Source organism: Gymnoscopelus braueri (assembly GCF_963280865.1).
Source record: "Gymnoscopelus braueri genome assembly, chromosome: 9".
Taxonomy (NCBI): domain Eukaryota; kingdom Metazoa; phylum Chordata; class Actinopteri; order Myctophiformes; family Myctophidae; genus Gymnoscopelus; species Gymnoscopelus braueri.
Window position 1 is genome coordinate 32,550,272 of NC_137610.1, and position 72,089 is coordinate 32,622,360.

Consider the following 72,089-nt stretch of genomic DNA (forward strand, 5'->3'; position numbering starts at 1 on the left):
GAATAATTCACATTACTTTTCCTGAAACACCGCAGTGCATTCTCAACCAAAGAGTAGGCTACAGTGGTTTCATCATAACCCATGCAGACTGCCTGTCAACCCTCCCCCTTCCCTCGCACACCTGCTATAGTAATTAATGTAAACACAAAACCAGTTACACCGAAACCAGTAACCTATCGAATTCGGTGGCAAACGCGATATTGGTTCTTATTACGTTTGCCAACACGTTTCAGTTGTTAGAGGTGAGAATCAAAAGACTACAAATACTTTTGATTACCTTTTTAAAACACAATTTCTCAGCAATAATCTGATGCAACGACCTGAGTTTACAAGTTTATGGGCCGGGGGAATTTGCCGAAATTGCGAAACAGTGACCTCTTGAGTCACTGAATTGCATAGGATCCAACTTAACTGTACCAATTAAGTGTACCAATTTTCTAAAGGATTTCCACGATGAGCAGCAGACTTGATCATGCGTTCCCCGGCGGAGATGAGAGCGACTACAGTGACGAGGAGTGGGATATTACAGCGTCAAAGTCTAAAACTCGTGTAAATAATGTTTTCAATTATTATTATGTATTTGTCACCTCATGAAGATCGCGGCCCTGAACCCGAATTATTCTAGCAGTAGTTTAGCGTTATCTTAAGTGCAGCATAACTGAAGTTGGCTTTAGTAACTGATATTCAATGCAAAGTGCATTCTACTGAGCCTGTACAACAATATTAGGCTGCTTGACTCAATTAGTATTGGAGTTTGTGTAGGTTATGCTCCGTCGTACGCAGTGGTGTAATGTAACTAAGTACATTTACTCAAGTACTAGTCTGTACTTAAGTACAGTTTTGAGCATTTTTTAAAAACTTTACTGGAGTATTTCCAATGTTCAGTACTTTTACTTGTACTCCACTACATCTCAGAGGCAAATATTATACTTTTACTTCACTACAATTATTTGAAAACTTAAGTTACTAGTTACTCTGTACATTTTGATTATTATTACAAAACATACATTAACCACTTAAGCCCTATATACATTTAGGCCATTTGAAAATGGCAGATCTACAAGCTCACACCGTTGTGAGCTTGTATATCTGCTATTTTCAAAGGATTGTTATACATTTGGAAACATGTGAAATGGGATATCGTGCATAACGAGTACTTATACTTTTGGTAGTAGGCTATATTTTGATGCTTTGTACTTTTACTCAAGTACATCTGGACTATTACTTGTAACAGAGTATTTCTACATTGCAGTTCTATGTCTATATTGTTCACTCAATGTATCACTATGGGAGAGCACCTTCTGGCATTCTCACAGAAGCGTTACTTGATAAACTCCAGACAGTCCTATTGGCTGGACTCTAATCGCTCCCTGACAGGAGGTCCCACCCTCCTCAGTATATTAGTCAGAGGCGTATCCGTAACTCCAATTCGCTTTTTCGTCGCGTTCCACGTAGAAGCCAACCTCACCTCCCACCCACGCCCTAGTAAGCGCCCCAGAGGCCGAACTAAGGAGCATGGTGTCCGGGACCAGGTTTAGGACCCGATCCAATGGCGTCACCCCTCCACAGAAGCTCTGTGAAAGGTGCTATCGCCTGATGTCGGGGTTCGACAGGCACTCCCAGTGTGTCTGGGCCTCAAACACGCGCAGCGGGGGCTGCTCGAGGGGGCGGACTTCTATCCGGTCTGCGGAGACACGGACATGAGGTTCCTCCGCAAGCGACTGAAAAAATTCCCGCCGTGACCTCACCACTTCCAGACCCTTCAGAGGTCGATTCGGCGGGGCGGCGAGGCCGCTCCGTGTAGTGGGGTGGTCAGATGGAGACGGTGGACCCGCTGTTAGTTTCTTCCACGCATCTCAGCGGACCCTCGCCATGGACGGATTAAAGTGAAAATGGGCCTGTGCACAAAATCACCACGGGCCCCCGCAGCAGATTGTTTACAGTAGTTCTGAGCACAAGTCTAGGCTACTGTAAGTTAACCAGATGAGTTAATTAGACTAACTGCTGCCACGGAGCTGAGGTTGAAAGAGAGAACACACTTCCAAAGTGTCTACATTGTGTAAGTCACAAGCACATGGTTTTCTTATCGGTAATATCAAGTTTTGCCAAATGATTGTGTTTAATCCAGGTCCATTGTTTTGTTTGTCAAATGGCTATAATAGACATCTGATTTCCTCCTACAACTGGGAGGCTTTCAAAATAAGAGTATTTTATTTTACACATTTGGAACCTTGTAATGTCATTAGACAACACAGGTTTTATTTTGACATCTGCCTAGTGGAAGTAGATGAAATGGGCCGAGGGGTCTCCGACTGAGTGACTAATCAAAATGTTGATTTTCAGGTGGCAGTGCCAGGGCCCCCTTGGCTCGAGGGCCCCTGTGCACGTGCACAAGCCATAATCCGTCCCTGGCCCTGGCCATATACGAGCATGGCCCCTGCACCTTCAAGACACCGGGCCAGGACCAGGAAGGCCCCAGTCTCGCTGAAGGATTGTAAGATCTGTGGCAACAAAATGCCGGGGTATGACAGACACAGCCTCTGTTTCTTATGCCTGGGGAAGAGGCACGCGGTCCGCGGACTGGAAGAGGGGTCGGCATTCTGCTGGGCATGCGGAAAGACCACGCGCAGGTTCCTCAAGAAACGGGTGAGAAAGTTCGACAGAACACCCGCAGTCGCACCAAACCCGCCCGCGGAAGAGCCCATTGCGGTCGCTTCGGTGGAGGACGAGCCCGGAGATTTACAACCCTCCAGGCCCGAGGCTGACGTGGTAGAGGAAGACATCCTTCCCCCAACCTACGACACGGAACCACCAGCGGAGCAGCCTACAACACCAACCACAGCGCCCCCCACGCCTGGGGTGGAGACGGTCCGGGCACCAGACCCGGCCGAGCCACACACACCCACGGCAGACCCGTTCAATGACCCTAGCGGGGCCAGGCCCAAAAGGGTGGCGGAGCAGGCTATTCCCATGACGAGCGGCATGTCGGACCACACGCCCGGGGAAGGACCTCTCACCACCACCATTTCCTCACCAAAACACCTAGACGGCGACGGGATGATGGAGGCTGAGCTCGACACCCCCCCTTCGATGGAGAAAGGACTCGCAGCCATGACGGTGATGACACCCAGACGGGAGCCAAACAAGGAGGAGGACGGGACTAGGAAGGTATGGCTCCCAGTGGAGGCACCTCAAGCCCCGATACCTGCTCCTCGCCGCAAATCCGTCGTACGACGGCGTCGCTTGCCTAAAAATGTACTGGTAGGGGCACTGTGGCGCAGTCGGTAGCGCTGTCGCCTCACAGCTAGAAGGTCCTGGGTTAGATTCCCGCCGGGGACACTGTGGGCGCTGGGGGCGTGTCTTCTCCTCCGCATCATCAGCACCCATACCCTACGTGGGGTTGGCCTACTCTGTGTGGAGTTTGCATGTTCTCCCTGTGTCTCCTGGGGTAGTTGATACCCTCACAAAAACATGTAGTATTCCTGGTCGCTATACCGCCTCCCCCATGACAGCCGGGGAACTGGTTGGAATAACGTGTTCCTTCCACACGCTACGTCCTACCAGGGAAACTCCCCCCTGTCAGGTGACAAGAAGGTCAGTTGGCTCTCATACATTGAAGGGGAGGCATGAGCTTGGCTCTGGGCTCCCCAGGCTGGTGGGGGGAGTGCAGCGCCCAGGATAACTTAGAAAATTGGCACCGGGTGAAAAAAAAAAGGTTGCAAAATCGTGGGATAAAATTTAAGAGAAAGAAAAGAAAATGTACTAGTTATGGATGTATTACTGTTAACTTCTGTTTCTCTCCCCACAGGGAAAAGTCGTGCCGATTGCAGAAGACGACATTTCTAAATTGAAAAGAGCCATTACTGATGGAAATGTTCAAACTGTTGAAGAGCTGTTGGAAAATGGTAGGCTTATATCTTCTGTTGGAGTCATGGCACATTGGCTGGTATTAAAGAAGTTAATGGCATAGTACCTAATCTATGTCATAGTACCTAATCTATGTAGCCCCTTTCGGAACCCTGTATACCTTTTTTGTATTTGGGAATTACATAAAAAGCTATGCATGGTTCCGAAAGGGGCCAAGTACCTAAGTAACTTTGCCTTGTGTTTACATAACAAAACAATATATCATTTTTGTACCCAATCCACCCATATCATTTCCCTCTATTCACCTGTTTCCTAGGCTGTGTGTTTTCCACTTCCTGTCGATTTGATCCAATGAAATCCAATGAAACTGGTCAGATGACCAATGATATCCAATGAAATCGACAGGAAGTTGAAAACACAGCCTAGGAAACAGGTGAATAGGGAACAGGCATAGGGTGGAGACTAGCCCAGAATAACGTAGTTCCTGGTCGCCATATTGGAGTCTGACGACATTTATAAATAAGGAAGCATTGTGTCAATAATACGATATAGCACACCACCCTCGAGTGTAATATTGCGATTGCCGATTATACAACAGTTACCATCAAAATAAAACATGTCAAAATGTATTCATATTGCGGGACATTTCTCTCTCAAAATAACAACCTTTCTGCGAGTGTTATCTCTTGTTATCCTGGAAATACATGGGGTCCGTCTGACAGACAGACAAGAGTCTCTGTCATACTCAGCCACCGTGAGCCACCTTAAGACAACTTTTCTAAGACTGGACACATACTGTAGAAACAAAACTTAACTGTTATCTCAATCTCATTGTATTTAATTACGATATTCGATAGAAATTAACACAGTTTTAATGCCAGATACTTTAATACTTTTACTTCCACTCCACTACGTCTCAGAGGCAAATATTGTCCTTTTTACTCCACTACAATTATTTGAAAACTTTAGTTACTTTGTAGATTTTTATTATTATTACAAAACATACATTAACCACTTTATCCCTATATACTTCGGCTATTTGAAAATAGCAGATCTACAAGCTCACAGCGTTGTGAGCTTGTAGAATGTAGATAGTCTATTTTCAAAAGAATTTTATACATTTTGAAGACTTGTGAAACGGGACATTCTGCACAATGGGTACTTTTTACTTTTGGTACATTAAGTACATTTTGATGCCAATACTTTTGTACTTTTACTCAAGTACATTTTGAATACCGGACTTTTACTGGTAACGGAGTATTTCTGCGTTAAAAATGTTGTTTTGGCTTATCCCAAATGCAGTTGATAATACATTCTCAACCTTTTTTAATTTCAAGGTTGTTATAAGTATTAGGCCACAGAGCCCTATTTGATATGATTTTGATCTCTGCAATATACACTGTAACATGCTTAGTGTTAATTTAACCTCTAGTGTACAAATTGAGTTTCCAATTGGTTCCTTACTCTCGCTAATTTATCTGGGGACCCCCTGGAACCTCCTCAAGGACCCCTGGAGGTCCCCGGGCCCCACGTTGAGAACCACTGAATAAGTGCATAAAAAGTCATGAATAAGTCTTAACGCAATTACAAGTGATTTTACATGCCAAACACTCTCCCAAAAGATGCACCATACTGTCAGTGGTGGAAAAAGTACTCAAATTCTTTACTTAAGTAAAAGTATCAATACTGCAATATAGAAATACTCTGTTACAAGTAAAAGTCCAGAATTCTAAATTTACTTGAGTAAAAGTACAAAAGTATTGGTCATCAAAATAGCAGATCTACGATCTCTAAGTGAGCTTGTAGATCTGCTATTTTCAAATAGCCTATGTATGAAATAGGGCTAAAGTGGTTAATGTATGTTTCATAATATCATAATTTATATCTGAAAAGTAACTAGTAACTAAAGTTTTCAAGTAATTGTAATGGAGTAAAAGTACAATATTTGCCTCTGAGATGTAGTGGAGTAGAAGTAAAAGTATTGGAAATTGGAAATACTCAAGTAGAAATACCTCAAAATTGTACTCAAGTACAGTACTTAAGTAAATGTACTTAGTTACTTTCCACCACTGCATACTGTAGATGCATTGACCAACATTAACTGTTTTTGTTTTGTACAGGTATGGGCGTGGAGACCAAGGTTGGTTTAGAGTGGACTCCACTGATGTGTTCCCTCCATGTGGCTAATGTTGACATGGCCAAGCTGCTTTTGGACAGAGGAGCCAACTCTAACTTCAACAAAAGTAAGTTAAAAATGATCAAATCCCCCAAATGGAAAGTGTTGACACCCCCCCCACCCCCCTCCAAATGACTTTAAGCAACACCCAGAGTATGTCAGTATGTTATATTTGCACCATAATATAATTTCTGTACAACGTACGGAATAATATAATTTGGAATTCATTTTAAAGGACATAACCTAATGTCCTATTTAAATAATTAGAAATTAATACCGTCCTTAAAATATTGTTTTTCATGTCCACCCACCCAGCACCTCACTACACAGTAAAATCTGTATAATAATTTAACTCTGAGTGTGCAAATGCAACCATTTGGTTAAATTTGAATTTTACTGTGTACGTGAGTGAGGGATAGATGCAGTGACATGGGCACAGGACTTAATAGAATCTAGGACAGATTACGCAACAACCGCATCACGTTGGATCCTTCCAGGGTCTGATATCATATCAAACGGTCATATCTAATCCTCCACTGGTCCCCATTGCATTGTGGGTTTCACTCCACTCCCTCCTCTTAGTCGACACACCTTCTTTCAATTTCCTCACCTGGCGCGGCCAAAGTTCCGCGGACCAATCAGGTGTCACGACGCTACGCTTCATCTGCCATTACTTAATGTTGATGACGTCAAAGAGGAACTCTCTCAAAAGAATGCCGCTAATCCGCCGGTTTGTTTTCAGTTGACTCCCCCGCCCCCACCCAACACGACGTGCTGTCTCACAGCTGAGAAATTGAAGGCATCTGTTGGACCCAGTTAATGTAAGGAACATTAGCATGCAGAGGAGTTACGGCCTGTGTCTGTTCAGTACCACTTTATTATTACCCTGCCCGCATGCATGCGTGGCAGCGTATTGTAATCACTTCTGTGCGCACGCTTGTGTGTCTGTCTGTTTGAACAAAACTCCAGAACAGATGGGGAGAATTTTCATGAAAATGTGTGCGAATGATCAGTAGGCTGCCCCAAAGAGTTGATTACCTTCTTGGACTCAAAGGTCAAGATCGATGTCAAAACGACATAGTCGGCCACATCTCGGGAACAAACGTAGAGCAAGGTTTGCAGCCCCATGTGTTGTACTTCATCGTACGACGAATAGCTAAAATAGCCAATCTTCAAGCTCACAACGCATCACATCACGACGTGTTGTGAGCTGGTAGATCTGCTGTTTTTGAAAACTTTGACATTTTATGAAAACGTTTTACATTTTTGGAAGTCTTCCGAAAATATTAACCGATAATGACATGCCCAGAATAGGGACGCCTGGTTGAAAGTGGTTCATTGCTTGTACTCAGGGCAAGTAATTTGCTTTGGTTACTAAGTATTTCTCAACACATTATCTTGAACCAAAATATTCCCAAGCGACATTGCTGTACAGTTCGGCGATGAATTCCCAGACGAAATACTATTCTGGGTAAATTTTGCTGGACATTTTTGATTGCCATAGGCAATGTATTACAATTGGAGGGAATGTACTACAATTGCTTCACCTCCAGAGACTGTGTCCAACTCTTTCCCAAAACTTCCATCAAAGTGAAGACATTGTTGGCCCTAACTTCTACAAGGATCTGCTTTTAGTTTAGGGCTAAAATTGGTTAAAATTGGGGTTAGGGAATTAATGTGCTCAGAGGCCCCTTGTGAACAGAGCCAGACTGATGTGTCGGTCTTTGGCGACATGGGTATTGGCAATTATGCAATTATGCAGCCGATGTGTCCAGATTTTTTTACCACTTTTAACCATAGACTATTAAAAAATATAGACGAAGGGACTGTGACGTCACGTCACCCATTTGTTTCTAAAGACCCGTTTTAAAGCCTCTAGTTTATCGAAAAATGGCTGCGAGTGCAACCGGAAACGGATACTATTGGGTGGGAAGGGGAGCGAGGGTTTTTCACTCAGTAGAACCCCGGTATCCTTGTCTTGTAAATCACAATGTTGCCACGCCTCGAAAGCATAACTTTAAATTAATTGGACCATAATTTTCAAAATCGTGCCGTGAAAGAAGACTTGAAACAAGCATTTGAAATCATTGTCTTTATGAAGAGGTTTACTAAGGTAATAAAAAAAGCATATATGGAGATCCGGTTGTCCAGAGCCATAGACCAGACCGCTATGCCCATACGGAAATGTGCATATATTGGACCGACTGACTTCAAACTTGGCGCGCGCATCGGCAAGGACTTGAGGGAGTTCGGTGCCTGCCGTTGTTCTAGACAACCAACCGCATATGCGGTTGTGTAGAACTGCCGATCGGACCGATATGTCCATATCTGGGCATACGTATATCGATATCCAGTTGTCCAGAACCACGATCCAACCAATGTGCCCTATATATGGGCATGCCAATTTACAGGGTATGGGCATGTAATGACATCACAGATCTCCATAAGGGCATTAAAGGGACACAGGTAGACAGTAGACACTAGACAGACAGATACGGAGATCTCCATATATGGGCACAAAAGCGACACAGACAGACGTGTACAACGGGTACTCTGAAAATCGAGATCAGCATTGAACCCAAAAACGTGTGCGATCAGCATCAAACCCCAAAACGTGTGTGCGTGAGTGTGCATCTCTGGCTGACTGCATACACATGGTGTCCCCGTCTTCTGCTGGAGGCTGGCAAAGGAAACAATTAAACGGCAGAGCAGCATTCAGTCACTTCCTAATCGTGTTGTGCAGAGCCTGAGCTGGGGGCTGAGTGGAGGAATGCATGAGTGATTGATAAGATACACAGAACTCCAGACTGTCGTCATTCTTCTGCACCCACCGACGTGAGGGTGGCCATGTTTGTTTACCTCAGGCCACCACACACACACACACACACACACAGTGACACACACACACACGTATGCAAAAATCTTCAGATGTAGACACAGGAACATGTTAATGTAAGCCAACACATAGAGAAGTACTCACAAGACACAAGTTAGCCGTGGATGCGTGCGTACACACACGCACATGTGCGCGCACGCACGCACGCACTCACGCACACACTCATTACATGTACTACACACATGCACACGTTTGGGAATTTGGTCACTGCCGTAACGAAACTGCAATTAAGCGGTTAGACATCTCTCTTATCAGCTTCCAGATAAGAAGGGTACTTCTCTGAAGTCGGTCAGCTCCAAAAACTACCATAGTTCCTTCTTGTAGATAAACCTCCACCCAGCTCCATCAACAGGACCCTCATCCAGATTCCTTACTATTCTTGGTTTTAATGTGATGTCACACCCTGCTTTCTCATAACAAAAGCCAGGTATTTTCTATTCTGGGATAGCGTAGTGTTGAAGGCCACATGTACCTGGGGTCCAGTGCCATAAGGGGCCTCTCTCCTGTGCTTCCGCTGTGCAGTATCCATTGCTACTTTCCTAATGTAATGTTAGTGAGAAAAATGCATATGGTAATGTCAGAAGTGATGGCTTAACAGAGAGGGCATAAAGAATGAGAAATGAAGTAGTGGAAAAGTAGCTTCTGTTAATCGTTTTGATAGTAGGAATTCTAAAAAAGCCTCAGTCACTGTCCACTTGCTTGTATTTAGAGCATTTTAAAAGGAAAAGCAACTTAATGTTGTATTGTTTTGGTCTATTTTTATTTTATTATTTACCATTTAGGCCCTATTTATACTTTGTCAAATGACGATGTTGTGTGGCAAAATAAGCCAATCTACAAGTTTTATATTTATTTAATAACTACTTTTTGAAAATGTTAGAATGTTTTGAAAGTGGTTAATGATGGTGGTTCTATTGTCCATAGACGGGTACACGGTGCTAATGGCTGCCTGCACAGCATCAGCCAGTGAGGACAAAATCACCCAGTGTGTCGAGCTGCTGCTGTCCAGGAATGCAGATCCCAACTTACAGAACAGGTGAGCGCTGAAAGGAAAATTGGGTCAATTCAGCAGCAAGGAATAGCTATATATTAAAACTAGAAAAGTGGGTTCCTCTGAGTGCAGGTCTCTGCCAGGCCGGGTTGCCTAGCCAGGGCCCTCAAACTTTGGAAGGCAGTTGTAGCCAATTTGAATGGAATATGACAAATCTAAGTGATACATCTTGATCAATGACAATGACAATTCACTGTAGGGGGCCATCGTCAAATGTCTGCATCAAAACAACAGCTGGGAATTAAATGTGCTCTTGGTTTAAAAAATAAATAATCACACTTGTACATTCCATATTTCTTAATTATTACTTATTTACAACTCTTGTATCATTCAAGACGGCCCCTCCAAATGTCTCTGCTTGTCGGCAATGTCGCAGTTGGAACATCTTTACACTGGTGCAAATTCTTCCCAGAACACATTGAACTCCGGTAATAATGAGTTTTGCCATGAGGAACGCAGAGTGATCCACTTTTAACATGCTCGCATCAAATCAATGAATGTGCTGTATGTGGAGATAATGTGGAGCGCTTCCAGTTTCAAAACGCTTCCATGGTAATCAATGACTATGCACACTGCAGGCAGAGCTGCAGAGTATTATGTCTTCCATGACTTGCTCATGTTTTCCGCAGAACTGCACAGTCAAATTACACTGTGCTGTATTTGCTTATTTTTGCATCATAACGATCAAAACGGCTGCTCAACTTCCATAGCTATAAGCATATTATTTTTGGTTGATCACACATGGTGTTGCATACAGTGTTTACAGAATATCTTCTGAGCACAGGTCTTAGCCAGGCCGGGTTGCCTACCCAGGGCCTGCAATCTTTGGAAGGCAGTTATAGCCAATTGTAATGGAATCTTTCAAATCTGACTGATACATCTTAATCACATGACTCCAGAGATACTGTGCAACGATTTGTGTGAGTTTTGGACAGAGCAAGGAAAGATGATGATCAAATGCTGTATCATATTTCTCAAGATGGTTTCCGTTATGTTTGGGAGCCATGTGGTTGCATTGCTCACCACAGCGCTACATACGGTGTGTGTATATTTGGCCGTTTTGGTTGGAACGTCCTGTTATGGCATGTGCATGTACTGTACAGGCTGGTAACAGGCAGACAAATAAACACACTGGAGTTTACAGGGGGTGGGTGCACTCAAATATAGCAGGGCAGAAACACGGCAAGGTCTCTACTGTGGCTACACAACACATTTCTCCGAGTAAGATAATAAAGTTGTACATAGACCTTGGCGCCACTATTGTTAAGCCTGATTTACGATGCGTCTTTAAAAATATAAAGAGCATAATTTGTATTATATTTTTGCATAGAAAATGGTGCACAATGCATGTAATGTAAGAACTGGGTACCACAACAGTGAACCTGTCACAGATGGTCAAGAACAAGTTTAGGTAATATATATATATTTTTTGATTTTGGACAGATCGACTGTAGAGTAACCATTATTTTACCTGAGTTAAGGTCTTAACACACGGCAATCGGTTCACGCGGGCGGTACCGCTCGGATCAGCGGTGATCGCGCCGCGATCATTGTTGTTTTTTTCCTCCTGCGCGGTGCGGTGAAAAGAAAAGCTCATCATAATCCAGCTCTTGCCGCCCGCGCACGCGTGCACAAACGAGCACGCGCACGAGAATTTCACGGGGCCGCGCCCGCCTGCCTCACCGCCCCTCAACTTCTCCACGCGTCCCAATAATCGCCCGCCTCTCATTGAAAATAAATTACATAGGCGCGTTGGCCGCTTGCTGTGTGAAAGGACCTTTACACCTTCTGATAGTTCAACTTGAATGTTGTCATGAAATAATGACTCAAGCAGCCTACGGCATGCCAATATTTAATTCATGCATGTGTGACAGTTTCCGTGTCCAGTCCACTGAGGCATGTTTTTCCCAGCCGAAAACCCCAAGGCGCTCGCCTAAAAACACGTTTAAATGCCCGAGTTGAAAATATATTTCAGCTCTCAGCAAGCGAATAAAAACTGCACACGTGACGTGAACGGGCGAGCGCAAAATAAACGCTCGTCACGCTGCTGGAGTTTCCAAAAACCCGGCGCTCCTGTTGTAAACAATTCAAAACATACGCTTCGCTCAGGAAAAAACGTCTTGGTGGACACGGCCCCTTACTTAATTGTACAGTAGGATTTTGTGTTGCATCACATTGTGAGCTTGTAGATCGTCTACCTTTGCCGCATTACTGCTTACTTTACTTTACATTGACAATGACCCAGATAGCACAGAGCAACGAATAACTACTCAAAGAAGCAGGAACATTTATCTACCATTTAAAAATTCTATTTGTCATTGTCGGGGACATTTGTGTATTTGGTCAGTCAAATACAACTCTGCCGTGTCTATGATGGGGTTGAAAGGGAAGCGAATACAAAATGTGTGCACTGTAAAATACTGGATGTGTTAATTTAACTCCAAGTGTGTAAACAATGAACCCTTTAAGGGTAAATTGTTATGCTTCCTGAGCTAAATTAATGCTCAGGATTTAACAATGTAGAGGAAAATACATGGCATACAGATTAAGAGATTTTAATAGGTGTATTGGTCTCGCAAACCTCATTTTAGAATATATTTTAATTGCAAGTAAGTTGAATGGAGTTGGGCCCTCTATTGACGTCTGCGGATGTCTCCTCTGTCAGGCCAAGGAATGAGTACCCCCCCCCCCGGTTCTGTGTTTTAGTGTTTTAGCCCTCTCATACTCTCTTACTGCCTGACCACACACACACACACACTGTGTGGTGGTAGGAAATTGATTGTTTCCTCTCTAGACAAAATATTTGAAGAACAGTTAACGAGAGGCAGAGGTGGATAAGGGACGAGGTGTGTATATGTGTGTGGGTAGTGTGTGTGTGTGTGTGTGTGTGTGTGGGGGGGGGGGTGTACGTACGATCGTGGCTGTCAGATGAGAGCAAAGGAGGACAGGGGTGAATGTGGGCTCACAGAATAAACTCACTCCATGTCCGTTTTGCGTATGCGTATCAAACCAGCAATTAACACCAGCTGCGTGTCCCTCCAGCCCAGCATAAACGAGCGCTCCGTGTCATATCGCCATCCTGGGGAGGGAGGAGCAAGATGTGGGCTTTACCACTCATACGGTCTGTCTTTGTCCCCCTTTGGACTGTTTGTGCTGGTCCACTCTGGTCCAGTTGTCTTTCAGACTGATGTGTGTGTTGGATCATATCAAAAAGGCCCCCGTGATTGTTTCCTGCTCAATGTTACACCCTGCTATCATTTACTGCATTAACCTCTTTAGCCCCATTTAAAGAAATAGCATACAAACTCACAAATCATGATGTGACGCTTTGTGAGCTTGTAGTTGTGGCTATTCTTTTTTTTTAATTGGGCGCACCAGGTTGAAAGTGGTGAAACATAAGCTGATAAAGTTGTGCTGATACTGGTGTTGTTGCTTGTGCCAGAGACGGGTATGATAACCAGGAGCCAAAGGGCGCGTGTCAAAACCAAAGCAATTTCATTTTCTGTCTATCAAAGGATGAGAATTCTTTAAATATAATGGTCTGGTTTCAAAATGTTGGTCCAGGCTGTCCAATAAAGGTGAAAATACAGATTGGTACTTGTTATGGATTTAATATTTAAAAGTGCATGTTGAATGATCTTGGTGTCATTAAAACTCAAAATTGATCTGATCCAGGAAATGATAACATCTTGTCTGAATGAGTTGGCTCAAAGGAGGCTGGAATTAAATAAGACACCAAAGATTTTTGGCAACAGACTCGAGTCCGATGCCAAAAAACGTGGTGTCTTTTTTGATCCCAGCCTCCAACACTTATTTGATCCCAGCCTCCCACACTGTCCAGTGGGACTCACTGAGCTGGCCTTCCTCACCAGTTTGTTCAGCCTCTTTGCATCCTGGTCGTTGTTGCCCTAGCTCTTCTTCGCTGTGGTGTGCTGGGGGCACACCACAGCGAAGAAGAGCTACTGTACTACCAACCCAATCTCACACAACTTCGTATACATTGCACGGACTGTCATTCCGTGCATAGACACCTGGAAAACCTGAAAATCTGTGCATAGCTGACCCGCATCTCTCCATTGACTAAACCATTTCGGAGGCGTGCAGTCTCAAGCGAACTGGAGCCATGTGAGGGACCACCGAGTGAGCCAAAGCGAACGAGCCTACTCAGCGCTGTTTGAGTTATATAACGATAGGCACAGAATCGTAAATTTGGTAGTGGGGACTGCTCTGCTTCCGGGTTGCAACCGGTTACGCCCCCCCGTGGGACTCGCCGTACATATGCACGGATTTTCGGGTTTTCTAGGCGGCTATGCACGGAATGATGTGCACTGGGTCCGTGCAATGTATACAAATTGTGTGAGATCAGGCTGGTACTACTACAGACTGGTAGAAGATCTATAGCAGCCTGTTGCACACATTCAAGGACCTGAGAAGACTCAGAAAGAGCAGTTTGCTCTGTCCTTTCTTAAAGAGGGCATCAGTGTGTCTTGCCGGTGTTGCTCACCACCATCGTCTGTCAGGCTGCCCTGTGGCCTGATGTTTTGAGGCCTGCCGATATGTTAGTCTGTACTCCAGGCCATGAAGTTGCAGTCCACATGCTTGACTGACAGCTTTTCGGCCATCAGGAGAGGCTGTCTGGGGTTGAAGGCACTGGAGAAGTCAAAGAACATGACTCTGAGTGCTGCCCATGTCCTTCAGATGTGCATAGGCTCTGTGAAGCAGGTGGATGATTGCATCCCTATGCCTGTGCTCCCAGAGCCATGGGTGAAGCCTGGGGGGAGTATGGCAGCAGAGGAGTGCAGGGTGGGATTCTATGGGTGCTGAGGGGTGGCCCTACAAGGCCCCTTGGGACATTGAGTCAAACCTATTGAAGAAGAGGTTCAACGAGGCTGCGACTTTTCCCATTCCTTGGAGCCTTGTGCCGTGGAGCTTGACTGCATGTGACCAGTTATTTTCCTCAGCTCCTCCCATACATCCATAGTAATGTTATGCTCAGGTTTGCCCTCTGTCCTCTTGTAGTTGTTCTTGGCTACCCTCAGCTCCTATTTCAGATCTTTTTTTGCAGCTTTAGCCCTCTCTGGACATAAAGCCTCCCTGCTGTATGTTCAAACAAACCTAATCCCTGCCTGTTAGCCTGGTGGAGATAAAAACAAAAATAAAGCCTTGTTAATGCAGTGCTTGTTGTTGGGGGGGGGGGGGGCGCAGTCCTCACAGAACCTGATGTAGTGTGTATAACCCAATGACCGAGACCTTCAAATATCCTCTCCATGGACCATCTGGAATACTTTGCACTCTACTCTGGAAACACTAGGGTTGTTGGCCTTCACTAGAAGATATAATTATATTTTGTTTGCAACAATGGAAGGAAATTTCATCCTATGTATATACAGTATAATGTTGCCACAGGGAAGCTAAGGCTGTCACGATACTCGATACTTATCGAAAATGAATACAAAATTACGTTTTAATACAGTATCGAAATTACATGCTGTATCGTGATTTCAGTGCTATTTCATTGTCACTCCCGCACATGCGGACGTCCAAGGGAAGCCTGAGGTGCTGCTGTTAATCTGTGCATTCCACGCAGGTGTGGTAAAAGTTATTCACTGAGAAACAATTGTTTTTCTTTACAAATTCAATGGCCTAATAATTCAAATTAAATACAAATCGAGAATCGAATCGTGACATTAAAATTTAAAATGTAATCGTGGATTAGGCGTAGCATGACACACCTAGGGGAAGCATCGGCAAGTTATAGGGGAAGAAGGGGAAATATGGTCACCAGTTGACACAGAACAACCTACTGTTACTCAAGTATTATGTAAACCAGTCCCAGATACAGTATGACAACCCATAATGGTGTTGAATGATGCACTCAAGTCCTACAAAACTAAAACGGAACAGTCCCCAGCATCAGCATTCAACAAAGGGGCTGACACCTAGAAAGTAGAAGGCATCGGATGCTTGCATCAAGATATCCACCCATTGATTTTAAGGGCAGTAGACAGACACACTGAAGGTGTCAAGTTAGTGCATCAAAACCTGCACGCTTCTACAAACCACAATGTGTATTAACAGTGTAAATGTCGTCAAGGCACTGACCACTTCAAACTTGTATTGCAGTGTTTATGTAGTGTGTATGTATGTTTGTGTTTTCACTTCTATCTTCTCTTTTGAAAAACTGAAGTATGTTCTTAAATTAAATAGATGGCACAGATCCTGAAAAAGAAAAGATTGTATCTGTCTTTGATATCTTTGAAACTACCATAGGCCTGTCTTCCTTTGCACGTACGTAATAGCTGGTGATAAAAAAGATATGGATTCGGAAAACCAGTTCTATATGATGGAAAGTTCAAGTTCAAGAGCTCTGCATGCTTTTTTGCATGTTTCAACGTGTGTGTGGGTGTGTGTGTGGGGGTGTGGGTGTGTGTGTGTTACGGTACTCTCTCGTTCCATTCGGGTCGTGCAGTTCAAATTATTAATAATTGTGGTGCCGTTATGGTGAACAAGTGGCCTCACATGACGCATCGACTGATGCACTGGTGACACTTTACTGTTTATCCAAACGTTTGTTTGTGACAGTCTCTGCTGTGGTGCTGTCAAAAGGTTTCAAAAATATGGTTTTAGGATCGTCTTCGGAAGCTGCCAGAAGTTGTTTGAGACTGTCCTTTCCAGATTTATTTTTAAATTAATGGCAATTCAAAGGTTTTTTGATAATAGGCTGAACACAAGTAATAAGTACAAGTAAAATTATTATTATTAAAAATGGAAAGCAAATGAGGTTCAACTACCAACACATGTATGAGAAATTTTGAATGTGTAACATCAACCGGGCTAGACGATGATTTGAAGGGAAACACAATACCCGAGATTAATAACAGAGACGGGCATAAACTGGCTTAAAGTGTGCACTGATTCTACGTTGAGTCAATACAAGCTGTATTTTTAATGGTCACAAATCGTGATACTGAAACACTAGTGGGACTAATGTACTGGTTTGGTAGGCTACATGAGTCATTATTTCATGTCTGACAACATTCCATTAGACCTATCAGAAGGTGTAACCCAGGTAAAATAATGGGTCACTCTGCAATAGTTTAGCTATAGTTTTCTACCTGTCCATAGGTGGAAAGGTGTCTCAGTTAAACTGAGACATGAAATATTAGTTCACATTACCTTTCGTAAGCTTATTCTCGACAGTTTGCGTCATGCGTCCTTTTGTGGACAGTACTGACTAGTTCTTTTTCTAGGACAGACATTTGTTTGTAATTTCCAGAGCTGTAGAGCAGCTGTGAATAAGGTGTTTGATCTCCCAAGGTCTTTGGTCTCGTCACTGTGACGCCATGAGCTTTGTTTATTCTGGATTATCTGTGTATTGATACGCTGTCTACTTGGGAATGTAACACACACTCACACTCACACTCACACTCACACACACACACACACACACAGGCCTCCTCTTAAGTTTTTTTTTTAAGGTATGTACCTTGTTGCTGCAAAGAATATTGAGATGGACTTTTAAAAGTGTTGAAATTAGACTTGTGATGAGATGCTGTATCTCTCTCTCTCTCTCACACACACACACACACACACACACACACACACACACACACACACACACACACACACACACACACACACACACACACACACACACACACACACACACACACACACACACACACACACACACAGTTGTACGGTGTGAGTGAACTTGTGCACTAACAGACTGTGAAACCAGCCCTTGGGAAGCTACAGTATGACGGCGCAGTAAAACACCCGAATGACACTAACCTGTCACCTCTCCATGTGGTCAACAAGGAAGCCACTGTTTACAGGGTGCAAAGTCATCTTTGGAAGAAGGAACTAATGGGTATATACGTCACAGACATTCGTGTGATAGTTCTGCCTGGACATTGATTGAATTATTTATGTACCTGCCGAGGTCACATGAGTCGAGGTCACATGATTCATCACAATGTGTTGAGGATGTAATCCTCGAGACTTTCACTGTCAATCAACCTAAAAATATCCCTTTTCCTTGTCGTTCGTTTCTTTTCTTCCCGGTGTCCAAATGCTCTGTGAAATTAAATGAATAGTATTTGTATTAATAGCCATAAATAAGTGATGCATGATCTCCCCCCCTCTCTCTCTCCTCTGTGCTGCTCTCTCTATATCTGTGATTCACACATATACACACACTTATGCCACAATTTCTGGGAAGGCAATCAGGTGCCCCATTTATCAATGGCGTCAGACCATCTGTTGACGTATGGTCTCAGGACTTTCCCACACCTAATAGATTGATGGCGTTTTCTTACCCACTGTTTGAGTCCCAGATGATATAGTAGACCTGTTTCACTGGTTATTTACAACACTTGATGACATGGTACAGTCCTCAACAAGAAGGTCAGGCTTGTTTTAGCCAGGGATTTATTATAATATTCACACCGTGAACAAAGCACATTTTAACCCTAGTTATAATCAGAGATGTTATCACCATGAGGCAAATGTCTGTAAAATGTTTGACGAACATTCCAACCATGGCTCTAGAAGTCGGAGAAATTCCTGGAACCGAACCCACTGTCTTCTCTGGAACTTGTGTGAGTGGAGGGGGGGGGGGGGATTTGACATCAAGTAATGAGGTTTCATGTCGACGTGTAACAGCCTAACATCAGCTATTAGAGCAGCGTTTCTCGAATCTCGAAAATCACAAAGATAATTAAATTCGCCTGGTATTCCAGGTCAAACTAACCCCTGATTAGAAGCTTTTAATAAAAAGTACCCGGCGTACATAGTTAGAGGTACATGGAGGACGAGGTGAATGCAGTTAACCACATAAATCTTCGTCCCTCTCTTGGGGCCAAAATTGGGGGAAAATAGCTATTATTAGATAAGATATTTGGTATAGATTAAAACAGGCATAGCCTAGCATAGAGCCCTCAGACTCGGGTCAACTAAGTATATTAGGGCTTAAGTGGTTAATGTTCTGGTAGGTCAGAAAACCAGTGGTTCCGGGCGCATGCTGGCCTAGCGGTCCAGTCGCATACCACATAGGCTGGTATTCCAGTCTGACAGCGTGTCGCGGGTTCGACTCCCGATCCCGACGGCCTTTGCTGCGTGTCTTCCCCCCCATCTCTCACCCCATTTCCTGTCAAATAAAGGCAGAAAAAGACCCCAAAAAAACAGTGGTTCCCTAGCCTGGATTTGGATACTGGGTTGGTAACTTTGCGGGCTGCTTTTGGATTTTCCTCTTAACATCCAATTTGGTTGATGGAAGAGAAGATTGTTGATTTTGGGGAATGTTGATCAGAATAGTTATTCTCCTCCCTTGTTTTGTTTCAATTTGAATGCCTTGTCTTCAACAGTTCAGTCAGTGTGTATTTGGAGTACCAAAAATACTGATTATTTCTGTTGCCAGTAAATTTCTGCCTAAATGATACTGTAAGAGAATAATGAGCGGAAGGCCGGACATGTCAGCTGTTTAACCCACAGCTTGGTCTCTGTCGCCCTCTAGTGGATCCAAAGTATTGTTCTCCTCTGCATTGTTCTCTCATTATTCGTCCTGTCTCTTCTCTGCCCATGTTCTCATTCCCTCTCCTCTCCAGCTGTGGTATGACCTGTCTGATGCTAGCGGCCAGGGATGGCTACACTAAACTCATCAACCTGCTGGTGTCCCATGAGGCAGATGTCAATGCCCAGGACAACAACGGATTCACGGTCTGTCCTTACTCTCTCTTCATTAACATTAACATCTCTTTGTTACTTCTCTGCACTAATATTTGGACACACACACACACACACACACACACACAGCCAGTGTGTGTGACTCATATTCAGTAACTCATACTAGATATAGGCTACCAACTTTGTCGATTGGCCACTGGTAAGGATTCAGTGGAGGACATACTGGTTCCAGCAGGATGTCCACATCTAACAGCTATATCATGCACTCAAATCATATGTTTCTCTTTTGTGTTCCTTCAGGCCCTGGCCATAGCAGTGCAGTGTGGTAAAAATGAGGCTGTCCTTAAACTAATCCAGTTGGGAGCAGACAAGACCATTAAGAACTACGACGGCAACAGTCCTTATGAGGTGGCCAAGCTGTACAAGCAACCAGAGGTACCTTCATTACAGCTTGACCTAGTCTGCTTGGCTCTAAACAGGTTTGCCGTGCCAAGCAGGGATTTCCTTTGTGTGATTTTAAACAATCGATAACATTAGAAAATATTTTCTCCTATAATATGTGACCATACAGTATGTGATAGGCCTACGTCAATTTTGGACATGTGGGTGTGTTTGACATGTCATTTTGCATGGTGCACGCAGATGCTAAAATGCATGGTGCACGCAGATGCTAAAATGCGTGAAGAAATACAAAGGCACGAAAATATAATCAGTGATAACCAAAGTGACCAAATGAACCCTAGCGTCCTTATTCTGGGGCAAACATTTGGCAAAAATAGCTGATAAACAAGCTCACAACGCTTCACGGCGCATTATAGCTTGTAGATCGGCTATTTTAGGCAAAGATGGAAAATGCAGAACAAAAACACTTGTCACAACATTTTGTAGATATTATTGGCAAAGAGATTTGGTGTAAAACAAAACAAAAGAGCTTATAGGGCCCTAGGGGACCCCAGTGAGTCTACTAGATATATAGGGTGTAAGTGGTTAAATCTTAAAAGGGGGGGGAAAAAGTGAAAAATCATTTGGGTGATAAAGAGGCAAAGCACTCAAACACAAACCTCAAAGACCCAGGTTCCATTACCGGCAGCAGTGCCTTCTGCCTTGAGGAGACTAGTGGGAAGCTGGGGAGTGATCATGTCCAAAGCTCTGCACTAACGACTCCTACTGGTTGTTCCTCACACCTGTTCAGCAGGGTGGGGGACTGGTGAAGATGGAGCGAACATGTGTTACGCTCTCACAGTGAAACTCCACACTGTCAGCTGAAAAGAAGTTTATCAAAGGAGGCATGTGGTTTTCTGTTGCAGTGGTTTTATATTTTTCTGTGCCCAAGGCACACCAATCTGCTAGTCAAAATCTCAAGGCACGCCTGTATTCACGAAGAAAATAGCCAATCGTTAGCCAGATTTGAGAAAAATTGTGAAAGAAATGTACAAAATGAAGCCAGGCAGACGGTTCTCGAGATACGTGAACTACAGACGGACAGATCTTATGCGTTTATAATAGGATTGCCATATAATGTGTTGTTGTCACAAAATCCCAGGGAACTCCTGGATTTGTCTCACGGCAAACAGAATGGCCCCCCAGGCCTACTGTGGGGGTTGGCAGTGACAGGGACCACTGTACACTTGGGGGAAGGTTGACAATGACTTGCGGGAAAACGCAAATAAAGACTAAAAGAACAACTTATGTCTACAGATAGCCAGGATCCTGTCCTGTGCACTCCAGACCTCTGTCTCCTGCTCCAATGAGGGAACCCTCTCCAAGTTGATCAAGGGCGACTCTGAGCTCTGCTCTTCCAAAGAGACTAGGTGAGGAACCTTAGAAACCCTTTTCACAGCTCACATTTCTGCAGGACGTGAGGAATACGTTATGTTGGGGTCGCAGGTTAGGACTGACCCTTGGCACTGAGGCTTGCCTTGTGAGTCACAAGGGTCCAAGTTTAAATCTGACTCTTGTCATGTCTCCCCTTCTCTGCCCTTGGTTTCCAGTCTCTACTCTACACCCTATCTGAATAATGCCAAATGCCATAAACGAATTCTAAAAAAACAAAAGAATTATAGAGAGAAGGCATTCAAACAAATCTTGAAGCATGTTTGTGAACTGGAAAGGGTCAAATTGACTGACTGAGTTCTGTTTAGTCTGTCAAGTTATGTGTATAAACTGTCTGAATCAAAGTTGCACTTAAGTCCAAGACCTAGTATCGACACAAACAACAATAAACTGCATGTCTAAAGTGTTCAGTTCCATCCAGAGACCTCTGGTTAATTACAGTCATAGTATCCCTCCTCCTAACGTTTCTGGCGCTGGTACAGTAGTTTAGGTTGCGTCTGTTTCTTACATGAACTGTGGAGACGTTTAACCACTTACCATAAGTCCCATATACTTTGTCGCACGACAAATCGCCAAAAATAGCAGATCTACAAGCTCACAACGTGTCATGCTGCGACATGTTGTGAGCTTGTAGATTTATAACATGGAACGGTAGCTCCAACTTTTTAAACTCTGTGGGAAGAAAGGTTTATACATTATTATTTGCTCTGGTGGTGGTTGTGATGCATCTGAACTCTGATCTCCTCAGTACAACCAAGCTGGGTGACATAGAGCTTCTCCTGCACGGGCTCAACCTGGAATATCTGGCTGACATCATGAACGTGAGTAGAAAGACAGAAACGCAGATGTGCACACACAGTCACATTTATATACACGTAGTCAATCAATCAGAAAAAAAGTTTTAGACTCCAGGTCTTCACGGGTACAAAATGACAGACCAAACCCTAATAGACCCGTGATTCTTTTTCCAACATTTTCTTTTTATGACAGACCTGAACCCTAATGGACCCATCAATTGGTTCTGACATTTATTTTAAATGATAGAGCCGAGCACTAATTGGACCTGTGAAATTTGTTCTGAGATCTGATTTGTTCCAAGATATTACAGAATCGACCCCAACTGATATTATATGGACCTGACAAACAAACCTAATGATTACAATTACTATGAAAAATGCCGTTCTACCAGTAGATGCTAGGGACTGGCATGCCAGCTATAGCAGCCTACTGTACAATAAGAGACAATTAAATTAAATTGCATGTTTTCACCTCGCTTGAAGAAGGAATCCACGACCGTGCACCTTTGATCTACAACTCAGCTAGTTTTTGTGTGGATTATTTTGGGTGGAGATTTGGTGTAGAGGGAAAAAAGGAAGGGACCGAGTATGGACCCCTGAGGGTCTCCGATCAACGTAGGCTACAGGGTTTAAATGGTTAAGACACATGGGTGACTTACAGTACAAGGTACAGCAATCCCAGACATACTACACTGCACAGCTGCATCACGCCCGTGAAAATGACATGCACGTGCAGTGGTGCACAGAAACACAACAGGTAGTTTACATATCTTGTTCAGCGGCTCATAATGGACTCAGTGTGGCTGCCTGAGGATCAAGTTGAATTAAAACACGGGTCGGCTGGAGTCTGTAAAGCAGGCATGTGATTGATGAAGGTTGGGTGGCGGGCTGAGGAGAGATTCTATGTTCTCATGCAGGTACATCTGTCTCAGGTGCACAGGTCAGGAATAAGCAGCAGGAGTTTTGATTTGGTAAATGCTGAGTGATGTTTTCTCTATCTTTTTTTGCATGCAATTGCATACACGTGCATACACACGCACGCACGCGCGCACACACACACACACACACACACACACACACACACACACACACACACACACACACACACACACACACACACACACACATACATATACACACACACACACACACACACACACACACACACACACACACACACACACACACACACACACACACACACACACACGCTTGCAGGATAATGACATCACCTGGGGCCACCTGCTGACCATGGAGAAGGATGACCTGCAAAAGGTAGAGGGTGACTGGTCCGTCTGTCTGTCTGTCTGTCTGTCTGCCAGCTGTCTCACTCTCCACCAGGCTCCACAATGACCCTGAAACGATAGAGGCAGCTACTGATGTCATACTACTTAAAGTTGGTTCACCTGAAATAGTAGGCTTTTGTCTTTGAAGTTGCCTTAGTCTGCACTCGTGGCAAAGCTACATTGGTATAGCACTACTTTCCTTCTAAGTCTATTGGAAGTTAATTTATATGTTTATATAGATAAACATGTAAATTATCTTTCAACTGGTGAGTTATGGCAGATAATTTATTTGGGTAATATTTCTGCTCCAAGAATTAAATTGAAAATTCACAGCAAAACGGCTGCTCATTTATTTCTAAATTGTTGGTTGAAAGGTGAACGGATGACTCAATAATGATTGATTGACAAAATTAAATGTTAGTAATCGAGTCATTGGTTTAGTGATGTATCATGTAAAAATTATCTAACATGTTTTATGTTTACAACTTGTCTTGTTAAGAGATTAATAGATTAATTGAGTTAAATTGATAATTAATTTGCTGTCCCAAATCAGAAGCGCTGGCTACTCCCTTCTTGTTTGTAATGAGGACTTGGCAAAAGACTCCTTTTGATATAGAATTGGTGTGTTTGTGTCAGCTTGGAATCACAGATCCAGAGGATCAGCAGAAGGTGTTGAACGCTGTGCAGGACATGCAGCTGGACAGCGTGGACATGGAGACCCTCAACCAGCTGCAGAACATAGACAGAGGGTAGGAAAACAACCAGTCAACAACCATCAATTATCTAACTCAATGGTTCTCAACGTGCGGTCCGGGGGACCTCCAGGCGTTCCAGAGAGTCCCCAGCTAGATAGTTGGGAATAATATGGACCCTTATGGGTCTGTAACTCTGAGAGGGTACAAATGGACGCTTACAGGTCCATTTGGTTCCATTTGTACACTCTCAGAGTTAAATTAACCCTGAGGATTTTACAGATCAGGGGCTTTTCTGGATCGGGGCCCACATGAAAATGTCGAAAGCGTTCACGGCCCATCCATGGGTCAGATGGTTTTCAGATCAATCGACAGTGTTCCGACTTGGATAAATGGAACTGACATTGGTATCACAATGAAAACACATTGTAAAGGAAATAATACAGTGACTAACTATATATATATAAATATATAAATACATAAAAATAATATAATAAATCTTGTGTTTTGCCAGTTATTTGAGGGCCCACTTGCAATATCCTCACAGCCCACCAGTGACCCCTGGCCCACAGGTTGGGCATCGCTGATGTATGGAAGAGGAAAGTACTGAAGAGCAGGGATCGCTGCTGTAGGGTCTTCTATTATAGGTTAGGAAGACAAAACAGCCTTTTCTTTTCACGATTGACATGCAAGCGAGTACTACTGGTTGATCCAGACCCCTACCAGCATATCTCCCAAAACGCCAGTTTTTGTCCTCTAATAAAATCTTTAAGACTATCCAAGGTCTCCAGTACCTTCCTCTTTTAAATGAGCCTACGTATGATATGGCGCTGTCCAGGAGAGCAGCAAACCCTTGTCATAATACCAGAGGTTGAAGTGTGATAACTCTAAACCGCTGTCTGTTGTTTGGGATCAATGGACGAAGCTACTGTACAAGGACAAGATCAATGTGCCGGCACATCAATATTGGATTTTATACATTTTTAACCTGAATCCTTTGTTCCATTGTGAGGAAGATGCAAAAATCTGGCATAAGTTACCCAGTGCATTTTGTGTCTCGAGACACAAGAACCACGCTGGCAAATGACTGAGCAGCCAATGTAAAACTGTCATTGTACGATAAAGTATTGGCCAAAGTTGCGCTTCAATAGCCTACTTTATTTTCATTTGGTATCAAGGGGTAATGCAGACTGCCTTGCTTTTTCTCTGCAACGTTGTAATGCTTAATTTTTGTGTCGAGCGCCGAAAATATCAGATCTACAAGCTCATAGTGTCCCGGATCTGGCGTGTTGAGATTGTAGACTGGCTATTTTCTGCACGCGACTGTCATACGATGAAGTATAAATTAGGCTTATAAAAAGAGTTTTTTTATCGTTGCAATGCTTTGGTCTGAACATAGACTTCTGAGTATCAGGATTGTAATGGTGGTTTCTCACCCTGCTAAAGCTAGAGCTGAGTTTGAGTGTAGTAGAGAAAATCTCAAACACTTGTCAGCCACACACCTGAACCGCGTGCCCCCCCCCCCACCCCCAATCTCCCCGTATCGCTCCGTCTATCCTCCCCCACTGGAAGTCATTCATCAGGCCTGGAAGCAACCGGCCAAGCATTCCGCTGCACCCCCTCCCCTCCTCCACCCACCTCCACCACTCCGTCTCCACAGCCCACAACCATGAGCTGGGACCTAATGGTTTAAGTGGAGCTCTAAATGATTTGTATGGTGAGAGATGATGGAGGATTGCTGTGAGCGATGGAAAGGCCGGCAGCAGGGGCCAAACATAGCCGTCCCACCTAGGCTTGTCACTTCATGAATCCTCATCGAGACAGGGCCCTCTTGTTGTCCAAGTCCAAGGGTTTTACATTGTCCCCCGCATGGGGGGGTGGGGATTTTGTGACCCGGTCCCCTGAAATGAGCCGGATATCACTAAAGCTCATATTTTATGTAAAATAAACGACGGACTGGTTTTGATAATTCCTATAAGCGTGGTCGTACGATGAATAGCGGAAATAGCCTATCTACAAGCTCACAACGCGCTGTCCTGACTTGGGTGTAGAGATATGCTATTTATGAAAATGTTGAATATTAGATTTTTTTGGGGTTATAATGACATTCCCAAAACGGTACTAGTCATGTTAAATACACATATGAAAATAGCCATAGTTGATGCAGCTTGGGGGTGAGTAGGTTTGCAGTGATAATTGAGAAATGCAGCCTTTGAGTTTTTAGCCTGCGGTTGACTGAACCTGTTTAACTAAAAGGAGTTATAGTGAGGACAGTCTGTGATGCTGAGGGCTTTACAGAGGACATACCTTACTTGGACATCAGTGATGGTGGTTAGTATAGAGACTGCTCCAGCATATAGATTGGGAAGACAAACTCTCCCCAGGTCACTCCTCCCCTCCTAATTATAGCTTAGGAAAGCCACCCCCTCCCGCTAGAGGTATAGAATAAATGTATTCCCTTCTGCTGTAGTACAGAATGTAATGACTGAGAATGGCACATTTCTAGTGTTGACTGTGTACTTGGGGTACTGTAAGTGAGGGAAAATGAATGTCCTGTCTGTCCTATTAGGCTGCGAGTGCTCTAGACCTTGACAGAAGCTCTATAACAGTGTCTGACCGAGAAGAGCCCAGGGTCAAACAAATGATCAATCTGCTTTTTTGTTTTTTTGCCTAGCGACACTCTTGACCCGCCTCAGTGCTATTGTTTGTTTCAACAGAGGAGCTGGCTGACATTTTTGTGTGGGGTTGAGCGTCACAGTTGTTAGTTGAATTTCCAGCCGTTTCAAACCAACAATTAACTCAACTTTTAAATCAGATGTGGGCAACCAAAAATAATTATAGATTATTTCATGGAATTTATTTTACTTGTGTATTTCTAGTTAAGTGTGTCGTTAGCTAGCGACCAGGATGCAGCTCAACACCCGGCACCACCACCTCAGAGCTGATCTAACCCGCGCGGATCCTGCACCGACGTTCCCACGCAACATTCTGTAGCCGTCCCGCGGTGATCTCCACACACATCTCCTCTTTGCTCGCTCATGGCGGAGGCTCTCCCCCGGAGCTACGCACCCCTCCCTGCCAACGAGGGCCTATCATCACTCCCTGCTCCCCCCCTAGATAAACTAACAAGCCAGCGAGGGGAGGAGAGGGGGAACGGCAGGTTGACTGACACTGTTTACGCACCCCTCTGACAGAGTGCGAGGAGGAGCATTACGGCTGGCTGTGCCGCGGTCCCCCTAGCCCAGGGAAATGTACCATTAAGATAAGACACATCAATACACCTCCCCAGTGGACCACAAGAGGAGAAAGGGGAGGTGGGATGGGTGATGTATATGAAGAGCTAATCATTTAAGAGTGATGTATTCTGAAACAGGTCTGGAGGGGTGTGGGGTTAGTGCGGACGGTCAGGCGGGGCAGCCACCTGCTCCGTGTTCTGTGGAGTTTTGGCGAAGGAAGTGGGAAAGTGTAGAAGGACTGGGAACATTGGGTTTGGTCCATGCTATCAATCTGTCTGCACTGTCGTACGGGGATGTGATCTACTGTCCTTTGTCTTGTAGATGTGGACAGCACCTTAACGGGCAATTCTGTGGGGTGCTTGTGTACAGTATAAGAAAGATCGAGAGTGAAAAGAGGTGTATTTGTGCGAGAGAGTGACATTCAAAAGCTGTTTGTGTGTCAGAGACTGAGAGAGTGCAAAGCTGTAGTAGAGTGAAAAGACAGTAACCGGGTGAAAAGGGGGGTGTTTTGTCTATGCAAGAAGGTGACAAAGAATGAAAAGTCGTTTGACTATGACTGTGTGTGTGTGTGTGTGTGTGTGTGTGTTTTAGGAATGAAGAGATTTATAACTTCTTGATCAGCCTGAAGCAGCAGTGTTGCTATCTGACAGAAACTGTACAGGACGTCATCAACCGCTTCCCACGAAGAACTTCTGAGGTATGCTGTGTCTGTCTGGCCGTCATGGTCTATACGGTCTTCTTTCATTCCTTCTACATGGACTGGTCTGTATCTGCTAACTCGGAACAGACCATGGGCCGCTGATAGCCAGGTTATTAATGTATGTACTACCTAGGCTCTAATGGCTGACAGTATGCCCTTGGTTCGATTCCCGGGCGCGGCGGACTCTTCTGCATGTCACTTCCCGACTCTCTCTCCCTGTTTCCTGTCTCTCACTGTACTGAGACTATAAATAAAAGGCAATAATATCCCCCCCAAAAAAGAACTCAGAACAGACCATAAACCCTTTAAACTGACCACCATGTCCTTAAAAAACTAAATGAGACTTATACAAGTTGCTAGAGTAGACTGCCATAACTTCATCATAATCGTCTAGTTGTGTTTTTGTCTCCATGTAGCTGGTTCTGTCCCTGGACCCTAAGAAGGAAGCCCAGTCCATCTGTAACGATCTGGTTGGACAGATTGGAGACCTGCAAAAAGAGGTCATTTGCCTTCGCAACTTGATGCGCCAGGTCAGCTCACACAACTTGCATGTACACACATTTACACACATGCTGGTGGAGTGCAAGATGATTACATACTTGCATATGAATTAGGTGTTTGACATCTTGATGTTTTCAAGCTGTTTGCCAAACAGACAGAGAGGCAGTATGGGTTGTGAGTGTGCGTACCTGTGGGTTCAGTTCACCATTTAATCTTGCGCTAGTGTGTTTGTGTGTATTCAGGAGCTCCTAAACATAGGTGTGTACATGTGTGCACCTGTCCGTGTATGTGTGTGTATTTCAAAAGGAGAGAGTGGTTCCTGACAGGGCAGAATCCTCACAGCTCATAATTCAGCCGTGCTGTGACACTGGCCTGTCAGTGCACAGACAATATGGGGGGGTTGGGGGTGAAAAAAGGGCTGAGAGGATGTAAGCTTGCACTTGACTAAACAGCACAAGCTCAAGTGCCACCGCATGCTGAATTGTCACAGCGAGCTACCTCACTGCTTTGCTATTGTCTCAAAAATGGCCAAAGCTCAACCATCAAACATGGTTGCTGCTTGATGGTTTGGTAGAACTCTTAGTTGCGGAGACACCAACGTTTATCCGGGAGAGACGGAACCAAAACACAGAGCGGAAAATGGTGATCTTCAACGGTTCACACATACTGGCCACCAGCACCTGGCGTGTTCTCAGCCAAATCCCAGCAGGTCTACTATTTTTTATGTTAATGTGTTTATTAACTCAAGTGTTGATCAAATGCAAAAAAAAAGTCTTTGAACAAAGACTTTTTCGCCTGGCATCTTCATTGACCTCCTTATCGAACCTGACAAATGCCCAGGTGATCATTTATAATGTGGAGATTAAGCATGGCCAAAGCTGAGCTGCTTGTGACAGAATTCATTGTAACAATTGTGAAATTGTCTAGCCTATAGTACTGTGTGTCGAGACGAGACTTGCTGGGTTTAAATACTTAAAGCCCATAGAATAATAAATAGATAGGAAATAAGCGCCCTTCTTCCATAGAGTCAGCATTACCTTGCTGGAGGACCCGATGATACTTATTTCCACGGCGGATACAGACACATCAGTGGGCTGAGTGGAGATGATGTACGGGTGGTGGTGGCAGACTAGCAGTTGAATAAAATCATGTGACTGATAAACTGCTTTTGTAGTTCAAAGAAGTCCTCTCAAGATAAGGGTTTGTGTCATTATTTTCATGATTCCATATCTAAGAGTATCTGTATTTTTTTTTACGGTATTGAAAATCAATACCTTCGGGATTACTAAATACCCTGGTATACCCTTTATAGCCCAAGCCTAATCGAGGCACTGTACATAATTGAGTTAAATATACCTAATAATATAAAGGACGCCAAGAGAAAATGTGATAAAATGGAGACAATTGGTCTATTATAGTAACATGATTGCATTTATTTGTAAAAGTCTTTTGCCCATCTATGGTGATATGGACAGTTTCAGGTTGTAAACAATAACGCAGCTGTAGTGAATTTTACCACATTTTGTGAGCTTAGTGTTTGTAACGGTTTCCCTGGGAAACTACATCAACTATCAAAGAAACAGCTGTTGGCTATCTAGCTAGCCTCCAGAAAAAGGTGATTTTTAAAATAATGAATTCATATTCATTATTTTGTATTTAAACAGCTGACAGGATGTTGACATGGGTCTCGGAACAACAACAACATGCACTGTAATGTTTAAACTGTCGGCTGGTCCTATAGGTATTGGGGGCAACAGTGATGGCAGTGGGCTGGACAAGTGACAGAGGCTAGTTGTGTGGTGTGTGTGAGGAAGGTGGGGGACCATAGGTTGTGGTAGTGTTTGGATAGGGTATAGATTTAGATAACGGCATTACTTAATAAATCATGGGCTCACAGCTATCTCACCTGCCACTTTCGTACTAGCATGAGGATGCTTTAGCATGTCACATTTAAGGTCTGATATCTATGGGGTAGGGTAGGTGTGGAGGGAACTAGCCAGTGATGGTGGTGTTGGACATCTGTGTGGTGGAACCTCAACAGTGTCAGACAGGAATCTGATACTGAAGCCCAGTTATAGAGCCACTGACTCTCAGCCCAAAGAGGAGGGGCATCGAGAACACACACGTTCACCCAAACGCAAACAAACAAACAGACAGACATGATACTCAAAAGGGATATTTCACTTTCAAACAGGTTTAGGGTCATTTTATCGTCTACTCAGGTGATGTGAGCACCCCAGTTTTAAGTTTCTTGATTCAGTATTTAGATATTTTATATTATACCCATTGTCTGATTAAATTAATATCAAATATCTAAATACTGAATCAAGCAACTTAAAAACTGCCTTGGGTGCTCACAAAAGCCTGAGTAGACGATAAAATGACCCTAAACATGTTTGAAAGGATCCCTGGCTAATAAGCCTTACATGCCTTAATACATTGTAATTGCCCTCTATAACTAAAATTAAAAACACCTTTAGATATTTTATTTATTTTAAAAATGGTTAATCTTTTACTCAAGCGGGACAATGCCCGTCGCAATTTGATGTCATTTATCCATGTGTGGTCTAGCCCTATGGAATTTATGGAATGCATGTGCAAATAAAAAACAACTTAAAACTTCCTACGGTTAAAGGTAGGGTAAGTGATATTTTTTGGTTAAAACAAAAAGTATTTTGTTAAAAGGTTAAAATACTATATTCTGATAGTAATCATTGCTATAGAGTGTTTTTTCAGTAACAGATGTCTCCCCGTCTCTCCAGCTCTTTAATAAACAGAAAATACATTTTTCGGTAGTTGTCAAAATCTCAACCAATCAGGAGAAAGTACCCATTTTTAAGCTTAATTTGTATAGTGTTCCAGTTCCAATTTTGTCTGCTCATTTCTTAGTGTCATCACTTCCAATTTCACTTGTTTAATCTGTATCCTGATTGAGTTCTCTGTCCTGGTTGGATAAAATTGGAAATGAAACTGAAACTGAAACGAAAATGCATTTTCTGTTTAATAAAGAGGTGGAGAGACAAGGAGACTCCTAATACTGAACAAACACTCTGTAGCAATGAGTACTATCAGAATATAGAGCTATTTAACAATTATTTTAACCAACGCAAATCACTTACCCTACCTTTAATATGATCGTCATTTAAATATTTAAAATAAGTTTTATTTGCACTTGCATTCCATAGGGCTGGACCACACATGGACAAATTACATCATCAACTTGCGACAGGCATTGTCCCTCTTGAGTAAGAGATGAACTGTTTCTCAAATAAATAAAATATTTAAGGTGTTTTAAATTGTAGTTATATTATATAATGCAATATAATGTATTAAGGCATATAAGGCTTATTAGCAAGGGATCCTTTCAAAGCTTAGTTGTGCTTAGAGTGTGCTTGATTACACACATACTCCTTGAACCATGCTTGTGCTGAACACAAAGACAAAGACTATTATAGTATGATTCCCTGAAAGTGAAAAACAACAAAACAAAGTTCTGATCAGAATAGTGGATTGTAAGTGGATTTACATTTTAACAATCGGACACAAAAGGTCCAAAACAACCAATGTTGAGACTGTAATCTCCTCTAGAAACAGCCAGTTGAATGAGAAGATGCTCATTACCACCATCTGGTGTTCACAGTTCGTCGGGTGTCAAGTGATGTCATGATATGGACCAAACATCTACAGTATGTGGGGTTCAGTATTGTCATGCATGTCTTTAAATGTCCTAAATTGTACAATGCAACAATCCTCTAGCGCCACCTTTAGGTCAAATCTTCCACTTGTATAGAACACGTTGGTCCCAAACAAGATAACTTGAAAACTACTGGCTGGATTGCAGTGGATGCTTGCTTCCCAGAGGATGGACCTTAATGATTTTGGTGACCCAATGGCCTGTGGTCACAGTGGTTTGATTCCTCTGCGGTGGCTCTAGCTTGGATTGGCACTCCAACAAACATGATTGGTCGTGTTTGCGGGTTGGAATCCAGCAGATGAGGGGCGCCTCCTCAGCATGGAGCAGAGCTGGGAGGGGTGGCGTGTTCCTCCACATGTGTTACACCCTCCCGGTGAAACGTGCAACCAAGGGTGCACGTTTGTTTGTTATATAGCTTGTAGATCTACTATTAACTCATTCAGTGCCCAGCTTATTTATGGAATTTTGGCTCTGAGTGCCACAGCCAAAATTCATTGTAAAAAAAAAGTGCTTAGGAGCCGTTAAACAGAAGAAGTTAAACAAAAGAAGTTAAACAAAGAGTGAATGGAGCAGCAAATCTTCAAATCATCATATCTTGGGTTCTGAACATGTTTTTCCAAAAAAAAAAAAAAGTCTTAGACGTCATGTGGCACTGAATGAGTTAATAATATATATATATATATATATATATATATATATATATATATATATATATATATATATATATATATATATATATATATATATATATATATATATATATATATATATATATATATATATATATATATATATATATTCACAACCCGAGCCCGACCCAATCAACTTGCATAAATTGTCGGCCCGAACCCGCTGGGTCAGGTGCGGCTGAAATTGAGAACTCTAGTTGGACACTTATTTTCCTTACATTGCTAAAAGACATATATAAATGTATCAAAGTTACTTTGACTATCACCTGCAGAGCCACTCGGCTGTTTGTTTGGAAGTTGGCTAATAACTGGGGGTTGTGATCCCTGCAGGGCAGGCCATTTATTTATCCATGCGTTCAATGAAACGTGATATCAGAGATGATGGTGCTTTATGCTGGTCTGGACTAGCCTGTCACTACCACAAGACTTCACTGGTCTGAAATACTCATATTACAACTGGAATGATTGAGCAGAACGTGGGGCATGACTCCGTGAAACAGAAGGGTTATGCAACATACGCAGCTCTGAAGCAGCCGGGGTGAAGGCAGCCCTTGATTGTGGTACATGGTTTTGCTGAAACCCCCTCAGTTGTGTGACAATACTAAAAGGCATGGTGGGGCGGCATACAGTTATATTGATGTCTCTAAGAGAAAAGGTGATGTGCTGTACACAGTAATGATGTGTCAATTTAAGTCTGAGGGTTTAACTCGGAGAGAAACTAACTCATAAACTGAAAAATCCATTTGGATCATGTTGTTTATTTTTTTCCACTGAGTAATTTACTGTGTATAATGTAATTTGTGAGGAAAATAGTGAGATGTTGGTAAGCCATTTTGATTTAACTACCAGTTTGAGAACCCCAGATCGGGAGGCATGGAAAATGACAATGAATGTTAATGTTAATGTCCGGGAATATAGTGTAATGTGTTTTTTTGTAGGGTAGAAGTGAACTTGACTGTAAATCTCCGTGACTCAGTGTCAGTCTGGTGAATCACAGTGTGACCCAACATGCCTTCACTGCAGGTAGTAATAAAGCAGTCTCAGCTTGACTCTGTATTTTGGTCATCCAGGAACTGAGGCAATATTTCCCAACCACTTACTATAGCTTTAACTAGAGCAGGCCCCTGGTGGGATGACTAGCAGAAAAGTGGTATAATCCAGATTGGATTAATATTACCCCGTTTTCACATAGCCAAAGTGCCGGAAGTTTTGGTGTTTGACATTTTACAGCAAGCTTCCTTGTATTTTTTTCTTGAATGTAGGCCTACTGGTGGAATTCAATTTTCCCTGTACTGAAAATGCTAGAAATCAAACTACTGGGATAGCGTGATGACGTTGACAAAGAGAAACCACGAACGGTCATCGTGGTCGAGCGTGCATTGGTTTCAATAGGAGGGCGAGCGTGTGACAGGCTGCCTGTACGTACCTGTAGCCAAAACTGTTCAGTGACAAAAATGCTTCAAAGCAATGTTGACATAACTTTGAGAATACACGTTGCATGGGGCTTGTCCAACTACGATGAAAGTATAATTCTCTCCGTTATAGAGAGGGTGGGTGTGAGAGTCTCACTCTCTCAGAGAGAAAATTGAGAGACCCAGACTGCTCAGTGCTCACAGTGCTCGCAAGTCGCAACACCTGCAGGCACCACACAGCTGTTTTTAATATGATTTAATAAGTGGCCGTTTAAAAAAAGAACGATCAATTAAATTGACTTTCAAGATGTCTTGAGATTTTAGGCTAGAAACAGATCTGCCAGCTCCACCTGTTAACCCCTGTGTCCCTGTGATAATGAATGATAAAGAGAGAGAGAGAAAAAAAGATAAAACTGTTCGCTTATCCTCTGTTCTTTCGATGGATTAAAGTTAGTCTTGCGTGCTTACAGTCACCTCTCGTGCGAATATTAAGTACTGCCGTTAGAAAATAAATAAATAAACGGTCGCTTATCAGGCAATACCAGAACTTTTGCTGTCAAGGAGGGCATGTGAAAACCGTCTCTCCCATTGCCATTCCAACAAGTTATGCAAAGATTTTTTTGCTGGAAGAATTCTGGTACTGTAGTGAAAACACAGCTATATTGTGTGCATACATGCTCAAATGAAGGTCAAGAGAGTGATTTTAACTAGTGTGTTTGTGTGTTTCCCATGTGAACATCTCAGATGGACCAGGACGGAGGCTCCTGTCGGCTTCCTCAGCCTAGTTTCCACGGCAACTGGAGGAAGAGGCAAGGGCTCCTGGCGAGAGGCACCATAGTGAGTGCACTCTGTGCCGGTGTGCTCTTCCTCGTCTCAAGAGCAGCCAAGGGCAACGTTGTTCTGTAGGTGGAAAAAATTGCCAAACCTGGAAATTTTGGTTTGGAAATTACCAGGTAAATGCTGGTAAATTCTTTTTTTGTTTTTTTTGTTCTTAAATATCTGGCATATTCTATAGCTGGCCTATTCTGTTTGTGCAGTTGCACTGTGAGCTCATCCATGGGGTCCAAAAAGTACCTCAAGCTTTATGTTTTACTTACAAATAGTAAGTAGTTGTCTTCCTTAAATTTGTGTTTATTAGCTGGACAAGAAAAGAAAAACATTGACCAATTTTGCCTTTGAGGAAGCCTGTTCATAATCTGTTATTTTGTTGTCTATGGTACTAACCTTTTTCTTATTTTGTTGTTTGTTACTAGCACGTTTGTTATCTTGTTTATGTTACAAGACTGATTGGTTGTAGTAATAAGTATTTTGAGGCTTTGGACCAAACATTGCAACATAATTTATTTAAATAGGTTTCTGAGTTGTTGCTGAAATTTGCTGTTATTTTTGTTGTTTTATAAGTTGCTTTATTTTACGTTATTTTGTCAAAATTAAAGAAAATACATTCTTTCTAATAACATTCTTTACTTTTCAATGTGTATATGTTTTTGTTATAGTAACGTGAATTGAATAAATTTGATTTTTTGTGTGTGATTTTGACCACTAGAATAGCCCAATCAAATACACAGAACATATGCCATCTCTAGTATTTAATATTACTCGCATGTACTGGTAAATCTAATGTTTGATAGATTATACATAAATTCAGCCACCGATATAGAGATATAGACGTGTGTGTGTGTGTGTGTGTGTGTGTTTAAAAAAAAATATATATGTATATAATAATTATAAAAATGTTTTACAGTAGCTCAAGCAAACACAGCTCAATTGAAACTCCCTGAATTTTCATTATGGAAAATGATATGAACTTGTGTCCCCCCCCCCCCCCCAAATGGTGGTGCCATGAAGTGTGCCCTTTGTTTAGATTACTCTCTAGGTCATGACCTAATTTATCCCATATAATAGTGAACAGCTAAGTCCTATAGCTTTGTGATACATTATAAAAGTATAGTGAAGCCTAATTAGTGCTAGACAGTTGGTCTGCTAGCCTACTAGATAGATACTAAGGCAGCAAACAATCTGGATTTGTAACCTTGCTGCAAAACAAACGTGTTCAATGATCTGTGAAAGCAACGAGACCAAATCTCCTTCCCTTGCCTGGTGGGCATGTTATTTTTCTTCCACGGAGATCATGAGAAGAATCCAATTTGTCCGTTTAATCGCATCTCGTCAGACCATCCGATCCTCCCCATACAAAGAGGAGACGGGAACACCAAGTCGCTTACATGAAGATGAGATCAAAGGTCCAAGAAGACATCCAAGAAAATAGCTGATCTACAAGCTCACGATGCATGCATGTGAGCTTGTAGATCTGCTATTTTCGAGATTTTTTTTTTACATTTTATACATTTGAAAACTTGTGAAATGGGACATTCTGCCTAATGAGTACTTTCTACTTTTGGTACTTTAAGTACATTTTGATACCAATACTTTAGTAGCCTACTTTTACTCAAGTAGGCTAAATTATGAATTCGGGACTTTTACTTGTAGCCTATTTCTACATTGCAGTATTGATAGTTTTACTTAAGTAAAACATTTGAGTACTTTTTTTGAGTAATTTGAGTCAGCTGACTGACGAAGAGGAGCAAGCTGTCAAGAATCCAATTTGTCCGTTTAATCGCATCTCGTCAGCCCATCCGGTCCTCATCCCCATGCAAAGAGGAGACGGGAACAGCAAGTCGCTTTAACATGAAGACGAGATCAAAGGTCCAAGGAATCTAACGTGACAATCGCACAGATTCACCCAAGCGACTTCAAAAGAACACAACGGATAATCCAATTGAAATGGACACATCACCTCAAGGTGCGGCTTTGGGAGAATCCGTGGATTTCTATTTTTTTCCCCCTCCGAACCATCATTATTCCTCGGGTTTAAAAATGTAGGCTATGGGGGTGCATACGGGTGTATCATACCAATGCCTCATGTATGTATGTATGGAGTGTGTGTGTGTGTGTGTGTGTGTGTGTGTGTGTGTGGGGGGGGGGGGGTCTGAAATATTTGGCACTTCTTGGACGTGCTGGATCCACATTCCTGTAGCGTAGTGGTTCTCAACCTGTGGGTTGCGGACACCTTTTTATGGGTCACGAGTAAATAAATATCACTTTATTTATTTTTTTGTTGTTTCCTATACATTTAGTTTTTTATTATTTCAAAACATGAAAAAAAAACAATCAAACTAAACCGACTTAGAAACAAATTCAACAAAGATGTTTTTTTCCCCAAAAAAAATCATACATGAAACAATTTAAATCAAAGAAATTCCATAAATTGGAAAACAGATGTTTTCACTATATAGCTTTGGTCCCGGGGAGACATAAAATTTCTCTTTTGGGTCTCTTCTCTAAAAGGTTTTGGGGAGCAGTGGAGCACTGCTGTAGCGCGTCTTGTCTGTGGCGCGCCGAGTCCTTTCCCCAACACGTCCGTCTGTATTGTTTTTGTAAAAATGCGCAGGAGTTGGACCACATTCTACACCTTGGCGCTCTGGAAACGGGCCAAGCTTGTGTCTGTCTGGTGGCAAGCGAAGCTAGCCTGAACAGATACTCTGAGACGTCTAATGTCTTCACCTCATTCCTGAGACGGGACAGCGCCCACCCCTTGTGTAAGCAATTTAAACCTGATAGCAGATCATCTGCCTGATCTCTCCTCCTCACAGCAGATCTCTGTTGAAGATCGACTGTCTAATAGCTGTATCTCAAGAGCGCTGCTACCTTTTTTTTTGGGAGGGGGGGATCCAAACGCGTAAAGCAAGCAATTATGGGGTTTTACGCGCAAAAACCCGTTCGCTGAAAGTCTTTGCTACATTGCTGGTGATCGATTTTTAATGCAGGACAAAAGTTCGATTTGGGAAATCAAGAAGCTCTGTCTTCTGCTGCACCCGCCTCCTGTCTGCTTTTTCTATGTGGAAATGTTCCGTACAAGTCCCTAAACGAATGAATGCGCACAGCGACCAAAGTTTAGTAGAATATGAACTTATTGCCAAGTGGAATATGTTTTTATTTATCTGTGGTAATCTGCTGGCTGACGTCCGAGGTCGATGCGTCTTGGTGGTGAGTAGGATATTATTACCCACTTTGCTACAGTCGCTGCTAATGCACGAAAGCCATTGTGCCAGATTGCATATTATGATGGGATATAGATTGCATGCATGTGGTATTGATGATGATACATTCATATGATGGATTGCATACAAGATAACTGAGAAGACGCTGCCTTGGAAGTTGGAACACGTTTAAAGTGTTGATATGGATATATATATAAAGAATGTAGCCTATATTGTACAAATTGTATAACATTTTATTATCTGTTCTTAATAAAACATTTGATCAAAACATGTTGGTCAATTGCTGTTAATATGCCATACAATAGCCTACTCAAACAATTAGATTAGGCTATTTTATAAAATGTATGGTATTGTATGTAGTTAATCAGTTAGAATATGCTGTTAAATTTAAAATAAATTGAATCGTTCGTTATTTTTTTTATTTTTTTTGACAATCACCATAAAGAAATTACAGTCATTTGAGTTACAAGTGTGCCATATCCCTGGAGGCTGGAGGCTTTGATCCGTGTGCTGTGTGCAGGTACATGGGCACCCTCGGGTCGCAGGTGATGTGCGACAACATTCCGGGGCTGGTGAACAAGCAGCGACAGCTGTGCCGCCAGCATCCCGGCGTCATGCAGGCCATCGGGGCCGGGATGAAGGACTGGATCGGGGAGTGTCAGCACCAGTTCCACAACCACCGCTGGAACTGTAACACCTTGGCCAGGGACCACAACCTGTTTGGAAGGCTGCTGCTAAGAAGTGAGGAGTGTGTGATTGATTGATTGATTGATTGATTGATTGATTGATTGATTGATTGATTGATTGAATACTGTTTAACAGTTTGCCAAAAAAAAGCACAGAAAGTACAGTTCTATACAAAAGGATGCTAAAAAGTTAAACCCAAGAGAGCACTACTTCTTGTTTCCGTGTGTGTGTGTGTGTGTGTGTGTGTGTGTGTGTGTGTGTGTGTGTGTGTGTGTGTGTGTGTGTGTGTGTGTGTGTGTGTGTGTGTGTGTGTGTGTGTGTGTGTGTGTGTGTGTGTGTGTGTGTGTGTGGTTTATTTTGCGTGCAAAGTTGGTTTATTTAGAAATACAAAGCTCATTATTGGTAGCCTATAGCATATAGTAATGTGAGAGATGTGTATAATGTCCGACGCGTTGCGGAACCAAAAATAGAAATGTGGAGATTGGGTTACCGTGCTTTAAAACGCCTCATACCTACTGGGTTGTGTTTCAAGGTTATTGTGTGCTGGCACCTGGGGAAAGTAATCAATACGCACTCATCTGGTGCACGTTAGAAAACAACGATCAAGATGCAATGATCCATAGCATTTTTTTTATATTGAAGAGAAGATTTTCCTTGTCACTCTTTCACATAAACCTAAGACCTGATTGATTGTAGAGCTTATACATGTTTCGGCTATTTTAGTTGCCCTGGAGATGGGTCTCTTTTTTCTCTTTCCCCCTGAGCTTGCATCACATTCCATTGCCTACATCGTCTCACTTTCCAGTTGCACATTTATCAGCCGATCTCTATCTCTAGCAGAGAAAACTGTCCGTCAGCTGACTGACGAAGAGGAGCAAGCTGTCAAATTAGACACATCGTCTTCCGTCCCATCAGCGACGGGAGAGCCTAATAAATAAGCCCCCATGCCCCCCCCCCCTCCCCTCTACAAGTCTCAACAGGTCATAATCTCTTTTTAATGCCACTGAAGATCCTCTCCCGAGATGTTCCTCTGTATACTCCCAGGCCCTTCAACTTAACCTGCGGGGCGGAACTTTCAACTTGTCCGTTTCATGTGGGGTCTTAATCGGCCGTGTTGGTATTCGGACCTCCCAGCCCGGGCCTCGATCGTGTCACGAAGCATTAGCTGTGATTGTGGCAACATTACAGCCGAGCCGAGGCCCCGTTAGAACGAAGCGCCTCGCCTGTCAATGTCACAGACAGACGGACAGACAGACAGCTCATTCCCAACCGTTACAAAGGGGGATTCCCCTTCGGTGTCGGTAGCCTATGACTATTATTCCAAGACCTGAGGCGATTCTTTAAAAAAAATCTAAATCCTAACAGTTTTGGGGAAAAAATCGAAACATTTTTTTTTCACGATTTTTCAAAAATAGCAGATCTACAAGCTCATAGCGCGGCACTCGGTGCCGCGCTATGAGCTTGTATATCTGCTATTTTTGAATAGCCAAAGACATCTAAAGTGACACAGATGCGTTCCAGGTATTAATGGGTTAATCTCATTTACGCACCATATGGTGCGCGCAAGTAGGCTACCGCTCTCAACACATTGCGCGCACACCCCCCCCCCCTCTCTCTCTCTCTCTCTCTCTCTCTCTCTCTCTCTCTCTGCTGGTATTTTTCATTATTATTTCAAGTCATCTTTTTATAAAATGCGCTTTAAATTGGTCCAACGAAAAAAATACCGTGCGCGCACACACGTGCGGACGCACACGCCAGGTGTTCCGTGACCGACTAGCTACCTACTCTTTGATCCACCCAGATCTCTCATCAATTACATGTCCCAGTCAGATAAGGGCTCGTTTATCGCAGCGTTGCTGGTAAATGTTACCTGTTTCTCCATGCTGGAGGTACAGTAGGCTAGATGAAGATAAAAGACATGGATCATGGAAGCAGCATCACAACATTCTGCTTTTCTTTTCTTATCAGTCTATTTGAAGTTCATCAAAGTGCAGTTTTGATCATGCATTTTGGGAAGATTTGCATTTCTACAATGGGAAGATCAAGTTAGTTTAAATGAATTTGAGATTTTATTGATTTGTACACAACAATATGAGTGTATGTACAGTTTGTACACTATAGCCTACAGTAACATCTTTCACGAGAAAGGGTCACATAATAAGGAGTTGTGCAGGTGAGGTGAGAAACCCTGGAAGGGCTTATATGAGGACCTCACCTTTTCTTTACATACAATTTTATGTAAATTAAATGCTTCCACCTGTACAAACAACATTTTTAACAAAATCCCTCTCAGTGTAAAGGTGTTTTTTGCTGAAGGGTGTCATTTGAACCATTGAAAATGAGTGATTGCATTAAATCTTCTTTGATTTATTTAATGCAATCACAAATTTTTGTTATAAAACATTGTTATGTGTATTTATCAAAATACTAAAATAATGTAAGGCAAATGTTGGAAAGCCTTTTTTTATAGAGTAGGGAATAATTTCCCCATTTCCCCCTAATTTATTCATTATGCCAATTCCTGAATTCCTCACACATTTCTGTGTGGTCTTGTCACTGCTGGCCCAGCTGGCTCACCTGCTAGTGAGGAGCCCCCGCTGGGAGGACGCAGTTCACAACGTGTCACATCCCAAGGCATTCGTTAGCTTGAAGACTGGCATTTTTTTTTACATGAGACACTGTTGATTCCACCTTATTTCCACTTTCCGTTGAGTTTTGAGGGAAAGATGTTGCCATAAATGAGCCTGTAAACACTCTGGCTACCTTAGGGATCAAAACTCTGACCTATAAGACAACTTCATTTACCTTTTTTTTTCTTTTCCTTTTTCCTTCCTGCAGGCAGTCGCGAGGCGGCCTTCGTGTACGCCATCTCGTCAGCAGGCGTGGTGTACACAGTGGCGCGCGCGTGCAGCCAGGGCGAGCTGGACTCGTGCTCGTGCGATCCCACCAAGAAGGGGTCTTCGCAGGACGCCAAGGGCGCCTTCGACTGGGGCGGCTGCAGTGATCACGTGGAGCATGCCATGCGCTTCAGCCAGGCCTTCATCGACGCCAAGGAGAGGAAGGAGAGAGACGCCCGCGCGCTCATGAACCTGCACAACAACCGCGCTGGCAGGAAGGTAGGTGGGAGGGGAGGAGTTGGAGAGAAAAGGTGTGATGTAGTCATCAATCGGCATTAAAGGGATAGTTCATCCTCAAAATGACTTTTTTTCTATCGATTAGTCACCCCATGGAGACTTGAATTCATGGATATTTTTTTGTTTTTGTCGCATTCCTAAGCCAATCATTTCATGACCGGCAGTGGTTCCAGTAGGAGACCCAAAGAGTCTCCTTTTGTCTCCTACCAGAACCACTGCCTACCGGTCCGCTGGTCATCAGATTATTGACTTAGGAATGCGACAAAAACAAGAAAATATCCATGAATTCAAGTCTCCATGAGGTAACTAATCAATAGAAAAAAGTATGTTTTGGGGTGAACTATCCCTTTAACAATACATTTATTGACAAGTAGTGGACTTTTTGTCTCAGTTTCACTCATTAGAATAGTTAAATAACTGTGCAAAGCTATGTCTCGAAATGTCTCTTCTTCCTTCCCCCCCAACCTCCTCTACCACCTCCTATCCTCCCTGATCCCCAAGGCGGTGAAGCGCTTTATGACGCTGGAGTGTAAGTGCCATGGTGTCAGTGGGTCGTGCAGCGTGCGTACCTGCTGGCTGGCCATGGCCGACTTCCGCCGTACCGGGGACCACCTGCGGCGGCGCTACAACGGAGCTGTCCAGGTGGCGGTCAACCAGTATGGAACCGGCTTCACCGCCGCACACGCCCACTTTAAACGACCCAGCAAGAACGACCTGGTATACTTTGAGGACTCGCCTGACTACTGCATACGGGACCTCCAGTCAGGTAGACGTCGTTCTGTGTACTGTGTGCACACTATAAGCTGAGGGCACATTCAAACCCTGTGTTGAGAGACCCGTATGGGTTAATTTGTCTCTATTACAAAAACCATGCTGAGACTAGTGAAATATTAACCACATAACATCCCTATTCTGGGGCGAATGTTTGCTTAAAATAGCCGCTCTACAAACCCAAGCTTTTAGATCGGCAATTTTCTGCAAAGATATTTGGTGTAGAGGGGGAAAAGGGAGGGTGCCTAGTATAGACCCCTGGGGGACTCTGTTCAACTCGGTATACTGTAGGCAGGGTTTAAGTGGTTAAAGGCAGCTGGTAAAGTTTAGCCTGATGAGGCAGCCCTGACTGTTGAAACATTGTTTTGTTTTGCTTTGTCATTGTTCTGCTACATCTACTCATTGGAGCCATGAGTATGCAGCAAACCTTTTCTGCTTTAGGAAACCTTGCCGATATTCAACCTAAATCTTATTGTTCTGATGTGAGATCAATATACTGTATATAGTGTGGCAAAATAATACCCTACTGTATGTCGCAACACGATGCGTATGGAATGTACGTCTGATGATGTGAAACACCGCGTTTGACATCATTTCAAAGTCAACATTTAAGTTTTCAGCTTTGTTTTCCTGCTCTTCAACACAGGTGTACATTGCCGATGTTAAGAATCTAACAGTGTCTATTGGTGAAAAGGTTGGTTTTCTGTCCAGAAGGCAACTGGTTATTTGCTGGTTATTGTTTCTTTGAAATAAGTGCACATCCTTGTTGAGCAAGGAGAGTCACCTCTGGAGCAAATTGTCTGATTTGCTCATGCACCCTGCAACAGCAGTGGATAGACTACACTTGAGTTGTTGTGGAGAATCAAACCTGTGACCTTCAAGTGAGCAGACCAATCTGTCTTCTACCTTTGACAGGACTGAGACCTGGCTACAGAACTTTCATCTTCTTTGAGTGTTTTTCGGCACCTGTCCGCAGTGCCAATTGAATAAGGCAGGGTGGCTTCTTTGGGCATAATGTGATTGGTGACTTGGATCCAGACAATCCCAATAAATCACACAAAAGTAGATGAAATAAATCCTAATAGCATCTTAGCAAGACAGGCAAACGTATAGCTTCAGTGTTCTGGAAAGGTTGTTGATTATGTGTCCTTGCAAACCTATTCTAAGACATTGTCCACATTGAATTAATTGTGATTGTCATTTTTTGCAGCCTTACTGAAAAAGTGTTGGGACTTAAACCAACGCTGGTTTCTGGCTCAGTGAATACCTCTTTAGTTACTACTATGTACCATGACACCTGCAATGTATGTAATATTCTCTAAAGTGAATATAATATCTCCACTATCCCATCTTACACAGAGCAGTACTGTCAGAGAGAGTGTGTGTGTGTGTGTGTGTGTGTGTGTGTGTGTGTGTGTGTGTGTGTGCGTGTGCGTGCGTGCGTGCGTGCAAGAAAGTTTGAAAAGACCTACAAGTCTGTGTATGTAAGAGTGAAAGTGTGCGTGTGTGTGTGAGTGAGAGAGAGCTGGATTGACTGAGATTATGACACTGAGCGAGTGAAAGGGTGTTTTGTGTGTATGGCAGAATGTGTGAGTGATGGAGAAAGTGTGTGTAAAAACAAGAGTCGAGTGAATAGGTGTTTACTGTCTATGTGTGAGACAGAAAAAGTGAAAATCTGTTATATGTGCATGTGTGTGAGAGAGAGAGAGAGAGATTCAGAGGAGGTAGATGGTTGTCAGGCAGCAGATGATCCGTGGCGATCAGGTGTCGGTCGGTTTAAGGCCCATTACACACTTCTGTGGGCTGAAACTCGAGGCGGACACACACCACTATAAATTACCCCCACCGACACACACACACACACACACACACACACACACACACACACACACACACACACACACACACACACACACACACACACACACACACACACACACACACACACACACGTTTCCCCGAGGGCACGTTTGTCCTGAAAAGGGAGGCATATTTAAGGGGGCAGGTTATTATCTCCAAATGCCCTCACAGAGAGAGAATGGATTACGGACCATTCCTAACAATAGTCTGAACGTAGCCTCGTGTCCTTGCTGTAATCTGTTAAATCAACTGAACTACAGAGTCTAAAGACGGGCTGCAACTACACTTTATATTCCAAATTAATTGATATTTCCACAAGCATTGGTGAAGTTGTGAATTAATATCAATAAAACTATTATTTAGTACATTTTCTGACAAACAATGGCATTAAATACAAATACTAAAGCATTATCAGCCGCTTGATGCAGAATTTAAAGGGATCCCTTGCTAATAAGCCTTATATGCCTTAATACATTATAATTGCCCTATATAACTCAAATATTTTTTTTAAACCGCCTTAAATATTGTATTTATTTTAGAAATAGGTCATCTTTAACTCTAGGGACAACTCGCGTCGCAAGTTGATGATGTCATTTGTCCATGTGTGGTCCAGCCCTATGGAATGAATGGAATTCATGTGCTAATAAAAACTAAATTAACTCTTCCTAAGGTTAATATCAAGCATCAAAACAATATTTTAAATATTTTTTATTAGCACATGCATTCCAAACGTTCCATAGGGCTGGACCACACATGGACAAATGACATCAACTTGCGACGCGAGTTGTCCCTATAGAGTTAAAGATTTCTAAAATAAATACAATATTTAAGCTGTTTTTAATTTAAAATGTTACTTATATAGGGCAATTATAATGTAATAAGGCATATAAGGCTTATTAGCCAGGGATCCTTTTAACATTATTGTAAAATGTACACACTACCAGCATACACAAATTAGACACAGTCTTTGTTCTCTTAGAGAAAATGACTCCTTCGGTGATCATTGCTCCAATATTGTGGCTTGTTTTGTCGCATTGTGATTGTGTGAATAAGACGAGGGAGTTCATAGGATGGAAGATTAGGGTTTGCCGGTGGGTTGTGCATGTTCTGCATGGCCTGTGTACATGTAAGCAGGGTGAGCTCACACACCTCTGTTCTGACCAGGAGGCCTCTCTGTCGGGCCCCGAGGAGAGAGAGAGACACACACACACACACACACACACACACACACACACACACACACACACACACACACACACACACACACACACACACACACACACACACACACACACACACACCACACACACACACACACACACTAATATGCATACATATGTACATGCACCAATACAAATACATGCACGGTATTAACTATTGTCCACCATATGCACAATCCATAAATAATGCTACACTTAAATACACACGTGCACATGAAATGCTCAGACACTAAGAATTTGCACATGTCAAGTGAGGCACGCAAACTAACTCTCAATCACTCTTCAGACACATCTACTTTCAATCACGCGCACACACACACACACACACACACACACACACACACACATACACACACACACACACACACACAGGGCCCACTGAGACAGTGAGACGGCCCTCTGTGAGCCTCTGTTAAGTGTGAAATCAATTTCTGTGGGCCCCGAAGAGGCTCAGGTGCTAAACTCATCTCTCAGCGCCCCCTCATCTTAATTCAATAAGCAGACACCAGGAGAGAGAGAGGGAGAGAGAGAGAGAGAGAGAGAGAGAGAGAGAGAGAGAGAGATGGGGAGAGAGAGAGAGAGAGAGAGAGAGAGAGAGAGAGAGAGAGAGCGAGCGAGAGGTGGAGGAGAGGGGGGAGAGGAGAGAGAGGGGCATGAAAAAGTGTGGGAAAAAAGAAAAGGGTTAGAGAGAGGGATGAGAGGAGGAGTCTGGCCATGATGTCACCCCTAGCAGTGCAGCATACCGCAGATGATGGATGGGCACACTGCCAAGAGGGGCGGGGCTTAGGTCATGCCCAGACATATTACCTGGAGAGAGATGGAGAGAGAGAGAGAGAGATGGGGAGAGAGAAAGACAGGGAGAATATAGACGGAGAGAGAGAGAGCGAGAGAGAGAGAGAGAGAGAGAGAGAGAGAGAGAGAGAGAGAGAGAGAGAGAGAGAGAGAGAGAGAGAGAGAGGCAGCATGGACACAGAACAACTAGAATGTAAACACTGTCAGATTCCAGAACAAGGTTCAAACATAGTACATGAGCTGATTTTAAATACCGTCCAGTCACTTAGTTCACTACAATACCACTGTGTGTTTGATTGAGCTTCAGCTTACCTGCTATAATCAGTCAGTGAAAACTATTGGATTATCTTGGTCCACTGGGTTTGTTAAGCTGGCCTGGCACTGTCCATCATGAGTGGTTCCCACAAACATTGGGCCTACTTGTGCTAGATTAAGCCATTAAGACTGGGAACGCAGCTGTGTCATTTTAGATTTGAGCTATAACCATTATTTTATACTTTATAAATTATTATTATTAAAAAATGGCGAGCAATGAGCTTGTAGATCTGCTATTTTTGAAAAATCTTGAACTTTTGTGCAATTTTATTTATATATATATATATATATATATATATATATATATATATATATATATATATATATATATATATATATATATATATATATATATATATATATATAAATAAAACATTTACTCAAATCTTTGCTTCTGGGGGGGTCCCTGGAACAAAATATTGTATTGGGGGAGATGGGGGTTCCGCACCCAAATACATAATCTTTGGGGTCCTTGACATGAAAAGGTTTGAGAACCACTGATTTAGAAGACATTTGTAGATCTGCGTTTCCGGATTGAATGGGTTAATGTAGTGGCTTAGTATTTTTGTATCACTGTATTGGCTGTCACATTGCATGATGACATACAGTATTGTACTACTTTAACCTATTTATGTAGACTATAGAATAGTTTGGGTAATTTCTGTATATATAGTATCCCCAGCATCGGTATTGTGATCGACAAGCTCACAGCGTGACGCGCCGCGTTGTGAGCTTGTCGATCGGCTATTTTCAGCTAAAGCTTTCCCCACATTAACGGAAAACTGAAAATACACTAGTATTGAGCCCTGAGGGACTCCGGTTACCCATATGGGGTTTAAGTGGTTAACCCCTAAATGCTCCCGATGAGCAGGTTGGTGCCTTGCATGGTTTCCTCCGCCATCGGTGTGAATGTGATGTACATTGTAAGCGCTTTGGATAAAGCCGCTATACAAATGCAGTCCATTTACCATTTTATGATTGGATTGTCATGGAAGTTGCTGTTGCACATTCATGCTCCCCGGAAGATCATCAACACCACTGGATTTGATGACGCCATGAGATGTCCTCTTGCGCCACCATTAGCTCAACATTTTTACAGACTGTCTGTGTCCCTTTTATGCCCATTTATGGAGATCCCTGATGCCATCAATTTGATGTCATAGTACTGACATCATAGACTGGCCTCCAAGTACTATGATAATGTGTTGTTTCATAATCATCCATCTATCTTCTGTTCCCATTCACAACCAGTGGATCTGTTGGCCTCAAAGCTTCCATTGTCTCATCTCACTCTGTAATAAGCAGCAATGCCTTTCATTGACTTGGAAACCAATTTGCCTGCGAGTAAGTTCTCTTATGACTTTCTGGAGAAACTATGTTCTTACACAGCTTCTGTTCTGGGGAAACCAGAGGACAGGATAAACGTAGTGGTGAAACCGGAACTGCCGATGCGTATTGCCGGGTCGTGCGCTCCGTGCGTGATGCTGTATGTGTCTGCCATTGGCGTCACAGACACCGCTGAGAAGAATAAAGATCACAGTGCCAAGATCTTCCGGTTTCTCACGGAACAACTTGGTCTAAGTGAAGACAGGATTGTCATCAGGTTCTACACGCTGGAACCCCACCAGGTCGGGAAGAAAGGAACTGTCATGAGCTTCTTGTGAAGGAGCCTTATTGCTACCAACACTGCACACTTCAACCTTAAGTCCATTCCACTGTTTCTGGACTGAAATGAGTAGTTTTGAAGACTTGGTTGATGAACTCAGTTGGTTGGTGAGCGCCTACACAGTAATTTTAGCCATTTGTAACTTAAGGAGTGTACAAATGGAGTAAATTGGCTCTGAAGATTTGACTGTGTACATGTTCACTGTAGTAACTGTATTTTTGTGGCTTCAAACCCATGTGCTGAAGACCCAAAGGGTCCCAAATGTGTTCCCAAAGGGGCATGCGTTCCAATGGGCATTGCACTTGTTTATTTATATGATTTTTATTATCTTATTTAGTAACTAGTGCAGTATTTGTTGGGGCGACGGCTGTCATTCGTGTGCAGTACCATTTATCGGCGTACTTGGAGGACAGCCTATGACGTCAGTAATCTGTGATGTCAGTACTAAAATGTCAGTCATGTGAGTATTTGGCAAGCCCCCAGAACCTAGTGGTTGCATTGAGGCGCATTGGACATGCTGGCCATTCATAAGTACTGCAGTTTAAAACGGCTGGGCCACTGTATATGAACAGAAAACGGTTTCGACCAACGGGCTCGACTCACGAGCTTGCGCACAGGGCTGCGCACATCTGTGAGTGACGCAAAGCATGTCACAGTGGCCCCAAATAGGCCTAGCCCATCACACTTTCCAACGCGGAAGAAGGGGTGATTTCACCAGTGCAAGTGGAGTGAAGGGAATTTCCGGTGTCCTCTCTATTATTTTTTTAACTCTATGGTATTTGGTCATTTCTATTTCCTTATAGGGTCTATAAAGCTGTTTGGAACACCATATTTGCGACCGCTGACCCCTTCGGTCCATCCCGTCCATCCATCCAACTTCTTCCGCTTATTAGGAGTTGAGTCGCAGGTGTAACAGTTCCAGTAGAGATTTCAGACGTCCCTGATGTCAATTGGACCCTTGGACTCTTGAGTCCTCTGCAATACACACAGGTCAAGTTTGAAGTTGATTGATTTTCTACATAATATGCAAAGGACAGACATACTGTCTGTGTGTCTGTCTGTGGCTGATCTTGAAAACCACTGGACCGATGAGTGCCAATTTTCTTGTACATGCTGCCAGTAGGCCAAGGAAGTAAATCCTTGAATAAGGATTTTCTAGTCACGGTTTTACCCGTCCACCCCCACATAATTTACTTCCCTCGCTCCCTCCCATCTGACCACCCTACAACCTCTCCTTCCAGTCGAAAGGCAGTCACCCTCTTTATATACGTGGGGAATTACCTTCTGCTGGGATTGCAAGATTGTCCATGAGAGGGTTAGCGTCTTGGGCAATATGGAAAACAATTTTCTCTATTTAAAATAAGTTGGTCCAATAATGAAGCTAATCTGGGGCAGGGTCTTAACATACTGTATAAACAAGACTGGATCTGCATCTGTTGCAGGCATCATTTGGAAAGTTTCGGGCAGCCTACTTGTATTTGTAAAGTGCGTTGTGTGTATCTTGGATCTTACATAGCAGAAGGCTGTGTCTTGCACAACTGAAGAGGAGTGGACCGGCGCTAAAATATGTTTCCACTGTTAATCAGACACTTGTATTCACAAGTCGTCCTCCCAAACGATTTTTTGAGGTTAGCTGGGATACTTGGATTTAAAGAGCCTATAGTAATGTACATCTCTGACATGAGATGTCTCTGATTGTGTTCAGTTGAAGACGGTATCAATTTGAAAGAGATACTACTCAAACGCAAAACTAGGGCTCTAATACATTATTATTATGAACTGGACCAATATCTTTAATTGAGTGGATAACAACTGGTACCAGTACATACAAGGTAACTGAGAGCTAAGCAAAGAGCACAGTGAAAACCAAGCTCATGGCAGCTCAGTATGAGCCCAGTCTGCACTAGAGCACCTTCTGAATGTTACATCCCATAATGACTTTTGACAACAACGATTTGTTTTTACATTATAGTATGACTTTCTTAAAACATACAGCAGTATATAACCATTTTTTTCTTTTTATGTTTTGACGACAGTAAACTATGAATTATTGGGAACACAGTATCTTTTTAGTTTTTTACTTTTTAAACGATAGTATAGTAACACTTTTTTTTTAATGACATACTGTCATCAAATACTGTTTGTATGGCAAGACCATTTCCCCCACAGTGCCAGTTAGCAAGCCATGTGCAATGCCAAATTATGGATTGGATTGGTTTGCCCTGCGCAAATCAAATTGCAAAACCACTGTGCTGTGTGGGTAACATATTTGTGCTTGTTTGATGAAATTATAGTGATTATGACTACCTTTTATGGTATGGTTCCTAAGGGGCGAAAGAGAGTTTGTCCATATGTCCCCAATATGTTTTGTGTGTCCATCCGTATTCTGCCTGCACCCGTCCATGTCTGTCTAATCTTGCAAACTACTACACTGATCAACGCCACATTCCTGAGTATGCTGCCAGTAGGCCAAGGAAGTGAATCCCTGAATATTTTTCATACATTATGTACATTACATTTTTGTTAATTCATAATCTATGGATCTCCATATTTGGCTCACGCCATCTATATGACATCAGCGCTTCACAGGGAAGTCATGCTGTTATTAGATCCCATAATATTACTGCATGGCTCTGTAGGGTGCTGGCCGGCTGTCTATAAAAGGGTCTGTGTGTCTGGAGTACCCACTGCGGTACGCGTTATCACAGTACGAATAACATTAGATATTACAGTGGATTATTTATAAACGGGCAGTCGAGCGCCATCTTTTTTTTATTTATGTATGACTCATGATTTTAAGGTCATGCTCTACCGTCAAGCAGTCAAGCTCAGCTGCTGTGTGCTTGGAGACACAGGAGTGTTGGAATGTAACGTGTTTGTATTCAGATGAAAGATGCTTGTGTGTGTGTGGGGTGGGAGATCCAGGAGACAAATACTAAGTGTGCTGTGTCTGTGTTCATACCTACCTGCCTATACAGTATCAATCTTCTCAACTCTGTGTGTGTGCGCTATAAAATGAAGAGTTGATGAAGGCGAGGAGTGCAGCCTGACAGCTCCTATCATCATTCTCTCATCTGTCCTCCGTCCTGCACTCATCTACTTACCCCTTCTTTCTCTGTCTCCTTCCCTGTTCTCCTGTGTGTCTGCTCAGCTTCTGTCTGCTGGCCAGTGGCTTGGCATCATGCTGCTTTGAGGCTGTAGTACACTTAACTCGCCTCCTCTCAGATTACCTACCTTTTTGTTGGTCAAAGACTTTACTGATTCTTTAAGCTGAGAGCTTGATTGTGTTTTGTGGGGTGCACAGCGGCCACCATGAGAACGAGGTTTGATTTATTGAATACTTTATTAATAGTTTGCAAAAAGTACAGAGGTACATTTATACAATCATGCTAAAAGGATAACACAAAAAGCCCTGAGGGCTTGTTTCCATTGTGGCCCTATGTATTCAATTCATCAAGACATATAAAGACATACAATACTATACAAGAAATCATTAATAGTAGGAGCAATAACAGTATATTTACAGAAAAACACTGGGGGATAACCTTTTGCAAGCTAGAACACATGTCTAGGTCCAGTTGCAAATTGCAGACGGTTGCTCTTTTATGGCGGTTTTGAAGGAGTCGCACCTTTTGATTGGCTGATGATAGGACATTCCACATTTTGGTGGTATAATAGTAGAATTAATTCATCCCCATGTTTGTGCCGAATCTGGGGGGAATGAGATCAGTTGTGCTCCCTCTGGTGTTGTGCCCAAGGGCGTTTCTCACTCTTTTGAAGTAGTAGGACAGGTATATGGGCACTGGTCCCTTGAGTATCTTGAAAACCAGGCCCATTAGATTTGTCTTCATGTAGGGATCCTGGAGTTGAACAGAAAAAAACGCTCTGGAACTCCATATCCCAGCATTCCTTCACAGACAGCTCGTCTTCTTCCATGTCTGCAGTCTCTTAGGTTCATTTCACTGCATCCGAAGTGGTCTAGATTCAAGATTCAACATTTTTATTGTTACATCTTATACACAATAGTAAAAGCGTTTTGGTTTCCTTAGCATCGTAGCAGCAAACATAACAAGAAATACTTCTACTAAAAGTATGTACATGTAATTATATAGTATACAGTCTACAAGCGTTAATTTAAATTAACACTCCCGGATATGACTGTGGAAATGTTGTACTTGGTTTAAATGTAATGTACCACTTTATACCTGGCTTGAAATGAAATATTGATTAAGGGCTTGATGCTTACCGTGCTCCAAGATGATTAATGTTAAATATTAATATATACTATATACAGTATATATATATTTGATCAAATAGAAATGACTGTTATGCCTTCTTGTATACTAAATATACTGTATGTATGGGGTGGTCCTTGGAAATTGTATACCAGTGATCCAGAGCTCAAAAAAGGTTGTTAACCACTGTTGCAAACAACTCATCCTTTACCATTGTCATTAATTACCTGTATAAATCCTATTAATGTATTCTCAATGTCATGGCATGTTTGAATGACGGCCGCCTACCTCCATGTCTGTGTCTCTGCAGGGTCCGTGGGCACAGGGGGGCGCGTGTGCAACAGGACGTCCCGCGGCGTGGACAGCTGTGAGGTCATGTGCTGTGGCCGTGGTTATGACACGTCACGTGTCTCTCGCACCACCAAGTGCGAGTGCAAGTTCCACTGGTGCTGTGCCGTGCACTGCCGTGATTGCCAACAGCAGGTGGATGTGCACACCTGTAAGGGTCAAACGTGACCCCCCCCCCCCCCCAATGAATCCCCTCCACCCAACCACCAACAACACCATCCGCCAACCCACCCGTTTCTCGCCTACACATCTAGAGACTGCAGCTGCTTTAGAGCAAGGTGGACAGTGCTTCTCAATTGGAGGTTGTAGAGGAGATCACTGTTATGACCTATTGTCTTGCAGTAAGTCCCCTCTGGTCTTGACAAGGAGCTCAACGGGACAGTTCACATAGGAGCTGGGGCTGTTTTGAGTGTAAATGTTCCCTCCATCAAGTTCTCAGTTGTGAATCTTTGACATTTGTGAAGGAGCTCTCTTCCTTTACAACCTGTCAGACCATCATGGGAGCCACGTTTTGGTCCAGAACCACCAGTTAAGAAACACTAAGCATGAATGGGACAGGAACAACATGGTGTAATGGAGATCTGTGATAGCAAAGTTTAGGGAGCAAGAAAGCCAATGCCTTTCAATAAGATGAGGCATGGCATCCTGCTTCCATACTGACCAAAGGTAAAGCAACATTCTGCATAAAACTACTTCATGTCCAAAAGCATTTAGATGATGCAAAATCTGCAATTGTGCAGCAGCTTACCTTACAAGGAACAAAGAACATTATACCAGTGTCCCTGACTCCCTGTATTGGCTGGGCTTCAGTCATTGCTGGTTTGACTATAACTCTGTGCATGCATACAATAATGTTAGTTGATTTGTTGAGTTCACTCTTAAGAGCAGATCTCAAAGACTAAGTTAGAAGAGTGCCGATGGTAGAGAAACGCCTACTGTATACAGGTATTTTAAAGCAATAATGCAAGTATCAAGACATCTGAATGCGACAGTTATAAGACATAACTATCACACAACTAACCAGCATCAAATTGCTGTAAATGTTTTCCATGTGCATTTCTTTGTATTTATTTTCTCCCAAATGGGAGGGGAAAAAAAGGTCTATCTGAAATGTATTCTAATTTGTTTATGTAAATATGTGGCTGATGTAATTTAAAAGAAAATTTAGATGTACAGTATATGGAACCATAACAGTCTGCACATCCAATGTAATTCCTCTCTTCACTTCCTGTCATGCTAGCCAGCCTATCACAGGACAGTATATTGTCACAGCACCTGCTTAGCTTGTACACCAGCTATTAAGTTACCTGTCCACATATGTAGATGTATACATGCAGCATGCGTTGGCTGCTGCTGTTCATTGGAACCATGCGTCAACGCGCCCATCATACTGGCAGGGGCAAGCCGTGCCTCCTGATGCATATATGCCCCATGTAAGTCTACTGAAGCAGGAGGTCCCCTCCACAATTAAAATAAATAAAAATCATAACTCATTGAATTCTCAACCGCTTTCAAGTGTTGTTGTTTTTTTTACAAATGTGAGACATGTAGTTATATATAATAAAAATGGTAGCCGTCATTGGAAACCTACCATTTTCACAACTCTTGAATGCAACACTCTTGAATGATGAAGTACAGCATTAATTTACAGGGAGAAAAAAAAATGAAATGGAGATGTGGGTTTTCAAAACAAAGGGTTTAGTCTCAGGAACTCAATATACTGAGGCATATTTCTTGCACTGGCGTTATGGGAAGTTTCCCCTGCCAATATTGCGGCGATGATGTACCATTCAGTGACCAAATGTGTTGCACTGCAATACAGCTTAGCAGCAACAATCCAAAACCTGAGCTTTCTCCAAGCATCTATTCACTAGCTAACAAAGTGACACAAATGAGTAACCCAGAGAATTCACAGTACGATTGGTAGAAGAGCATTGAAATCACTAGAAAGAAGTTGGAGATCGATCGGTTCCATTGCAAAATGTTGTCTGTCCGAGGTCAACTAAATGTTTCCAAAGTAATTACCAATATTTCAGTTCGTATAGAATTGTGGATTTTTAAGGAACACCTTTTCTCAACCGTATCTCCATAATCGATCCTCACTCATGCTCACTATAGGACAGTACCATTTGTTCTAGCTCTGTCTGATAGCTCGGAAACGTAACTGCCAATGACAGAGGGATTTCAAACCTTAAAAGATATATATTGATGCAACGTGGCTACAAGACAAATTATTGTTCCCATTAACTTGATATCCCTGCCAATGTCACTGGTAGGTACGTTTTCAAGGTGTCCACAGCCTGCCTCTGAGAGAGTGATTAGACAGAAATTGTACCATCTTCTAGTCTAGTGAGCACCGATTATGGATATAGTGTAAGGTTTAGTGTTCATTTAAAGTCCACCAGCCAAAGTTTTACCAGCAAGACTGATCTTTGGAATAGAAGGAAACCTACCAATAATGGTTTTTAAAGGGGTTGGTCAAGAATCAAACTTAACTTACCAGTGTTTAGTTGTGAATTTCTTCATTTGTGGTAGTTGGTTCAAACTCACACGTCCTCAGCCTACATCTGTGTGCAAGCTGCCCAAAGAACATCATTTCAATCAACATGGCAGAGGAAGAAGCTTGCTTGCAGCAATACACAAAAAGTCCTTTATTGTATTTTTTGTCTTTTCACTTTTTAATGATGGCAATTGATCACCTATTTTTTGTACAACAAAAAAACTGTTTTACATGAGATTGAAAACCCAAAAAATGAAAACATATCAAATAAAGTCAAAACCAATTCCATCGTTTGTTTTAATTTCCCCCCTCCTCTGCTCCTCTGCTGTTGGACTCTGTCCCATGTGTCCGTCCTCCATAAGCTTGGCACAAAGGTGTGTGTGTGTGTGTGTGTCAGTCCAGTCTGAGTTGTTTAGCAGTCTGCTTTCTGTTTAAGTAGCCTGGTTTGGGGTTGCAGTGGCCTGGATCCTGGTCCGGTTCTTAGATGCGGGTCAGCTGATGCCAGAGGCTGGATGGCAGGATGCTCTCCACCTTCTCCATGATGAAGTTTAGAGGAGCAAACAGTGTGCTGAGGAACTGAGGAGACAAGGAGGACATAGCTTAGAGAGAGAGCACACTTCAACTGGCTGTCTCCGGAGAGCTGACGCAACACAAGAGAACTCACATTACACACATTCACACTAATATTAATAACCAGTGAGAGGGAGATACTGAGATAGTGAAAAGGGATAGGTGGAATATTAATAGCCAGTGAGGGAGATAGTGAAAAGGAATAGGTGGGAGTTACAAACTAGCTGATAGCAGACACCTTTATTCACCAAAAATATTGTTCACAGTGTACGAATACAGTATTTCACAACACTGTATAAGGTACACTGGCAGTTATTACCTCTATGTTGAATCACAAACATCGCTCCTTTGACTCCCTGGGTTCCTATGCAATTATTTTGGCAAATACATTTCCATGACTTTACCCTGACAAATAATATTTCTTAAATGTCACAAGTTCAAGTGCCACATTCTTTTTGTCTAAGCCCTTAGTTACAAAATTCCGGCATGTTTCCAAAATGTTTTTATGCATCATTCTCCCGGACTTTCCCAGGCATGGAAGGGGTGGGGGGAACAGCTTGAAAAGTTCTATGCCTTTTCCCAGTTTTCCATGACTATATATGAGACCTGTCTCCCTCAGTGTTATAGTCCCAGACCCTGTGCTCTGGCATGACTGTTTTGGCAACAGGCTCTGAGGGGGATAGGGGCTCTGTCAAAGGGATGGCAGGTCATGGAGGCTTCACTTTGTCAGATAAAAGCCATGAAGTGGTAGAAGAGGGAGACAGAACCACTCTGACACGCAACAAAGGAGACTACGGGCCTTATCCCATTTAGACCTGAGGCCGTTTCTAAAAAAATATTTATAAAAAAATATGTTTACTGCACATAGCAACAACTACCCCAAAATGGGTTCCCGGATTGAAAGGTATAGTTACGTATAGGGGTTCCCAGTCTAAATGGGTTAAGATCTCGTAGGAAGTTGGGAGACCTCAATGCTGTTTTCTACTGTAAAGACACTCCCAAGACTAATCAGATTATTTCTTAGGGCTACTCCCTCAGATGATTAGCCATCAATTAGTTGGTTTGGTTTTAGTCAGGGTCCATGATCGTGGATTAATCAATTTTCTGCTGAATAAGTTATTTCCTGAAAGACGTTAGCACATCTCTGACTCTGGTATGCACTGGATTTAGAGAAGACCTTATGCATTATTGCATTTAGAAAACGTACATTTTACAGATTTGTTGATGAAATAGATGGATTAGATTAAACATTAAGACAGCCTTGGCATTTCTTTTGACATTGTTCTTCATCTGTGACCCTGTCGTGATATCTCAACGACCCACTTTTCGGTCTTGACCTAGTGGTTGAGAAACGCTGCTCTGGATATTAACCGTGGCGATTAGTAAACCTGTGGATTACAACAGTCTATGAATTGTCTATGAATTGAATACCAAGGACCTCAATGGAAACAAGACCGCAAGGACTTTTTTGGGCGGACCTTTTAGACAAAGTATTATAAATGTAATCGTGCTGTTTACATTTCTGACGAATAAAGTATTCAATCAATCAAAAGTGCGCTGTTTTTACTGTACATCTCTAACTTAACCCTTTAAGATCGGGAACGCATCTGTGTCATTTTGTGTCATTTTAGATTTCTTTGGCTATTCAAAAATCTTGAAAATGTGTGCAAATCTTTGAAAATGTAAATATGTTTTAAAGCGAAACATTTTAACTCTGATCTGTGCTTCTTTGGGTCCCCGGAACAACATATTCTGAGATGGGGGTCCGCGGCCAAATACATATAATTTTGGGGGTCCCTTGACATAAAATTCTCCATAAATCAGATTGAACACCCTTTACGTCTGTGTGTTGATTAAAAAAATATTGAACCAATGGAAAGTATTAAAAAGCGCTTCTGACAAAACCAGCTAACTCCATTGGATCCTCAAACTTCCTGCTAAACCAGCTAAGTCCACCAAAGGGGGGTGGAGGTAGCTGGTTTTGCTGACTCCAGGCTCCACCCCCTTTTGACCGCCAACCTCATTGTGAGCTTGGAGGTCCATTTAGCTGTTCTTATCAATGATGGACAAAACCTCCTAACTGCACTTTTTGTTTTCGTCATTTTCTGAAAAATGAACATTTTGGAGACTGGTTTCTGCCGGACAGCAGAGATACATTCATCTACAAGCTCATAAAGCTTGTAGATCTGCTATTTTTGAATAGCAAAAGAAGGCAGGCTGTGAAGACTTCAAGCCTCCTCACAGCGCCCCACATCGCCACTGAGGTCACCTCCACTTTGCACAATGAGGAAATCACAAACGTGTTCTCGTGGTTACAGTTTTCAGAGAAATCCACATGCACACCGTTTGAATTGAGGCTCGCCAGAGTGAGAAAGTGTGTGTGTGTGCGCTAACAGCTCTATGTGGTGCTTCAGCGCTCCAACCAAAACAGAACCCCCCCGCCCCTCCCCCCATGAACCCCTCCTGCTATCAGAGGAGATGAGATCTACTGATAGTCACATCAGAGAGAGAGGATGAGCTCACAGACATTCCTACAGGCTGCTGAAGAGAGGAAGAGAGCGGAGGTGAGGAGAAGAAGAGGAGGAGGAAGTGAAGTAGAGCAGTGGTTTCTCAAAGTGAGAAGCTGCCATTTTCAAGAAAGTAAAAAAATATCTTTTGAATCATTTTGAATCTTCTTTTGGACACACGGCACAATTCTTTTTCATATGAGGGTCCGTGGCCAAATACATATCAATGTAGGGGTCCTTGACATGAAAATGCTTGAGAACCACTGAGGTAGAGGAGAAGAGAAGGAGAGGGGAGGAAGAGAAGACGGATGAGGAGATGAAGAGGTGACGTGGAAGGTGGAGGAGGCTAAAAGGGGATAAGGACCTACACAGTGAGGAGCAGGGGAGTGCCCTCCTGTGGTGGTGGTTAGAGTAGCTTGTAAAGTTTGTATTGGTATCTGGCTATCGCTACAGCAGATAACAATACCTAATAAACACGGCAGAAATACATTTGGGTTGATTGGGTGAATGTCAGTGTCAGTTATCAGCTGGTTGGTTTCACAGTCTAGTGCAGGTTACCTAAAGGCACAGGTGGCATTTGATCAAACAGCGCCGGCACATGAACTGTGCAAACCTGGCAATTGCCCAGGCGCTAAATCCCTAGGGGCGCCAAATCTCTAGGGGCCCCAAAAGGCACTATGCCACAAGTGAAATTGTTTTTATTTATTATTGTGCTCTCTACCTAGCTACCCAACACAGACAGGGGTCGGGGAAGAAAACAACAAAACTACTGAAATGAAGCCGTCATTTAAATTAAGTGTGGCGCAACATAGTCGCTGTGAGCGCATGTGGGTACTCACAGCTTTAGCGAAGACTCCCATGAGTTCAGGGAACTGGTGTGTGAGGAGAGCCAACATGGCGGTGAAGGAACAGAGGCCAGCCGTGAACAAGATGAAGAAGGGAAGCTCCTTCTTGGGATACACTGACACCTCATGGAACACTGCTTCCACACACATACACAAAGACACACACGCACACACGCACACGCACACACACACACACACACACACACACACAGCAACAGACATAGAAACACAGACAGAGAGTACCAGGGTCAGCTACAGGCAGTCAGGATTTCAGCTCAAATCAATGTCATGTACAGTAGGAAACAGTGTGAGGTAGTAACTGTTCTCAGGTCAGTGGTTCACAACTGTACTGTAGGGGGAACAGTGTACAGCTGTCATATGCAAACAGCAGCCTGTCCTGCGCAGACATGTCTGATCAGGTTAGTACACCAGGTTTCTACCCCCCTCCCCCCCCCCCCACACACACACACACACACACACACACACACACACACACACACACTACTGTTCAGAGAGGACTCCAATCAACTCTCTCTGTGTCTCAAATAAAGGTTATGAACCATATTTAACTGCTACTACTTTTCACACATGTAAACAATGTGCTGAGGAATTAAAAACACACGTCTGTCAAATACCTGGCAGATTTCACCATAAAGAGCTTAAACACTGAGATGTATAGCTAATGAAGAAAACCCAGAGAAGTGATGCAGTGAATACACTAGCAGGAGTATGGAAGGGTGTGTGTGTGAGTGTGAGTGTGAGTGTGTGTGTGTGTGTGTGTGTGTATCCCCTGAGCCAAATTAATCTAGTTAATGTGCTCCCTGAGGGCAAACAAACTCTACTGATTACTAAAGACAAACTCTCTCTCTACTTTATGGCTGATTATTATAATCTAGTAATCTGTCAATACGTTTTTGGGGCGTAATTCAATTAGTCTATGCGATAAATCTTTATGGTGGTGAATGAATGCTCATCACAATGTGTGCAGCATTTTCTTTCCTTTTTTATGTTGCGGTTTGACCAAGTTTTAAACCAGTCAAAAGTCAGTGTCAAACCCCACATGCATTTAAAAGACAATACCTCTGATGAACCCAGTAATTTGTGTTGGAGAAAATAACCAAACAGTTCAACAACAATGCAGTCCAGTTCCTTCAATGGAAAACAAAAAGGCCACTTCCCGATTGTTCAACAAAACTAAGGAAGCAATATTCCCAACCACAGTTCAGTTCATACAACTAAAACAGCCTTTGTTTTTTTTAGGGGGAGGGGGGGGGGATATTTACGGGAGAATATTTAAACGGGAGGACAGCGGGAGAGAAGGGTAAAATATGGGAGAATCTTGGGAAAAACGGGAGGGTTGACAGGTATGATCTCATCAACAGTAAAGTGGCCATGTGGTGTGTGTGCGCGTGTGTGTGTATGTGTGTGCACTGTGCATGTGTTTGTGTCTTACTTGGTAGCAGCTCTCTGTCAGCTGTCTCTGTGCAGATAGGATAGGGATAGAAGAGGTGACCTTTCTCCAGCGGGTACGGGATCATTCTGAATGCTACACACACAAACACACACACGCACTCAATCAGATGATATAGTAAAGATGCAAATCATTGAAGTGTTTTGTAAGAGTGTGTGTGTGTGTGTGTGTGTGTGTGTGTGTGTGTGTGTGTGTGTGTGTGTGTGTGTGTGTGTGTGTGTGTGTGTGTGTGTGTGTGTGTGTGTGTGTGTGTGTGTGTGTGTGTGTGTGTGTGTGTGTGTATGTGAAAGGTATCAACTGTCAAGTGAGTATAATATTATGTCCTTGCCTGTGGGCATACATGCTTGTTTATGTGTGGATATGCATGTTCTTCGCTGTGTGTGCATGTGTGTACTGATACTAACTGCCGTGTGTGTGTGTTTGTGTGTGTGTGTGTGTTAGGGGTGTGACTCCTAAACCTTTAAACAGTAAACATGAACAAAAATGGCAAACGTTTACAATTCTCTAGCCATTTAAACACTACTGTATATACTTTATTGATCGGAGTCCCCCAGGGGTCTATTACTAGACCCCTCTTTTTCCCCCCTCTACACCAAATCTCTTCGACGAAAACAGAACTTGTGAGATCTGCCATTTTATTTAGCAGAATGAATCCCCAGAATAGGGGCGCCAGGGTAGGGTTCCATGTGGTTAAAATGAGAATAAAAAGGTTTATCTCCCCTGTGATAATGTGGGTGTATGTGGCTGATGTCTTTGTGCTGCTTTGCTCTCACACGTTACAGCTGGCTGTGAGCGATGGCTTCAAAGCCAGGAGCAAAGCCTTGAGCGTGTCGTGGGAGCTGACAGTATTAAGCTCGTCGCCAATTCCCATCACGGTTCTGTAGTGACATGGGGTCTGTGCTTAACCCATTCAATCCGCCAACGCATTCGTGTCATTTTTAGATTTCTTTGGCTATTCAAAAATAGCCAAAGAAAAGCTCATAGTGCCGCACTGTGAGCTTGTAGATCTGCTATTTTTGAAAAATCGTGAAAATGTGTGCAAATCATTGAAATATATATATTTTTTAAGCGAACATTTGTAACTCAAATCTTTGCTTCTGGGGTGGGGGGGGGGGGGTCCCTGGAACAAAACATTTTGAGATGGGTGTCCGCGGGCAAATACATATCTAAAAATGTTTTCTAAATCCTAACAGTATGTCGCTATGTCAGTGGTGCTCCAACTTTTCCATGTCAAGGACCAACCAAAATGATATGTATTTGGCCACGGATCCCCATCTCAAAATATGTTGTTATAATGATATGTGAGTTAAAAATATTTGCTTTAAAACTTTTTATATATATATATATAACGATACAAAAAATAGCAGATCTACAAGCTCATGAGCTTGTAGATCTGCTATTTTTGAATAGGCCAAAGAAATCGTATAAATGACACAGATGCGTTCCCGGTCTTAGTGGATTAAAACACCATCAGACACACGCTCTCATTCAGAGCTGCACAACGCAGTGGAACTCCATTGATGTCATGTTCTCACGTCTGGCGGAGTGGAGATGGGCAATTAACCACATGAAGGCGCTGAGCGTTTATTTTGCGCTCGCACGTTCACGTGTGGTGGGTTTTTATCTGCTTTCAGAGAGCTGGGATATTTTCTACTCGGGCGTTTGGAAGTGTTTTTAGAGACGAGCGCCTTGGCGTTTTCAGACGGGAAACAACGGCTCGGTGGACATGGTCCCTAAGAGGGTCTGTCTGTGTGTGTGTGTGTGTGTGTTTGTCCCGAGCTAATCTCATAAACCGCTGGACCAATCAGCGTACAACTTCGTATGCACACTGCCGGTAGGCTAACTTGGTCTCCACACAACTTCATTTCTTTCACGTGCATGTGTGTGTGTGTGTGTGTGTGTGTGTGTGTGTGTGTGTGTGTGTGTGTGTGTGTGTGTGTGTACGGACACTCACTGCCCTCCCAGGTACAGTGCAGCAGGTTGAGAGCTCCCTCCACCCTCTTCCAGTGCTGCAGGTGGAAGAATGCATAGGCAATGGCTTCACTGTCACCTCTCTTCAGAATGTGCTCCGGAGGCAAGATTAAACTTTTCATTTCTAACAGGTACTGAAGAGGAGATGAGGACACACAGCACGCACACACACACACACACACAGTGAGGAAGAGAGAGAAGGACAATGTGAGGTCGAGAGAGAGAGATGGGAATGTGACCAAGATCGATAGAGAGATGGAAAGAGAGAGATAGAGAAAAATGACAGCATGAGGCAGTTAGAGAAACAGAGGAAAAAGAGAGAAGAGAGGGAGAAAAGAAATACAGAAAATAACAATAATTAGTAACTATTTATACAAAATAGAAATACAAACACAAGTAGATAATGAAGCTGTATATTAGCATTTGAGATAATACCAGAGGGGAAATTAAGGTGTTGGATTCCTTTAGGGGATTAATAAATATATAACATAATACTATCAACCTGAACCTGTATTACTGCTGTGGAGTGTAGAAAGTGTTCCAACACTGAAAGTAACACACACGCAGCGTGAGTGGAATGGACACCAGTGACAACAAAAGAGTGCTCCTGCACATCCAACTAACATTCTGAGATGGACTCCGTAGACAAACGATATTGAAAACAGAAGATAAAAGGTCTGCACACTGTACCACCCTTTGGCAGATTTGTATTAATCATCATAGTGACTTTTTGAGCAAAACACTCCTTAGACATTGCTATTTTTCATAATGTAAGTCCAGTGGTATATGCAATATAGTACAATCAATGGTATATTACATCCAGTACAGTGGTATATATTACCACTTCAGTAAATAAGTCAAATAAGTCCAGTATGGCGGTATATAAGACCAATACGATGGTATACATTACCGGTAAAGTGGTGTATTGTATATAAAATGCAGTACAGTGGTACAATTAAGTTCAGTACAGTATGAACAGCATGACTGTTAAACACTCTGCAGCCAATAATTATTTCTCACTGTGCTTTGCTTCATGTCAGCATTTCAGCCCACCGTTTCACAGCAGGTTGAAAGGGCCTTTTACTGCCTCCACTATGGAACACACAACTGTCTGGATCCTGAGATAACGTCCTGAGTGGTCTCTGGGAAGGTGCACTTTCTGCCTCGTATCCTTTTAATGTTATTCTAGAGACAAAGGCCATTCGGAGTGGCTCGGACGGTTTCCACACGAACTAAGGATACCCCGAGATCTCGGCTGTATATCAGCACCGGACACATTTGCCTCGTTGACTGTCATCGGAAACAGATGACAGTGGCCGATATTTATCTGTTGTTTGTATCAATTTTGCACTGGCTGTTGATTTGATTGATTGATTGATTGATTGATTGAATCAATTAGTCAGAAATGTAAACAGCACGTGGTACAGCAAGACATTAAGGCTAAAAGGATAACACAAAACAGTCCTGGGGACTTGTTGGTGTGATCTGCAGCCTACCAAGCTGAAGGTTTGGAACAGTTATGTTTTATGATGAAGATTAATTTCTTTCTCTGGCAAAAAAAAGGGGAATAAATAGCAATGAAAACTAAATAAACAAATATCAAATTGTTATTTTAAACATCGATATCGGCCCAGAACTTCCATATCGGTGCATCCCTAACGCGAACCATATGGGGACCCGGGTTAGAGTCTGACCCCGGTCTTGTCTTGTGCGTCTCTGCCCATGTTTTCCTGTCTCTCTACACTGACTTCTGTGAAATAAAAGTATAAAATGACAAACATAATTATGAAAGATTCAAACTCTCTCAACCGCAGAGCAGTGGTTCCTATGAGTACGGTTTGTGCACAATAGGTTGTAATTTTGGGGACATTGTGGGGGGAGTTGTGTCTATGTTAACAGACGGTGTGTTGTTGTAATGTTATAGTGGTGTACAGTATGCGTGTTGGGTCTTACTTTAGGGACGTGAGGGTTGAACTCCACAGCTCTGTGGATGGCCTCCACAGCATTCATTTCTGCTGTGCTCAGCCCTCGCCTCGATGCTGCCTCTGGAGAGAACCTGCACCAATACGCACACGCACGCACACACACACACGCAGAGTAACACTTAAACACTGGAGTGGCCTGTGTCACTGTGTGGGGCACAACTTTAACCAGATGAACCCTAGCGTCCCTATTCCAGGCATGTTAGAAGAGGAAAACTTTCGGCAAAAATAGACAATATACAAGCTCAAGCAGAAGTAGATCGGCTATATTCGGCAAAGCGATTTGGTGTAGACTAGTGCGAAAAAAGCAGGAGACCAAATATACACCCCTTGGGGACCTCTGTCAATAAGTAATATAGGGTTTAAATGGTTAAGACTTGTGTGTATGCGGTTCACACTTAAAGTGTGTGTGTGTGTGTGTGTGTGTGTGTGTGTGTGTGACTCAGATATGAGTCTTGTTGAGATACGTGTCAATATGTATTTGTGTCGAAGTAAAGACAATCTCAGCACATACACCAAAATCTCAACCACTCTACACATATTATATGTCTGTGTGTGCGTTTGTTTTGAGAATCACAGATAACCCCATACACACGCCTGCAGGCGACCAGCACAGACAAAAAAAAGTCACACATCTCACGACAACACATGAACCCCCAGGGGAAGCCCGTTTAAAAGAAAGAGCACAATTACTCCCAACCCATTTAAAGACAACACCATCGCTCAACCCCATTCTCTGTTTCACACAAGATGTTACCCCACCTCCAGTGGTGGAAGAAGTACTCAGATGTTTTTATTTAAGTAAAAGTAGTAATTCCACAATATAATAATGATACAAACATATAAAGTAAAAGGCCTTTATTTGAATAAAAGCACAAACGTATTGCCATCAAAATACACTTACTGCACTAAAGTGAAAGTACTCAAAACTTCAAAAATAGCCGATCTAGAAGCTCACAACACATCGCACTGCGACGCGTTGTGAGCTTGTAGATTTGCTATTTTCAAATAGACAAAGTGGTTAATGTATGTTTTGCAATAATAAGGTAAATCTACAAAGTAGCTTCTAACTTCGGTTTTCAAATAATTGTAGGGCAGTGAAGCGTTCAATATTTGCCTCTGAGATGTAGTGGAGTAGAAGTATAAAGTATCAATACTCAAGTAAAGTAAAAGTACCTCAAAACTGTACTTAACCACTTAAACCCCAGCATCTGTATTGTGGGGAAAGCTTTCGCAGGAAAATAGCCGATCGACATGTTGTGAGCACTGCGACGCATTGTGAGCTTGTCGATCGGCTATTTTAATTTCAGCGAAAGCTTTCCCCACAATAACAGAAAACAAAAAAAGACACTATTATAGAGCCCTGAAGGACTCCGGTCAACCATAATAGGGTTTAAGTGTTTAATTATTAGTACTCGAGTAAATATACTTAGTTACTTTCCATCACTGCCCACCTCCACCCTCCCCCCGAGGGCCCACAGTCTTAAATAGCGGGGGCCTCGGTGTGCCCCGGGAAAGCGATACTCACTTGTCCGACACCGCCCTGGCTTTGAGCAAGGCAGCCGTGTAGCATATTGTTGCTGATTTGGGTAAGCTGATATCTGTGGATGAGACACACAAAAGCAATGTGATGGGTGTTTCTCTTAGCGAACCACCACCAGTTTGAAATTACACTCGTAGTAAGCAGACAGCAAGGGTTCTGGGCTGGGCTGGGGAGCGTTTGTAGACCCCCACCCCTGCCCCCCCAAGGGGACCATAGGTGGGAGAAAATTGAGCAGAATGTGGCATTAAAAGTTTGGGTTTCATCGCCGTGGGGGACATCAGTGTGTTGGAGGAGTCGTTCAGTTACCTAATAGTCGAATGTGATCTGGTGTGACTCGTCAATGTGATACAACAGCTGAGTGTTTCTTATGTTAGCTGAGTAAGTGTTTATGTCTCTGCTCCAGTGTTACACATTCAACACGACAACACGCAACTACTGACCTGGGACCTTTGTGTAACATGAACGATTGTAACATGAAGTGTGTACCGTATTAAATGTTTCACCATAATACAAACTCAAAACCTGTTTACCATTTAAACTGTGTGTGTGTGTGTGTGTGTGTGTGTGTGTGTGTGTGTGCTTGCGCACATGGACGCAGAGCATGTTATTTTTTTTTAAATTCCTTATCTAACCAGGGTAGTAGCTGAGCACAAGACATACAGACAGACAGACAGACACACACATTAAAACCTGGGAGCTGACCAGTACAACCACAGTCTTATACTGTTGGCCACTGAGCAGCTCCACTGGAGCAGTTGGGGGTTCAGCGACTTGCTCAAGGGCACTTCAGCGGAATCGGGGAGGAGTGAGAGTGGTGGCTATTCACTTCCCCACCCACAATTTTCCTGCCGGTCGGGGGGAATCGAACCAGAAACCTTTCAGCAACAAGTGCGCTCCTCTAACCTTTAGGCTACCGCTGCCCCATGCCTGTGTCTGCTCTGCAGTAATTGTGGTGTGTCTGCGCGTCTGTGTCAGTATTCGTGTTTGTGTGTTTGTGTGTGTGTGTGTGTGTGTGTGTGTGTCTGTGTCTCACCATCGTACTTGGCTAATACAGCCTGGACATCAGCGTAGTTCTGGAGTTCCAACAGTGACTCCAGCAGGTTCTCATGGATGTTGAACATACTGAGGAGAGGGAACTCCTTCATTAACTGGAAAACACACAACTGTTGTTACATGTAATACCAGACAGGGGGCGACACACACTCACACATAAATAGAGGGCACATGGCTAGCTAATAATAATAACTACAGCTTTGCCTTAGTATCAAGTGGGCAAATAAAGCATTGGCAGTTATTATAAGTTGTTGGTTAAATCAGATGATGGAAAATGTATTTCTAGGTTTGTTATCAGAATAATAATAAGTATGGAAACAAGTTTCAGTATCAGATGAAAGAAAAAACAAGAAAAGAAAGTAATGTCATCACATAAGTCAAATGCCATCTTTATTGTTAGCTGTTGTTGGCACAGATTGTTACAACGTCTGTACATTAAAGGAGAATACCGGACAAATTAAGTGTTGCCTTTGATGTCTCGTTACTTACCGACCGACGTGAAAAGTGGCGTTCTTTTTTTCCATAGATTCCCGTGTCGTCATTTTTTAAACCCCCTCCGTTGTCAGAATGGGAGCGCGTGGGTCAGGGAGATTCGTCTATTGTAACCGAGGCAAAGTTGTTTTTCTCTCTTCTGCTCGTCTTTGTGGAGTCTCATGATAGTCAAACGTGCGTTGAAATGTCCTGCGAGGCCACCGTTAATGGCGAACGATTTATCACTGGATGCTTGTTTCTTTCCAGAACCTGGCAACTCGTGTTGCCAGATTCTGGAAACAAGCAACCAGTGTTAACTCGTTCGCCATTAACGGTGGCCTCGCAGGACATTTCAACGCACGTTTGACTATCATGAGACTCCACAAAGACGAGCAGAAGAGAGAAAAACAACTTTGCCTCGGTTACAATAGACGAATCTCCCTGACCCACGCGCTCCCATTCTGACAACGGAGGGGGTTTAAAAAATGACGACACGGGAATCTATGGAAAAAAAGAACGCCACTTTTCACGTCGGTCGGTAAGTAACGAGACATCAAAGGCAACACTTAATTTGTCCGGTATTCTCCTTTAACACTGGAAATGAGACTACTATAAGCTTATGAGTGCATTGTGAATGAATGAAAGTGTGTGCGCACATGTTAGAGAAAAAAAGTGATGGGAGCTCTCAAATGAAAAGTAGGTCCATATGTATGAGACTGTGTGTGTATGTATGTGTGTGTGTGTGTGTGTGTGTGTGTGTGTGTGTGTGTGTGTGTGTGTGTGTGTGTGTGTGTGTGTGTGTGTGTGTGTGTGTGTGTGTGTGTGTGTGTGTGTGTGTGTGTGTGTGTGTGTGTGTTCTCCCGTCAGCATGCTGTGTACTTACGTCTCTCATCATTTTAACTGCTTCTCGTGTGCGGCCCAGCTTTCTAGAACACATGGCCAGTCTTCTTTTAATATACACCAACACATTGGTGTCCCTTCCTAACACACACACACACACACACAGACACACATACGTAAGAAACATGCATAAAGTAAGAGCAGCATGTATAGCACTCTTAACACACAGGCATTTATGTAGTACTATATTGTGTGCATGATAATTTGTAAATTTTTTATGTATTAAATAATACACAGCCATGGGCATATACACACATCTTTGAGGTGCATTCTGGATAAATGGTATTGGAACAGTGTAGGAATGTTTCGTTTTTTGAAGCTTGGTAACACCCAACAAAATGTCTCCAGATATTCCACTACAAACTGTAGGAAGAAACTATTTGGAACACAGCAAATAGACTCCTAATTTGACTGCAGGTGGGAGAGGATTTGAGTTTATGAATACATGAACCAAATGACAGCAAGCTAGCCAGCATGCATACGTATGTACGTACGTACGTACGCATGCTGGCTAGCTTGCTGTCATTTGGTTCATGTTTTGGTTCATCATTTGATGCATGTTTTTGATGCATGTTTTTGGTGCATGTTTGTGTGTGCAACTGTGTGTGCAACTGTGCAACTGTGTGTGTGTGTGTGTGTGTGTGTGTGTGTGTGTGTGTGTGTGTGTGTGTGTGTGTGTGTATACTCACTGTGCTGAGCTTCGTACTGTGTCCCATGGTGCTGGAGCTGCTGGCTGCGTCTGTAACAGCCCTCTCCAGTCTTTAGAGCCTGTTTAAACAACTTCTCAGCCTCCACTATGGTGGTTGCCTCTTCTTCTGCAAGCAGGATGTACGCGGTCGCGCAACTAACACACACACACACACACACACACACACACACACACACACACACACACACACACACACACACACACACACACACACACACACACACACACACACACACACACACACACACACACACACACACACACACACACACACACACACACACACACACACACACACACACAGGAGAGGAGGAGGATGAGAAAAGAAGGTAGACCACAAAAGAGGAAGGCAGAGGAGAGGAGGGCAAGAGAGACACAGGAGAGAAGAAAAGAGTACACACAGTATCTGTAGTTAGCCCTCTGATCAGTGTCACTCGTCCTGACACAAGCGTTCATATTCGTGTATGATTTGAACTTTCCTTCCACCAAGGACCGTCATTTAAGAACCGATTTATTTCTTGAATTATTCATCAGCTTATGACTTCCTCCCCGTCTCCTCCTGTGTGCCGAGTTTGTTTATGACAGATGGGGACTTTGCCATCTAGAAAAGCACTTTTAAAGTCCATATATTATTCACCACACTCTGGCAGATCAAAGACCCTCTCAAATCTCCTCACACTCTCCGAGAGTCAGCCCGCGTGGAAGCCTTTGTAGTACACAGACACACGTCACTCTCACACGTCCTTATTTCTGCACATGCATCGTTCATTCAATGTGACTTGCATGTATTTTTCTCTCACCGTTGCTCTATTCTTGCTACTTTTGTGTGACACTGTAGTATGATGTCGGGCATGCATTTACAAATGCCCGACAGCAACGCTATACTGGTGACTGTTATCACGTATCGTGTTTTACGTGAGTAGATGTTGATGATTCAGTTTGTTTGGACTCCTTTGATACAGTATGACCAAAAATAAGATGTGCATCTTTTCCAGGGTTCAACAGTATACTGCCACAAATGTCATGCTACCAATAACGCTGAGTGAAAAAGGGCAGTGTGTGTGTATGTGGGTGGGTGTGAAACCTCAGCTTCAAAGTGAGGATGGAATAGAATTCTTATGGCATTTTTACAGCTGCAAGACCATAAAATGTCTTCCCAGTGCGTCTTCATTTTCCAATTTACGAGTACATGTGCTTCCAAATGTTCCAATTATGGGGAACATGGCTTCTCTTTAATTTCAATTTAAGGCCATATGCAGGCCATCTCTTCTATAACCACCGACTCTTTATGCGTTTGTGACGTAGTCTGGCAGCCAGAGAAATGTAAAGCGTTTAAAAGTGACAGATGCTCAATAGGGCACAGGATGGATTTGTTTTGTCAGGAGAGGAAGGGCCTCTGTTAGAACTGGACTGCGGCGCTTGTATTACAAAGACCTGCTGATTCGATGTTACCCACTGTGAACACTTTGATAGCAGAAGGTTGTATCTGTGCCGGTGCCTGTGCGTGCATGCGTGCGTGAGAGAGAGGCAGAAAGAGAGAGAGAAAGAAATGAGACTCACTCTTCTAGCTCCAGAGCTTCATGTGCTGCAGAGATACGAGCCTGTGGGTTCCTCTCCCGCCACGCCTTCTGCATGACTGTGTACACACACACACACACACACGTTTACAAGGTCAGAGTGGTCACCATCCCATCTGTAGATATATGAATATTAAACTGTGTGTGTGTGTGTGTGTGTGTGTGTGTGTGTGTGTGTGTGTGTGTGTGTGTGTGTGTGTGTGTCTCTGTCTTACTAGCGTCAGAAGGACGGAGGTGGTCTGAGTCACAGGTGAAGAATGTCTGGTGGTCCTGAGCCGACAGGTTCATATCGTAGTATGTCAACGGCTCTCTACCCGTCACCCAGGTATACCTGCACACACATCACAAAATTACCACCAATCAAATTTTCCACTAAAATGACAA

The 72,089-nt window shown here is 43.0% G+C and overlaps 3 protein-coding genes across 7 annotated transcripts in view; 2 read left to right on the plus strand and 1 right to left on the minus strand.

Annotated features, from left to right (window-relative positions):
* Positions 1-453: 453 nt before the first annotated feature.
* On the plus strand, positions 454-35,423 carry asz1 (ankyrin repeat, SAM and basic leucine zipper domain containing 1; the record flags this gene model as incomplete). The annotated part of the gene is made up of 13 exons (XM_080438130.1): positions 454-549; positions 3,809-3,905; positions 5,988-6,110; positions 9,864-9,975; positions 19,599-19,710; positions 19,978-20,112; positions 21,376-21,488; positions 22,259-22,331; positions 23,526-23,582; positions 24,230-24,342; positions 28,113-28,218; positions 28,638-28,751; positions 35,262-35,423. The coding sequence occupies 13 exons, from the start codon at positions 454-456 to the stop codon at positions 35,421-35,423; spliced, it is 1,413 nt and encodes a 470-aa protein (XP_080294256.1).
* A 2,832-nt stretch (positions 35,424-38,255) lies between these two features.
* On the plus strand, positions 38,256-55,121 carry wnt2 (wingless-type MMTV integration site family member 2). Its single transcript, XM_080437328.1, has 5 exons — positions 38,256-38,564; positions 39,099-39,319; positions 42,104-42,381; positions 42,901-43,165; positions 53,569-55,121. Exons 1-5 carry the CDS (start codon positions 38,482-38,484, stop codon positions 53,772-53,774), a joined length of 1,053 nt encoding a protein of 350 aa, XP_080293454.1. The 5' UTR covers positions 38,256-38,481; the 3' UTR covers positions 53,775-55,121.
* A 1,131-nt stretch (positions 55,122-56,252) lies between these two features.
* The window catches only part of LOC308091747 (suppressor of tumorigenicity 7 protein homolog), a 54,856-nt gene continuing 39,019 nt past the window's right edge, over positions 56,253-72,089 (minus strand). For 2 of the 5 annotated variants that reach the window (XM_080437458.1, XM_080437462.1), the window contains 11 exons: positions 71,921-72,036; positions 71,689-71,764; positions 70,109-70,263; positions 69,403-69,500; positions 68,029-68,143; positions 66,981-67,053; positions 65,424-65,526; positions 63,448-63,604; positions 61,482-61,574; positions 60,023-60,165; positions 56,253-56,682 (listed from right to left, as the gene is read on the minus strand). In XM_080437458.1, coding sequence (XP_080293584.1) covers positions 56,587-56,682; positions 60,023-60,165; positions 61,482-61,574; positions 63,448-63,604; positions 65,424-65,526; positions 66,981-67,053; positions 68,029-68,143; positions 69,403-69,500; positions 70,109-70,263; positions 71,689-71,764; positions 71,921-72,036 — 1,225 coding nt within the window. In that variant the 3' untranslated portion in view covers positions 56,253-56,586. The remainder of the gene's footprint in view (positions 56,683-60,022; positions 60,166-61,481; positions 61,575-63,447; positions 63,605-65,423; positions 65,527-66,980; positions 67,054-68,028; positions 68,144-69,402; positions 69,501-70,108; positions 70,264-71,688; positions 71,765-71,920; positions 72,037-72,089) is intronic. The other 3 variants (XM_080437461.1, XM_080437460.1, XM_080437459.1) reach the window with 3 other exon arrangements.

Bases quoted from the DNA above. Each gene is read 5' to 3' on its own strand.
- wnt2 (XM_080437328.1), top strand. From the start codon at position 38,482: ATGAACTTATTGCCAAGTGGAATATGTTTTTATTTATCTGTGGTAATC. The intron at 38,565-39,098 runs GTGAGTAGGATA...TGCTGTGTGCAG, and splicing joins GAGGTCGATGCGTCTTGGTG to GTACATGGGCACCCTCGGGT. The intron at 42,382-42,900 runs GTAGGTGGGAGG...CTGATCCCCAAG, and splicing joins ACAACCGCGCTGGCAGGAAG to GCGGTGAAGCGCTTTATGAC.